Source organism: Salvelinus fontinalis, chromosome 8, assembly GCF_029448725.1.
Source record: "Salvelinus fontinalis isolate EN_2023a chromosome 8, ASM2944872v1, whole genome shotgun sequence".
Taxonomy (NCBI): Eukaryota; Metazoa; Chordata; class Actinopteri; order Salmoniformes; family Salmonidae; genus Salvelinus; species Salvelinus fontinalis.
In genome coordinates this window covers 34,256,714-34,328,391 of record NC_074672.1, presented here as the reverse complement: position 1 = coordinate 34,328,391, position 71,678 = coordinate 34,256,714, and the positions used below count along the sequence as shown (strand labels likewise).

Genomic DNA, 71,678 nt, shown 5'->3' with positions numbered 1-71,678 from the left:
CTAAAGCCAGAGAATATTCTCTTAGACTCACAGGTAAGTGTTGACTCATAAGTGGATGTAATGTTCTTTGCTTGTTTTCAATATCTCAACTCACTTCCTTCTCATCTTAGAGAAGATAGTTCAAGAGTTCACAATACAGGATCATATGCAGTCTGTAAGTTCCTGTAATATTGGGATGGTGCTTAAAACGTGTGTTCCAGGGCCATGTGGTACTTACAGACTTTGGGCTGTGTAAAGAGGGAGTGGAGCCGGAGACCACCACGTCCACTTTCTGTGGAACCCCTGAGGTGAGGGATAGCCCTGAGATTGTGTCTGTGCTCAATTATATGTTAAGGATAACGCATGTCTAATAGTCACATGTAGTTCTATACAGTTGAAGTCGGAAGTTTACATACACTTAGGTTGGAGTCATTAAAACTCGTTTTTCAACCACTCCACAAATTTCTTGATAACAAACTATAGTTTTGGGAAGTCGGTTAGGACATCTACTTTGTGCATGACAAGTAATTTTCCCAACAATTGTTTACAGACAGATTATTTCACTTATAATTCACTGTATCACAATTCCAGTGGGTCAGAGGTTTACATACACTAAGTTGACTGTGCCTTTAAACAGCTTGGAAAATTCCAGGAAACGATGTCATGGCTTTAGAAGCTTCTGATAGGCTAATTGACATCATTTGCGTCAATTGGAGGTGTACCTGTGGATGTATTTCAAGGCCTACCTTCAAACTCAGTGCCTCTTTGCTTGACATCATGGGAAAATCAAAAGAAATCATCCAAGACCTCAGAAAAGAAATAGTAGGCCTCCACAAGTCTGATTCATCCATGGGAGCAATTTCCCAACCCTGATGGTAACACGTTCATCTGTACAAACAATAGTACGCAAGTATAAACACCACGGGACCACGCAGCCGTCATACCGTTCAGGAAGGAGATGCGTTCTGTCTCCTAGAGATGAACGTACTTTGGTGCGAAAAAAGTGCAAATCAATCCCAGAACAACAGCAAAGGACCTTGTGAAGATGATGCAGGAAACAGCTACAAAAGTATCTATATTCACAGTAAAACGAGTCCTATATCGATATAACCTGAAAGGCCGCTGAGCAAGGAAGAAGCCACTGCTCCAAAACCGCCATAAAAAATCCAGACTACGGCTTGCAACTGCACATGGGGACAAAGATCGTACTTTTTGGAAAAATGTCTTCTGGTCTGATGAAACAAAAATAGAACTGTTTGCCATAATGACCATCGTTATGTTTGGAGGAAAAAGGTGGAGGCTTGCAAGACGAAGAACACCATCCTAACCGTAAAGCATGGGGGTGGCAGCATCATGTTGTGGGGGTATTTGCTGCAGGAGGGACTGGTGCACTTCACAAAATAGATGGCATCATGAGGGAGGAAAACTATGTGGATATATTGAAGCAACATCTCAAGACATCAGTCAGGAAGTTAAAGCTTGGTTGCAAATGGGTCTTCCAAATGGACAATGACCCCAAGCATACTTCCAAAGTTGTGGCAAAATGGCCTAAGGACAACAAAGTCAAGGTATTGGAGTGGCCATCACAAAGCCCTGACCTCAATCCCATATAAAATGTGTGGGCAGAATAAGCTTGTGCGAGCAATGAGGCCTACAAACCTGACTCCGTTACACCATCTCTGTCAGGAGGAATGGGCCAAAATTCACCCAATTTATTTGTGGGAAGCTTGTGGAAGGCTACCCGAAACGTTTGACCCTACCAAATACTAATTGAGTGTATGTAAACTTATGACCCACTGGGAATGGAATGAAATAAATAAAAGCTGAAATAAATAATTCTCTCTACTATTATTCTGACATTTCATATTCTTCAAATAAAGTGGTGATCCTAACTGACCTAAGACAGGGAATTTTTACACGGATTTAATGTCAGGAATTGTGAAAAACTGAGTTTAAATGTATTTGGCTAAGGTGTATGTAAGCTTCCGACTTCAACCTTATACAGTGCCTTCAGAAAGTATTCACACCGCTTGACTTTTTCCACATTTTGTTGTGTTACAAAGTGAGATAAAAATGTATTTAATTTTTTTATTTTAATCTACGATCTAGATAAAATACTCTGTAATGTCAAAGTGGAAGAAAAATTCTAACATTTGTTTTCAATTCATGGAAAATAAAATACGAATATATCTCGACTAGATAAGTATTCAACCCCTGAGTCAATACATGTTGAATCACCTTTGGCAGCGATTACAGCTGTGAGTCTTTCTGGCTAAGTCTCGAAGAGCCTGGATTGTACAATATTTGTATATTATTCTGTAAAAAGAAATTCAAGCTCTGTCAAGTTTGTTATTGATCATTGCTCGACAAACATTTTCAAGTCTTGCCATAGATTTTCAAGCCAATTTGTCAAAGCTATAACTAGGCCACTCACAAACATTCGTCTTGGTAAGCGGATGACGGATCACCACCTCAAGCTGAACCTCGGCAAGACGGAGCTGCTCTTCCTCCCGGGGAAGGACTGTCCGTTCCATGATCTCGCCATCACGGTTGACAACTCCATTGTGTCCTCCTCCCAGAGCGCTAAGAACCTTGGCGTGATCCTGGACAACACCCTGTCGTTCTCCACCAACATCAAGGCGGTGGCCCGTTCCTGTAGGTTCATGCTCTACAACATCCGCAGAGTACGACCCTGCCTCACACAGGAAGCGGCGCAGGTCCTAATCCAGGCACTTGTCATCTCCCGTCTGGATTACTGCAACTCGCTGCTGGCTGGGCTCCCTGCCTGTGCCATTAAACCCCTACAACTCATCCAGAACGCCGCAGCCCGTCTGGTGTTCAACCTTCCCAAGTTCTCTCACGTCACCCCGCTCCTCCGCTCTCTCCACTGGCTTCCAGTTGAAGCTCGCATCCGCTACAAGACCATGGTGCTTGCCTACGGAGCTGTGAGGGGAACGGCACCTCAGTACCTTCAGGCTCTGATCAGGCCCTACACCCAAACAAGGGCACTGCGTTCATCCACCTCTGGCCTGCTCGCCTCCCTACCACTGAGGAAGTACAGTTCCCGCTCAGCCCAGTCAAAACTGTTCGCTGCTCTGGCCCCCCAATGGTGGAACAAACTCCCTCACGACGCCAGGACAGCGGAGTCAATCACCACCTTCCGGAGACACCTGAAACCCCACCTCTTCAAGGAATACCTAGGATAAAGCAATCCTTCTGCCCCCCCCCCCTTAAAAGATCTGATGCACTATTGTAAAGTGGCTGTTCCACTGGATGTCATAAGGTGAATGCACCAATTTGTAAGTCGCTCTGGATAAGAGCGTCTGCTAAATGACTTAAATGTAAATGTAAATGTAAGCAACTCCAGTGTATATTTGGCCTTGTGTTTTAGGTAGATGTTCTGCTGAAAGGTGCATTTGTATTCCAGTGACTGTTGGAAAGGAGACTGAACCAAGTTTTCCTCTAGGATTTCCCTGTGCTTAGATCTATTCCATTTATTTGTATCCTAAAAAAACTCCCTAGTCCTTGCTTATAGCAAGCATACCCATAACATGATGCAGCCACCACCATGCTAAAATATGAAGAGTGGTACTCAGTGATATGTTGTGTTGGATTTGTACCAAACATAACACTTTGAATTCAGGACAGAAAGTACATTTCTTTGCCACATTTTTGTCAGTATTACTTTAGAGGCTTATTGGGAATATTTTTATTCTGTACAGGCTTCCTTCTTTTCACTCTGTTATTTATGTTAGTATTGTGGAGTAACTACAATGATGTTGATCCATCCTCAGTTACCTCATATCACAGCCATTAAACTCTGTTTTAACTGTTTTAAAATCACCTTTGGCCTCACTGTGAAATCCCTGAGCGGTTTCCTTTCTCTCCGGCAACTGAGATAGGAAGGGCGCTTGTATCTTTGCAGTGACTGGGAGTGTTGATACACCATTCAAAGTGTAATTAATAACTGCACCATGCTCGAAGGGATATTCAATGTATATATACAGTGGGGAGAATAAGTATTTGATACACTGCCAATTTTGCAGGTTTTCCTACTTACAAAGCATGTAGAGGTCTGTCATTTTTTATCATAGGTACACTTCAACTGTGAGAGTCGGAATCTAAAACAAAAATCCAGAAAATCACATTGTATGATTTTTAAGTAATTCATTTGCATTTTATTGCGTGTCAAGATCAATAAAACAAAATCTACATTTAATCAATTTTATATTCAGGCTGTAACACAACAACATGTGGAAAAAGTAAAGTGGTGTGAATACTTTCTGAAGGCACAGTATATATCTGTTTATTTAACTCTCTCTGTCTCTGTAGTATTTGGCCCCTGAGGTTCTGCGTAAGGAGCCCTATGACCGCACAGTGGACTGGTGGTGTCTGGGAGCTGTGCTCTATGAGATGATCTATAGTCTTGTAAGTTTTTCAATGTTATATAGCTACTGTACTTAGCGCAATCTAAGGCCAACCCAAATATTGTTTACACGTGCAGAAAATGTCCAAGACAATTATGTTACCAACTTCAGGAAATGCTTCTGGAGTAGCTGGCTGCTACAGTACTGTGTCTGTTCTCTGCTCTACTCACCCTGTTTCTGGTTTTCTAGCCCCCGTTCTACAGCCGGGACGTTTCTGAGATGTACGATGGCATCCTACACAAGCCTCTGCCGCTGCCCCCAGGGAAGTCAGGTGCTGTCTGTAGTCTGCTCCAGGGCCTCCTGCAGAAAGACCAGCACCGCAGGTTGGGAGCCATCGCTGACTTTGTGAGTTACTGACTGGACCGTGTCCATGGACCATGGCACCTTATTCCCTTTCTAGCCCTACGTGGGCTCTGATCAAAAGTAGTCCACTATACGCCATTTCTGCAGTGGTGTAAAGTACTTAAGGAAAACTACTTTAAGGCACTACATAAGTCATTTTTGGGGGAATCTGTACTTAACTATTTATATTTCAGACAACTTTTACTTCACTACATTCCCCCCCAAAATAATGTACTTTTTACTCCATACAATTTCGCTGACACCCAAAAAGTACTTGTTACATTTTGAATGCTTAGCAGGACAGGGAAACGGTCCAATTCACACACTTATCAAGAGAACACCCCTGGTCATCTTTACTGCCTCTGATCTGGCGGACTCACTAAACACACATGCGTCATTTGTAAATGTTTTAGTGTTGGTGTGTTCTCCTGGCTAGCCGTAAATTTTAAATATAAGAAAATGGTGCCATCTGGTTTACTTAATATAATGAATGTGAAATGATTTCTACTTTTTATATTGATACTTAAATATATTTAAAACCAAATACTTATAGACTTTTACTCAAGTAGTATTTTACAGGGTGACTTTCACTTTTAGTTGTCATTTTATTAAGGTATCTTTACTTTTACTCAAGTATGACAATTGGGTACTTTCTCCACCACTGCATTTCTGACGCACACTATGCCATTGCCGTTTAGTGTTTCACACATTTTGAGTGAGTTCTACACTGGTCATGTCTTATATCATTGTGAAAAGTTTTTTTTCTTTTTTACAGCTACAAATAAAGAACCATGTGTTCTTCTCCCCGATTAACTGGGATGACCTGTACCACAAGAGAATCACTCCTCCATACAACCCCAATGTGGTGAGTTGTTTGTGCTGCCAGGTGTTTCTTACCATCTTCTATAACTTCAAAATTCACTGCTTTTTTCTAAAACTTTCTTTCACTACCTCATCTTTGTAACTTTCAATCTTACCTCTTTTCTCTAGCACTCCCCTCTATTTCCTAACAAGTCCCCTCTCTCTTCTCCTTTAGAAAGGGCCAGCGGACACACAGCACATAGACCCAGAGTTCACCAGAGAGATGGTGCCTAACTCAGTGGGCCGCACCCCTGAGCTCAACGCCGGCACCAGCAGCTCTAACGCATTCAATGGCTTCTCCTACGTTTCTGGTGAAGACAGCTTCCTCTGAGACAGGGAGGAAGGTTCCTCACAGCACCAACACTGCCGAGGTCGAGGTAGAAGTTACCCGTAACCACATATCTACAATTCCATTCCTTAACTGCAAATCCTAACCTTAACCTTTAAGTCAAGAGGATAAAACATATATTTTACCCTTGATTCAACAGTTAGTGGCAACCTCTATCAACTTCATTGGCCACAGTCATAGAAATGGAGCACATTGAATATCATGCATTTTTGTGTAGGTGAAGCAAGAAAGAGATGTTGTAAGAAAACATTTAAATGCACCACCCAACTGTTGCTTTTGCTGTAGGTGACTGCCCTATGAATTCTATTTATATGCCCTCATCTCTGCTTGAATTCTCATTTCAGGACAAAGTATTTTGGCACATCCAATCGTGCTGGACTTTTCATTTGCCAGCAGACAGATGTTGATTTAATTCTCCTTTCACTACAATGTAAAGTAAACAGTGTGACTACATAAAGGACCGGTAAATACAGTACACACTCCTAGATGCTATGTGTAGAAGGTAAAGCGGTTCTATGGAAAGTTGTGGTGTATGGATTAAGATGGTCTGATTATCACTAGAACAGGCAGACACAAATGTGTGTGAAACTCTAGTCGAACCCATTCCCCTGCTCTTTAAGTGCTGCTTTTAATACAAACACTGTGGACTTTCCAAACATCTCTTATTCTTAAACTCATTTGTTGAAAATATACATTTTTGCACATTGATTTGTGAACATGCTGTTTCTATTATCGCTGACTTTTAGTAGATTAGAGTACATAAAGGCTTGACTCAAATGTTGCATCCAGGAATGCTTAACAGCAACATAAACCTACGCCAGATTATTCTCACAGCTGTAAAGGTGCGTGCAATGGTGCTATTAACCTTGTTAAACAAAACATGTGATTGTGTCAGCACAATGGGTGACATTAAAGACTGTTGACATGCCAACACCATCTTAAAGATGACTGACATTCAATGAAGCACAGTTACAAGTATGTGTACATAACTTCACAATAAATCACTTCACCCATATGTTTACCGTGTCTTGCATTGACAGATTTTCCATCGATTAAACTTCGAAATTAAAACCTACACTATGATGAAATAATTACTAAAAACATTTTTCTTTATTTCTCAAAACGTTTAATTTTATTTTCATCAAACAAAACAAGAAATACATAAAAATAATCAATTAAAAACATGACAAAAGGCAAGACAGGGATTAGTGACTGGCAGAGAACATCCTGAACAGCTCACAACATTCATTTCACGCTGCACAGAGGACATGCGTGTGTTTTCCCTAAGTGTCAACACACAGAGGTGTTCATCCATGAACAATGACAACAATACTTTTGAGTGGGACCCTGATGCCTGACAACAAACATCTAAACAGAGACAGGTGTTGAACCTTGTGATTTCATAGAACCAGGATCGCACTGTCAACCCATGCATTTCCTGTTTTGGGATGTATTGTGAGTGTGTGTGTGTGTGTGTGTGTGTGTGTGTGTGTGTGTGTGTGTGTATGTATGTGTGTATGTATGTGTGTAGTGTGTCCATCCTATTTTTTGTAATTCCGCTTGCTTAAGAAAAAGCCGATGAGCAGCAGGACCACAAAGATGGCCAGGAAGATGCCCAGTGCCACACAAGAGGGCAGAGGGTGGGGAGGGAACGCCCCAATCACATACACACTGAACGTAGTGGTCAGCATGCAGTAGCTGCAGAAACACAGAGACAGTCAATATCATCAGAAATATTACAAGGTCAATGACAATCCAGTTTGAATGTGTACTATAGAATATGTATGGCATACAAATAGTTTCCTGGCTATGTATTATGGGTCTTTTCCAAAATTATATGAAAAGTATTCAACTACCGTGTTCAACCTTCAGTTGATGTGATATACAGCCTGGTAACTAAATGCCCTCCTAAAACAGGTTGTTTACTCTCCTAGTCCACACTGACCTGTAGCTAGGATCCACCACTATGACTCTGAACACGTACATCCCGTTGTAGTTGGGAAACAAGACTCGGTTTCTTGTGCCCATGTTGAGGACCTGATACTGGGCTTCTGGGTCAGTGAGGGGCGGACCATCAGAATCCTTGCAGCTCTTATAATTCTTAAATAAACCCCAGTGAGAAATGATGCTCGGTAGCCAGGCACAAAGCAAGCAGAGGGATGAATGTATGCAATCTTAATGAGGACAAGGATATTGTATCGACATTTGATAAGTTTATGAATATGTTGGATGAATATTCAATTACATTGTGGTAAATAGAGCTAGATAAGTTCCTCCCTCAGGATACAGGCTACATGATTATGGTTACAGTGCAAGGAGCCTCTAGTCTACAGTGCTGTGTGAACAAATTCCTATCAACCATTATTAACTGGTGATAAAGTATGAATTCAATTGAATTGTTCTAGAATGTGTACATACATTCCTGGTCCAGGCGGTGTTTGGGTTAGGTTCATATTGCTGCTGGCTCAGCAGAGATGTCCAGTTCTGGGGCTGGGAGACGCACTTGGCATCCTCGACCGACTGGAGGTACTGGTAGTTATACATGCCGTTCACTTCGAACATCACAAAGTCAGCGCTCACCTGCTCCACAAACTCATTACCGTTCCAGCTGCAAAGGGTCAGGGCGAGTTTGGAGGTACTGGTAGTTATGCATGCCATGTTCACCTGCTCTAGAAAAGGCTGTGTGGTGGGTTGGCACTGGCATTGTTGCTCTGTGATGGAGTGCCATGATGTTCTATGGTCTTTGTGTGTGTGTCATGTAGTTATATCAAGGGTCTGTCTGAATTCCACTTCACAGAGACGACAGATTTCTTACACTGAACGTTCTACAGTAACAGCTGTTAAGGGGTTGCCCGTGTGTGTATTTTGGGGGGTTTGTGGGTCACTCACAGCTCCAGAGAGGGTATCCAGGGGGTGTCGTGATAGACCAGTAAGGGGCAGAAGTAGTCTGTGATGCTGTAGGAGATGTGCAGGTCACTGGAGGCAGAGCCAGGCCGGAACAGGTGCTGAGGGTCATACACAGCTCTAAGAGAAGGAGATGAAGGAGGAAGAGGATAATGAGAGGAATACTAGTCTCTTTAACTGACATGACACAAATATATATAATAATATCCTTCTTACAACTCTGTGATACCTTACTTGGGGCAAGACTTAAAGATAGACTCAGCGATATGACGTAGGTGCACAAAGTTAACAGCATAGGGGTCAATTTCCGAAACAACTAAGAGCGTTGAAGCGCAATGCTAAACTCCCCCACTGTTTTGGTCCCATACCTCAAACACTCTAACAGCGTGACGCGAAAGCATGCACATGCGCAGATACTGTGTGTGAACGTGTGGGAGCAAAGTCTTGCATCTTGCTCATCGCAATATCTGCGCTGCTGCTCGTGGCAACGCTATTTAGCTGAATCTACCTTTTATGTTCCACTAATGATAAAGTCCAATACTCTACTTTGGCATTACAAGCATCTTTTTATAGAACAGATCATATGTTGATTAAACATTTCTATAAACCATGATAGTCTAGAATCTAGATCCATCAATGCTCTGTGTGTCACAGCCCAGTCCGCAGAACCTACTTGGGGATGACGTAAGAGAAGTTGTCCTGAAGCTGCTCTTGAGTAAACGTGCCTTTAGTGCAAGTGGTTATGTCCCTGTGGCAAAAACAATAATGACAGAAAGAACCAATGAGTTTGGACACTCAGATCTTACAGTAGAATAGTTCAGAAATGTTTTGAAAATAGGGAATACGGCATGAGGATTTATCCCTCACTTAAGAACTCGGGTATGCTTTCCAGGAGGGCATCCAATGAGAATGTGAGCTTTCTAAAACGGGAAAAAGAACAACAAACAATGTTAATATAATAGTATAGCCTTTTCTGTACACCGTGAGGACAAACTAACATGTCCCTTTGATGTTAACTCATACACATTGTTGTGACTGTTAGAGGGCTGTGTATCTGACCAGCGGGTTGACGTCTTTGCAGGACACGTTTCTTCCCATCAGGTCTACTGCCAATGTTGAGAGGCTGCCTTTACGTAGACTGGAACTGTCCCAGAGAAAACACTACACATCAGCAACAGGAACAAACAGCACCCTCTGCTGGAGAGACCACTGTCCTCACCAGCTAAAACTCTTAATCCCAATTTGCCATCTACTGAACATTCGGGAATGCATTCTTACCTCGGCTTGAGGGTTCCGTCTGCTGCCTCCATAAAGAACAACTGCTTCAGTTCAATGTCCTGTCATTCAAAATACAGTATGTTAGAAACCCGAAACACTCCCCCCCACCACCCCTGCCACATTTTATACTTTAACTGACTGTGTCCAGCAACGAAATGAAAGCTAGACAGTCAGGGAGCATAGGAAATTCCCAAAATGATGGATAGAGGACTATTTTTTGGCAAATTTTGATAGCGAGGAAATATAACACATTTTCAGTACGGCCCTCCGGACCTCTTTGAAGACAGAATGTGGCCCCCAGGGCAAAATTAGTGTGACACCCCTGGTCTAGTGATTCAGTTGTACCAGGCGGTATTTCTTGGAGCCCTCTGTAGTAATGCCGTCCTCTACCCACTTCACATCTAAGGACAGAAGCTTAGACTCTGTAACTGTCACCTGGTCACACACAAGAGGAGAACAAGGACACAGTTCAGATTCATTCATTGTATTTGCATGACAACAGTAGCACAGATCTGGGACCAGGCTACTGGGAAGGCCACGGTGAAGTTATTATGATTATTATTTTTTAAATTGAATATCCAAAACATACAATATACTTGCAGTGAAGCCGCTCAACAACTACATCATACCAGTCATCCAACAGACTCCCATTCAGATCGACACACAGAAGCATCCAGGGTCAATGCCCTGCTCAAGGGCACCTTGACAGAACTCCCACCAGGCCAAAAAACGTGAACACGAACCCTCCAAGATCCCCCCCACAGTTCCCCAATAGCTGTCCCTCACCCATTCAAGACCCCTCCCACAGCCCCCCAAGAAGAGAAAATGTAATAAAAAATCCCGCCAGGCCAAAAAAACTATGAATTCCATTCCCCACCCCAAGAACCCCCCAATGCACCAACAACCAAGAGAATGAACTAAAGAGAAAAAATAAAAAGACAAAGGAAAACAGCAAACAACAATACAAAATTAAAAAAAAAAAAATAATAAATACAGTTAAAACAAAGGACATCAAGGACAACTAAAATCATAACAGCAATGCCAACTGTATATGTTTGTGTGCATGTCTGCCACTATTACATGTACAGTGGGGCAAAAAAGTATTTAGTCAGCCACCAATTGTGCGAGTTCTCCCACTTAAAAAGATGAGAGAGGCCTGTAATTTTCATCATAGGTACACTTCAACTATGACAGACAAAATGAGAAAAAACAATCCAGAAAATCACATTGTAGGATTTTTTTATGAATTTATTTGCAAATTATGGTGGAAAATAAGTATTATTATTATTATTGATGAATATTGAATTGAATGACCTATGAAGGTACATTTAAAGGTATCCCAAACAATAAGGAGATTTGCTGAACCTACATTATAATGGAAAAATACAGTTATAAATGATTTGGTCTTAGTTAAAAATAAGTTGTCCTCCAGTAAACTTTGATTAAATTTCTAATATCCCCGTCCACGTGAATAATCTATAAGAGTCTATGTGAATGCCAATTAGATGATGATCTGATCGCATTCTGTCTCCTATTAAAACTTTTTTAACCTTTGATGCAAGAGAGAAAGAGACAAGAAAGTAGGCAAGATGACTAGCTTGACTAAGTCTCCTCCATGTACAGTGGGGAGAACAAGTATTTGATACACTGCCGATTTTGCAGGTTTTCCTACTTACAAAGCATGTAGAGGTCTGTAATTTGTTATCATAGGTACACTTCAACTGTGAGACGGAATCTAAAAGAAAAATCCAGAAAATCACATTGTATGATTTTTAAGTAATTAATTTGCATTTTATTGCATGAAAAATAATCTGCTAAACCGTTACAATTATAACTGGCTATACTTATTTCCCCCCTTACCATAACTAGATACTATTCTCAGTCTAAATTGACCATAATTAGTGCTTGTAAAGTTACTGCCATCAGAGGTATTATGACGGTAAAAACTAGACCTTTCAAATGTCTGATATTTAAAATTCAAGAAATAGGTTCTAGCAATATTTGTTTTATTCCCTTGCCTGTTTGCCTGTGAGCCAATGCCACAGATGTTAGACAATTGAGATATTATGTGTGTAGTAAATCTGAGTAGGTTGATGTGTATGATATTGCATGTGATTTAGTGAGTGTGTACAATGTCTGTATACCAAATGCATGCTTTTCAACCGTTCGCTGCCTGCACCGAACCTGCACCTGCACCGGTTCCGACCTAGAATATGTGGACATCTATAAGTACCTAGGTGTCTGGCTAGACAGCAAACTCTCCTTCCAGACTCATATCAAACATCTCCAATCCAAAATCAAATCTAGAGTCGGCTTTCTATTTCGCAACAAAGCCTCCTTCACTCACGCCGCCAAACTTACCCTTGTAAAACTGACTATCCTACCGATCCTCGACTTCGGCGATGTCATCTACAAAATAGCTTCCAATACTCTACTCAGCAAACTGGATGCAGTTTATCACAGTGCCATCCGTTTTGTTACTAAAGCACCTTATACGACCCACCACTGCGACCTGTATGCCCTAGTCGGCTGACCCTCGCTACATGTTCGTCGTCAGACCCACTGGCTCCAGGTCATCTATAGGGCTATGCTTGGTAAAGTGCCGCCTTATCTCAGTTCACTGGTCACGATGGCTACACCCACCCGTAGCACGCGCTTCAGCAGGTGTATGTCACTGATCATCCCTAAAGCCAAAACCTCATTTGGCCGCCTTTCCTTCCAGTTCTCTGCTGCCTGCGACTGGAACGAATTGCAAAAATCTCTGAAGTTGGAGACTTATCTCCCTCAACAACTTTAAACATCTGCTATCTGAGCAGCTAACCGATCGCTGCAGCTGTACATAGTCCATCGGTATATAGCCCACCCAATTTACCTACCTCAAACCCATACTGTTTTTATTTATTTACTTTTTTGCTCTTTTGCACACCAGTATCTCTTCATGCACATGATCATCTGATGATTTATCACTCCAGTGTTAATCTGCTAAATTGTAATTATTCGATTTATTGCCTACCTCCTCATGCCTTTTGCACACATTGTATAGATTCTCTTTTTTTCTACCATGTTATTGACTTGTTTATTGTTTACTCCATGTGTAACTCTGTGTTCTTGTCTGTTCACACTGCTATGCTTTATCTTGGCCAGGTCGCAGTTGAAAATGAGAACTTGTTCTCAACTAGCCTACCTGGTTAAATAAAGGTGAAAAAAAAATAAAAAAAATAAGAGGAAGACTATAATATGTGATGTCCAAATAAATAATAACTCCGCCAATTCGCATGGTTGAGTGTCTATGTGTGTAACATGTAGTGCGTATAGCCTTAATATTCATGATGATAATTGTAATCCATATCGTATCACTGTCATAGTTGCGGCATAATTACCTTTAACATCATTGAAAGACACATCCCAGCATTTCCATAGCAATTGACGTTTCACATGATCATGAAAGAGACCTTGCATTACTCTAGAGACGGCTTCACTACAGTATAAATGTATTCGTACAATTTGTTATTATTCCCCAATGCACCTATTCTGATATCTTCCCCTTGCTTGTTGTAAACTTATATAAACTTGTAGACAAATACATAAAAAAACATAGACAAACAAAAACACATTAAATTAGAAAACAGTTCTTGACAATAGAGAGGGAGAGAAGAGAAATAGAGAGTGAGAAGAGAGCGAGATCAGGTGTGTGTGTATGTATAAGTCTGTATGTGTAAGCGAGTATGTAAATGAGTATGTGTGTGTTCATATCCACTTCATAATGTTCAGATATTTTTTTCAGTTCCCATACTTTCTTTTTTTCGTAACCTGAAGTCCCTGTAGAATTTAGTACAGCCTGGTGCTATGGAGCTGTCTCGGAAGTTTATGAACCTCTTACCAGGGGGATGAATTTGCAAAGAGGTGATGGGATGTAGACAGCAGACAGGTGGACAGTGCTGCCCATGTCGATGTAGAAGAGCTCCCCTGCAAACGTGCTGTGGAACTGCTCCACCTGGAGTGAGAAGAGAATCATGCCTACGTCTCAGATGACACATTATTCTCTATGTACTCATGTTTTATTCTGGATAAAAAGGGGTTTAGGTGGTGGGCGTGGCTATGGGTGCGGTCGGCCCATCAATTTCCTGCAATTCTACACGTTTATCCATGGAGCTGAGAGAAATTGTTTCAGTTTTAAAGCATATTTTTTGCATTTCTACACATTTTGCCATGGAGCTGGGAGAAATGTTGAAGTAAAAAATAAATAAATTTGGTACCCCTTTTTTCGTGATATCCAATTGGTAGTTACAGTCTTGTCCCATTGCTGCAACTCCCGTACGGACTCGGGAGAGGCAAAGATCGAGAGCCACGCGTCCTCAGAAACACGACCCTTAATATTCACTGCTTCCTGTCACACTGCTTGCTTGACCCGGAAACCAGCCGCACCAATGTGTCAGAGGAAACACTGTACAGCTGGCGACCGAAGTCAGCGTGCATGCACCAGGCCACCATAACGAGTCGCTAGAGCACAATGGGGCAAGGACATCCCAGCCAGCCAAACCCTCCTCTAACCCGGACGACGCTGGGCCAATTGTGTGCAGCCTCATGGGTCTCCTGGTTGCGACACAGCCCGGGATCGAACCCGGATCTATAGTAACACCTTGCAGTTTTAAAACTAATTTCCTATGATGCTACATACTATGCCATGGAGCTGAGCGAAATATATATATTTTTAACCTAATTTCCTGTAATTCTATGCACTTTGCTATGGCTAAGGCTATCATAATTATTATTATTCTTTTTATCTCAAACATCCTTTCTTAATTGAAAAGTAATCTATGAAGTAATCTAGTTTTTCTAAAGTATCTATAACTTCTAAAGTAGTTTATAACAATTTTAGCTTTTCTCCATAAATCAGAGATTTAATTTTTTTTATTAAAAAATCGTTTTTAAAGTTAATTTCCTGCAATTGTACACATTTTGCCATGGAGCCAAGACAACATTTTGCAGTTTTAAAGCTAATTTCCACGGATTCTATTTTGACATGGCTAATGCTGTGTTCTGTTGCTCAAACTTAATAACAAAATCTTTACTGTTAAATTAATTGTTTTTGGAATTCTCAATTCCCCTGACTGTTTAGCTTTTATCTTGGTGATTAATAAAAAATATATAGGTCCATTATCTTTTCTACATACTTTATATTTGGTTTTAGTCGTTTAGGTTTACACTGAAGGTGTTCTCCATCCCACAAATGTATTTCAAATCATTTTTTCTTTTTTTACAGGACTCCCGAAAAAAAAAAGGCTTAGGCAGCCCGCCCAGGGGTTTCTACGGCAGAAAGATCTCTGGTACTGTATGTTGGGGAATAGGGTGTAATTTGCAGATTTTACATTTGTTTTTGTCTCTCTACATAGAGAATGTGATGCGTCATTTGTCATGTAGTTTATCTTCACTCACTGGGCAGGACTGAACGGGTGGTGTGGTACGTGTTAGCTCCTGCTGGACAATGATAACCTTACGGTCAAAGTCCACCCCTCTGAGCAGCAGGTCCTCACGGGCTTGGATCATCATCAGGTTCCCATAGTCACTGAACAGCATCAGGTTGTCCTTGGACAGGTCAATGACAGACGCAAACTGAAACAGGCAGGCAGACACAGGATAGTACAATACATTATAATACAGGACAGCTCTCTGTTACTGACAGTGGACTTATCTATCCAGTCAGGACCATAGATATCATTTGGTACAATAATACATAAGGAGTCTGCCCACTCTGCCCAGTGTGGGTGAAAACGCACTTTGGTCATGAAATGGTCATGGTGCAGCAGGGTAGCCTAGTGGTTAGAGCGTTGGACTAGTAACCGAAAGGTTACAAGTTCAAATCCCTGAGCTGACACGGTACATATCTGTCGTTCTGCCCCTGAACAGGCAGTTAACCCACTGTTCCTAGGCCGTCGTTGAAAATAAGAATTTGTTCTTAACTGACTTGCCTAGTTAAATAAAGGTAATAAAAAAAAGTAACTTCCGTATGTTATAAAATCAATTTTTACTAAGACAAATATGATTCTTCATGTTCTGACTCGTTAAGTGGGGTCTTTCTCTAACATATCATTAACATTATATCCAAAAAGTCAGATTTCGTAACCTAACACACGTCTGCAGTTATTTCCGTGGGTCCCAAAAAGCTAAATTAGCATAACACAAGCTGAATTAAATGTAAAAGGCTTTCAAAATAAAATTATTGCGGTACACTCAGTGCTCCGTTGACATTTCACAAAGATATGCTTGTTTTTTTTTTAGAGATTTATTCAAATAAATAACAGACATTTCGCATTAATATGAAAAGCGTGTATTAAAATATGACAATACTACACTTCATGTCTCAAAATCTATATCCATCTTACCTCTATATTGTTTTATGTCCTCCGGATTCGAGAAGAAAGACGATGAGTTCAACTGTGAGCCTGTCAGTTAGCTGTAATTCTAGCACAGCATCCAGTCTAGCTTACGCAATGGTATTTCCCTGATTTTTAGCCACTTTTTTTCTCTGGCCTCCATTGATTTAATCACTATACTTCTGGCCATCCTACAAGACTAAAAACTCCAATAACTTTTCAACTTATGATAGAGATATAGGTTTGGAGCATTGGTTTTCTTAGAGGAGTATCTACACAATTAGCATATTTGGCATTATTTTACCCATTGATCAAAAGATGCGTTTTGGATTGGACATATTACATGTGTAATATACAGGCCTACAGTGTATACAGTATCTATAACAACACTGGTCAGGACTCAGAAGATCTCACTACCACTAAAGGGATTTCAGAAATTGAAGTTGAAGCAGTTGCAATTGAGTTGCACTAAATGAAAGCTGTTGCACAACATTGTGAGGGTGGCAGGTAGCCTGTGGGGGTGGTAGGTAGCCAAGCGGCCCTGCAACCGGAGAAATGCCAGTTTGAATCCCAGCTCTGTAAAATCCGGTGCGCAGTGAGCAAGCAACCAGAGGGTTGCTGGGATCACCTAGATACCATCGGCTGCTGTTGTGCCCTTGAGCAAGGCACTTAACCTGCTATTATTGCTCCAGGGGGGCTGCACTGCGGCTGACCCATTGTGTCTTGGGTGTAACGGTTGTCCTCCTCCTCTTCGTCCGAAGAGTATGGATTGGACCAAAGCGCAGCGTGGAATGTGGACATAATGAAGTTTATTAAAGTAAAGACGAAAACACTTAAACAAACTACAAAATAACAAACGACGTAGACTGACCTGAACAAGAACTTACATAAACACGAAGAACGCATGAAACAGGAACAGACTACCTAAAACGAACAAACAAACCGAAACAGTCCCGTGTGGTGCACAGACACAAACACGGAAGACAACCACCCACAAACAAACAGTGTGAACAGCCTACCTTTATATGGTTCTCAATCAGAGGAAACGTCAAACACCTGTCCCTGATTGAGAACCATATAAGGCTAATTACCACTGACCTAAACATAGAAACACAAAACATAGAATGCCCACCCCAACTCACGCCCTGACCAACTAAACACATACAAAACAAGAGAAAACAGGTCAGGAACGTGACATTGGGGGGTTGGGTTGTGAGCATAAAGACACATTTCCATTCTCTACTAATCTTAAAAAAGCTACATGTAGAATTTTAGAATTGTAATAGATATATTTTTACCCAGTTTTCTCCCCAATTGGTAATTACAGTCTTGTCTCATCGCTGCAACTCCCGTCCTCGGGAGAGGCGAAAGTCGAGAGCCGTGCGTCCTCCGAAACACAACCCGACCATGCTGCACTGCTTCTTGACACAATGCCCACTTAACCCGGAAACCAGCCGCACCAATGTGTTGGAGGAAACACCATGCACCTGGCGATTGTGTCAGCGTGCACTGCGCCCGGCCCACCACAGGAGTCACTAGTGCGCAATGGGACAAGGACATCCCTGCCGGGCCAAACCCTCCCCTAACCTGGACAACGCTGGGCCAATTGTGCACCGCCCCATGGGTCTCCCGGTCGCGGCCGGCTGCAACAGAGCCTGGACTCGAACCCAGAATCTCTAGTGGCACAGCTAGCACTGCGATACAGTGCCTTAGCTAACACTGCGGTACTGCGCCACTCGGGAAGAGTCAAAAACATATCTGCAGTAATAGTGGAATTATAGTGTTTCTATAGTGTTTCACTATTTTTTCCACACAATAAATTTGTTTTGGGCCAATACAAAATCGCATTCTAAAATGCAAACTTTCTATTTGACAACCAAATAGGGTAAGGAAACATTGTGCCATCAAAATTGCTGTGAAATATATTTTCAATGTGGATGAAAATGAAAGTAAAATAGCCATGTTACAGGGAAATGGGATGCAAGGGAAGGGGGAGTTGTTTGGAATGCAGTCTAGTTGTTGCAATTCATCTAGCTGCCACATGGGTGAGACATTCTATATGTAGCACCTTTAATATGAACAGTACATGTTAATCACATACTGTATGTATGGTATACAGTGATCCCTCGCCACTTCGCGGTTCACTTATCGCGGATTCGCTATTTCGCGGATTTTCATAATGCATTTTTTTTTTTTTTTTGGTGCATTGTGCTCTGCATTCTGATTCGCTAAAAACTCAAAAAACATGGTGGCATGTCGGTGTACAAGGATCTTTTTGCAAAGAAGAAAAAAGAGCGACAACAGCTGCCTATCACTATGTTCTTCTCCCGAACAAACACACCTGCACCGCGGGCTTCAGAAGAAGAGAACACTGCAGAGCGCAGTCAGGATGCAGCGGCCCAGTCTGAAGAGCAGTGAAACGGCCTACACGTGAGTCACTGTATTTGTATACATGTAATAGTTGCTAATTGTAAAAAAAATAAAAGTTTTCTATTTCGCGGATTTCACTTATCGCGGGTCATTTTCGGAACGTAACCCCCGCGATAAACGAGGGATTACTGTATACATCCTGAATACTTACCCTTACTGTAGTTGCCTCCAGTAAAGCCCTGCCATAATACAGTACCCCGTCACTGGTGAGAACAGTCATCGCACCGTTGTCGTCTAACCATACACAAGAGGAGGTTTCTGTCATACCATATTGGTTTAGTATCATTTACAACACACATCTGAGTGATTTAGTTGTTTTAGTCTAATTTATGACACATGAAGAAGTGAGCACACACACGCACACACATAGATGTCATTTAGATATTACCTGTTGCCACCTGTAAAATGGTGACTTTAGGAGGCGGGAGGGTGGCATTCTCTTCTCCCATAATGTACACTGGCACAATCACAACGCCTGAAAACCAAAATAGGCATTAAGACATGTCAGAACAGTGAGACAAAATAATATTCTTTGGTCACCCACTGGTATTCTTTCAATGGACTAATATCTCAAGAAGAATCCAGCATCATGCAAGGGGACCCTTAGATGGTGATTTTGTAGTACCATGGTTGGGTGAGTAGAGCAGCATGTGTGGAGACCAGATGATGAGGTGGCCTCTCATGCCTGCTGGCTGGATCACATGGATGCTGGACAGCGGGTCTCGCATGGGGTGATTGTCTGTCTGTACCGAACGATTTTCGGAAATGTGCCGGGAAAAAAACTACCACACATTTTACAGCTGGTACACTGAACATGTCTGTGATTATTTGGTAAATTCAGAAAGGGCTGTGGTCAATCTCTCACCTTTCTTTGGTTGTCTGCTAACATAGCCACGATGCTTGACACAGTGGGCATGTTGAATACCCCTATGATAAATTCCTGTGAAATGAGAGTGATGAGAGTTGGCTTTTGGGGTGCTGCTGACTTTTTATGCTTAGACCTGAGGACTATGAACCTCAATGATTTTGCATAAGTTTGATTTCTACAGTTAACTTCAAATAAATGTAAAATAACTTTGAGATGACACTGACTGACAGAGTATCCAAGCTCACCGTTGCCTTGGGGGCCATAGGGAAGTTAAAAAAGGAATTGCCTCCATTCGAGGACATGTAGACCTGTTGGTCCTCAAGAGCACTGCCCAGATTGTACAGCAGAACACAAGAGCTCACATCCTGTTGACAAAAAAAAAACAAGACACAACACATCACATCACACAGCAGTCTAAAACAACTATTGAACATACTACAGTGACACACATGTTTGATGAGAGAAAATATTTTCCTGTGGAGTTTACCATGCAGGCCTTGTCTTTGCTGAAGCAGCACTGTAGCGCAGATACAGTAGACACCATGGATTTCACTCCTGAAACAAGAGATCTATGATGATCACTGCAGGACAATGGTTTTAATAAGCAAAGTAAATGATAAGATGACATTAGGAAACCATTGCACATTATTTTCCATTAAAACTTGATATTTGAGGTGCATGGACATGGTTATATGCTCCAAACCTTGAGCAGGAGTCCATGTCCCTTTAGTTAGAGAGTATAAGTACAACGTTCCGTCGATCACAATTGCAAGGTTGTCCAACACAAAAGCTGCAGAACTCACCGACCCCTGAAGCTTCTACAAATATGAGAAATGGTTATGAATTTCAATAAACATTAATAAGGCATGACATCGGTAATAGGCATCTGGAGTAAATTTACAAGTTATCAATGTCATATCAATCCCACTTGCCGTTATTCTTCAAATCATATGGTATCTTACATTTCATTTGTTGGAGGTAGCTAAAGAGTGTATCGAAAAGTGGGTGCACAATCTTCTTATATATTCATGACTATAACAAATTATAGAGATACGTTACACATCGGTGGGTTGAGGTGGATTTGTACAGAGACTCACACCAGCCCCTTTATATTCGAGTGGAGTGGCTGATTCCTCAAATAATGTCCTGGTAATGAGGATCCACTTCCTGTTATTAGAAATGATAAATGAGGCGGGAACATTTTCAAGAATAGCACTATGCTAAATAAGGTTGGAAAAAGTTGCTAGCTAGCCTAGTAATAGCAAATTGTTTCACCCCATGTACAAGGCCAGGCGATTGTCGCAGTGACTTCGAACCAGAGCTGGTCGTTTCTTCGCAGAATATAATAATGTCTGATGAGAAACATTGAGGTGGTTAACTTTATGTTGGCTAGCTAGCTAGAGGTTAAACAATGGAAGACATTCCCTGTACATAGAAACATCAAAATTCACCGCAAATGGCGCTTGAATCGATCGATCCTGCCTTTCGACATCTTGTTTGGGTGTGGAAGACCATAGAAAACCTGGACTTTGAATTACAAAAAAATTTCATTCATTAAAATACATTTACAAAGAAACATTAGCCTAGCGACTATATGAGGCTTGAACTTGGCTGGCTAGCTAGCTAAGTTAACTGTTGGGTGGTTAACGTTACCTGGCTTCTTCATTGGTACAAAATGGCAAAAAGGACATTATTATTATTGTAAAAATGGTTTGGCCATGCGTCCGCCACATTGTTGAATACTTGTTTTTACGTATATTATGTTGCCAAATATTGCTGTTTTGAGTGACTGAGAATGCTCTAGACTGCTCGGGTAACGATCAATCGTTAACTGCCTACTGGGAGAGATAGAGGCGATGCTGCAACCTGGTCTCAGAGCATTTCGTATTATTGTGTACGTAAACCAGATTTACCATTCTCTACATGTTCCGAATTAAAATTAGAATGATATGTTCCGAATTGCAATTAGTACAATATGTTACAAATGGCATTCATAAAAATATTTTTCAAATTTACCTAACGTATTTTATGTTACAAATTTCAATTCGTTGTAGCTAATGTTAGCTAAGCAGCTAACGTCTGGCTAAGCAGCTAACGTCTGGCTAAGCAGCTAATGTTGGCTAGGCAGCTAACGTTAGGTTAAAGTGTTATGGTTACGGTTTCACAGAAGTGTGATTGACTTGGAGTTACATTGTGTTGTTTAAGTGTTCCCTTTATTTTTTTGAGCAGTGTATATAACGCGTGTTGGGTTTTATCCGTCTGGGTACTACTACATTTGAAATAAAACTTCCCTTAAGGCCTGTAAATGTGTTTTATTTATTTTCTTCCCAGTATGAGAGGAGTTGCTGGATTTATTGAATAAACCGTTTTCCATAAAATTGCAGCGAATTAAGATGGAATCTCGACGTAATTTATAATCTCGTACAAAGCCTAAGGTATCCATCAAACTAATTATCATTGCGTGATTAATGTGATGTAATAAAGTAATTGAAATACGTTACATGAGAAAACATTATCTACTTTTATTAAAAAGCGCAAGATATGTATAGTAGTCAATCAATGTCGATTTAACTCTTTGACTGCTACTCTATTCCTTTGGCATGTGAGAATCTCGCCGGAGAAACACTTGGACCTTTAATTAAGGCTATTTTCTGGGAATTGCGTCGTTATTATATTATTATAGCTGGCCATGCCTTCCACCTGGCTACCCCGACCAGCAGCAGCAACCTTGATTCTCTGATCCACCTCTACGCAGACGACACCATTCTGTATACATCTGGCCCTTCTTTGGACACTGTGTTAAGACCTCCAAATGAGCTTCAATGCCATACAACACTCCTTCCACAGCCTCCAACTGCTCTTAAATGCTAGTAAAACTAAATGCATGCTCTTCAACCGATCGCTGCCCGCACCCGCGCGACTAGCATCACTACTCTGGACAGTTCTGATTTACATTTACATTTAAGTCATTTAGCAGACGCTCTTATCCAGAGCGACTTACAAATTGGTGCATTCACCTTATGATATACAGTGGAACAACCACTTTACAATAGTGCATCTAAATCTTTTAAGGGGGGGGGGGGGTTAGAAGGATTACTTTATCCTATCCTAGGTATTCCTTGGATAGGATAAAGTAATCCTTCTGGTGTAGACTCTTCAATGCCATACAACACTCCTTCCATAGCCTCCAACTGCTCTTAAATGCTAGTAAATGCTAGTAAAACTAAATGCTAGTAAATGCTAGTAAAACTAAATGCATGCTCTTCAACCAATCGCATGCTCTTCAACCGATCGCTGCCCGCACCCGCGCGACTAGCATCACTACTCTGGACAGTTCTGATTTAGAATATGTGGACAACTACAAATACCTAGGTGTCTGATTAGACTGTAAACTCTCCTTCCAGACTCACATTAAGCATCTCCAATCGAAAATTAAATCTAGAATCGGCCTATTTCGCAACAAAGCCTCCTTCACTCATGCTGCCAAACATACCCTCGTAAAGCTGACTATCCTACCGATCCTTGACTTCGGCATTGTCATTTACAAAATAGCCTCCAACACTCTACTCAGCAAATTGGATGTAGTCTATCACAGTGCCATCCGATTTGTCACTAAAGCCCCGTATACTACCCACCACTGCGATCTCTATGCTCTCTTTGGCTGGCCCTCACTACATATTTGTCGTCAAACCCACTGGCTCCAGGTCATATATAAGTCTTTGCTAGGTAAAGCCCCGCCTTATCTCAGCTCACTTAACACCCACCCGTAGCACGCGCTCCAGCAGGTATATTTCACTGGTCATCCCCAAAGCCAACACCTACTTTGGCCGCCTTTCCTTCCAGTTCTCTGCTGCCAATGACTAGAACGAATTGCAAAAGTCACTAAAGCTGGAGACTTATATCTCCCTCACTAACTATAAGCATCAGCTGTCTGAGCAGCTTACCGATCACTGCACCAGTGCACAGCCCATCTGTAAATAGCCCACCCATCTAACTCATCCCCATATTGTTATTTTTGTTGTTGTTGCTCTTTTCTACTTGCACATCATCATCTGCACATTTATCACTCCAGTGTTAATGCTAAATAGTAATTATTTCGCCACTATGGCCTATTTATTGCCTTACCTCCCTACTCTTCTACATTTGCACACACTGTACATAGATCTTTCTATTGCGTTATTGACTGTACGTTTGTCTATCCCATTTGTAACTCTGTGTTGTTGTTTTTGTCACACTGCTTTGTTTTATCTTGGCCAGGTCGCAGTTGTAAATGAGAACTTGTTCTCAACTGGCCTACCTGGTTAGATAAAGTTGAAATAAAATTAACAGTAGGTGTCACGGCTCCTCCTCTGCAGTGCAGGGGGCGGTTCCTCCTGCAGGCAGAGGAGGGTCGTTAGTGATTGGAGCCACCTGGGCTCAGGGTATAAAGCTGTCACTAATCACTCTTGCTCTCTCTCTCTCTCTGCTCCTCCAGGTATGCTCATGATTTGTTTGTTCCTTTTTAGTTTTGCATAGTTTCCACTCAGTCATGTTCACACACACATATTCATGCACCCATGCACTTTACATACACCTTACATTATGATACATCCACACCTCATTCCTATTTCTTAGTTTAAGTTAATAGTTTGCTTAATAATAAAGAACACTTTTGAATTGGCCTATACCTGTTGTTCGTGTCCCCTCATTGTTGTCACAGGCTATGAGCCGGCTTGTGACAAGTGGGGGTTCGTCCGGGATAGTAGTTAACTTGGGTTAGTTTAGTTCAGATTGACAATTTTTTTTGTTTGAGTGGATGTTTTGGTTGGGCCAATTTTGTTGAAGAGAGCGTTGAGAGCCATGTGTTCTTTTGGTTCAGTTAGCTTGGTAGCTAAGCAATTCACTCTGTTTTCTGGGTTTTGTTCAGGTGGGAGTCCTCTCCTGTTCAGGCATATCAGCAAGTGTCCATAGGAGGCTTGTGGTGTTTTTGTTTTAGGTGGCAGTGAACGTGGGTAGAGCATCCCTTTCCCTTTTCCCCTACATCGGCTCGGGAGCACCTCCGTGGTTATGGGAGGGCCGCCAGTTTCTGGTTGTCTTTTCCACTCCACTGGTTTTGTGTGCATAAAACCCCACCACATGTGACTGCACGAAGACCAGGGCCAGTTAGTTAGTAGTTTTTGGAGGATAGTGGGGTGTGGCTCCTGTCCTTGAACCCAGATTGACAGCAGGTGAGTTGTGTTTTTTTGAGCATTTGTAATAGTTGTATTGGTTGAGGAAAATGTCTTCCATTTTGAGTAGTTTTGTTCAAGCTCCTTCAGAGGTAGCCTTAGAGTTGTGTACTAAGGAGCAGTTAATTGAAATTGCTGAACATTATCAGATTGAGATTGTTGATAAAAAAATTAAAGAGACTGTTAAAACTAGCTTAAAGCAGGGTCTTAGGGAAATGGGTGTTTTTGGCGGTCAGTCTGCTAGTAGTGAGGGTGCAAGTTTTCAGGCTAGCCCTTCATTAACTTTTGAGCAGCAGAGGGAACTGTTGCAAATGCAATTAGAGCAAATGCAAATGCAATTAGAGATAGAGCGATTGAGAAATGCTAATAGACCGGAAAGACTACCACAGTTTGATGTTTCACAGAATCTTCATTTGTTGCCTAAATTTGATGAGTCAGATCCAGACACATACTTTACTTTATTTGAGCGTATTGCGGAAGCTAGAGCTTGGTCAGATTTGGACATGACTATGTTGTTGCAATGTGTACTTACAGGTAAAGCACGTGTGGCTTTTGCAGCACTGAGTGTAGCTGACAGTAAAGTTTATGCTAAAGTTAAATCAGCAGTTCTGAAGGTCTACGAGCTTGTGCCAGAGGCATATCGTCAACGTTTTCGTTACAGGAAAAAGTTAGATTCACAAACCTATTCTGAGTTTGTTTGTGATTTGACTTCTGCATTTAATCGTTGGTGTACAGCTTCTGAAGTTAGTACTTTTGAGGGTCTGTCTAATTTGATTGTGTTAGAACAGTTCAAAAATTCTGTTCCTGACCAGGTTGCTACATACATGAATGAACGTAAAGTTAAGTCTCCAAGTGATGCAGCAATCCTTGCAGATGAGTACAGGCTAACACATAAAAGCCATTTTGAGTCAAACAGTGACATGTACCATAAGAATAACTTTACTCCTAGGAATAGTAGGTCACCTTTTTGGGGGGCATCTTTCCAAAGGCCTCAGCAGAAGTTTGGGTCTGGAGGACTTAAAGCACCGGTTAATGCTAATACCTGTCGCTACTGTTTAGTTGAAGGACATTGGAAGAAAAATTGTCCTCTGCTTAAATCAAAACAGTCAGTTCAAGTTAAACCTGCTGTGATGGCAAGTCCTGTTACAGCCTCTGACCACCAGGGTGAGCTGTGTCAGCCAGTAGTTGAGTTTGATTCTCAGTTTTCCCGCTGTGATTTTTCAGCCTTTATTTCAGATGGTGTAGTGTCCCTGGTACATGGCAACCAGAATGTTAAAATCAAGATCCTAAGAGACACTGGAGCTTTAGATTCTTTTATTCTGGAATCTGTTTTGCCGTTCTCTAAAGAGTCTGATACTGGCCGTTGTGTAATGGTATGTGGTATGGGTTTAGTTCCATTCTCTTGTCCTTTAAAAAAAGTTACCCTAAAATGTGGTCTGATAGAGGGTGATGTAGATGTTGGGGTTAGACCTCAGTTGCCAGTAGAGGGAGTGCACATGATTTTGGGGAATGACTTGGCAGGTAGTAAGGTGTGGGCAGATGGCAAATTAAACATCTGTAAGAAGCAACCTTCAGTGACCCCTGCAAGGGAATCTCCGGATCAGAACTGTGTGTCTCCTGAGGTATTTCCAGTTTGTGCGGTTACCCGCGCAGCCTCTCGTAAGGAGATTGAGAGTAAGCCAGAAAGTCTTGAGTTGCCAGTCAAACTCCAGACAGAACAGTTGACTAGTTTTAGAGATTCATTGATGGCTGAGCAAAAAGCCGATACTACTTTGGCTGATCTGTTTGATAAAGTGGTTCCTGATTCAGTGGTGAGGAATAGTGCTCAGTGTTATTTTCTTCTTGATGGGCTGTTGGTCAGGAAATGGGTTCCACACTATGATAAGGGTTTAGGAGAACCAGTCTTTCAAATAGTTGTACCTACTACTTTGCGAAATAAAGTGTTGCAAACTTCACATGGTGATGTGGCAGGTCATATGGGTGTTCGTAAAACGTATGATCGTATACTTCGTTATTTTTTCTGGCCACGTTTAAAGCGGGATGTATCTCAGTTTATTAGAACTTGTGATACGTGTCAGCGCACAAGCAAGCCAAATCAGGTTGTAAAGCCTGCACCGTTGTATCCAATACCAGCCGTAGGGCAACCTTTTGAGCATCTTATTATCGATTGTGTTGGGCCATTACCAAGGTCCAAGTCAGGTCATAGCTACTTATTAACTGTTATGTGTCAAGCAACCAGATATCCGGCAGCTTTTTCCTTGCGTACCATAACTTCAAAATCAGTAGTTAAAGCTTTAACTCAATTTATTTCAACATTTGGGATTCCAAAAACCATCCAGTCAGATCAGGGGTCTAACTTTACCTCTCATTTATTTGCTCAGGTTCTCAAACAGCTTAAAGTTAAACACAACAAGTCTACTGCGTTCCATGCCCAGAGCCAGGGAGCTTTGGAACGTTTTCATCAAACTTTAAAATCCTTGCTTCGTGCATATTGTACGGAACTGTCTGCCGACTGGGAGGAGGGGTTACCTTGGCTGTTACTAGCTGCTCGTGAAGTAGTGCAGGAAAGCACAGGGTTTAGCCCAAATGACTTAGTGTTTGGCCATAAGGTGCGTGGGCCTTTAGCAGTGTTGCAGGATGGTTGTTTGCCTGAGGAACCACCTCGGAACCTTATTGACTATGTAAATGGTTTTAGGTTGAAGTTGTATAGGGCTGGTGAACTAGCGAAAGAAAAACTAAAATGTTCTCAACGGAAAATGAAACTGAAATATGACGGACAGGCTGAGCTGCGTGAGTTTAGTCCCGGTGATCGGGTACTTGCTCTTCTGCCTCTTGTAAGTTCACCTTTTCAGGCAAAATACTGTGGTCCTTTCACTGTGTTGCGTAAAGTGTCAGATTTGAACTATCTTATTGAAACCCCTAGTCATAGGAAGTCCTCTAAATTATGCCATGTGAACCTGTTAAAATGTTATCACTCCCGTGATCTAAGCAAAGTTGAAGGCACTCCAGCAGTGAGGTCAGTGTTGACTGCTGCCCCAGTCCCTGCATCTTGTGGCTTTAATTTGGTGGAGGGGGGAGAAGAGGAAGTTAAAGTTTCAGATGAGGTCTTACAAGGACGGTTGAAAAACTCCCAGACTTTGCAAAACCTTGGGGTTTTGGTAGATCATTTAGACCCTGAGAAACGTGATGAATTGGTAGCTCTTATTAGAAACTACCCTGTTTTGTTTTCTGACACTCCATCACAAACCCACTTAATTGAACATGATATAGACATCGGAGATGCTAAGCCTATCAAACACAGATTTTATCGTGTATCTGAGAAGAGACTAAAACTGGAAACAGAGATGCAGTCTATGTTGGACACAGGTATTGATTTGGCAAAATGTGAGTTTGCCAAAGCTACAGTCACATACCTAGGCAAGGTTGTTGGTCAGGGATTTGTCTGTCCAGTAGAAGCCAAGGTTCAGGCTGTGAAGCAGTTCCCACAGCCCTCTACAAAGAAAGAACTGATGCGCTTCCTGGGAATGGCGGGGTACTACCGTGCTTTTTGTAAACTTTTCGGTAGTAGTGTCCCCACTGACCAATCTGTTGAAGGCCAAGGCTGAATTTATCTGGTCCACCCAGTGTCAAGAGGCATTTGATGCAGTTAAGACTCTTTTGTGTTTGGCACCTGTGTTGGCAGCACCAAATTTTGGGAAACCTTTCAAATTGCAGGTAGACGCCAGTCAAATCGGTGCTGGGGCTGTGCTTCTCCAGGAGAATGACGACAAGGTTGAGTGTCCAGTCAGTTTCTTCTCCCGAAAATTTAATAAGTATCAGAAACTATTCTGTAATTGAAAAGGAGGCTTTAGGTCTCATTTGGGCTTTACAGCACTTCGAGGTCTATGTTGGTTCTGGTTTGACCCCTTTAACTGTGTTCACTGACCACAACCCACTTGTTTTTCTGAGGTCCCTGCAAAACCCCAACCAGCGCCTGATGTGTTGGGCTTTGTTCTTGCAACCATTCAACCTTGATATTAGGCACATTAAGGGTAAGGATAATATCATTGCTGATGCTCTGTCCCGTGCTCCTTTAACCTAGCTTGTACCTTTTCTCTGTTGACCCCTACGGGCTGTCTGTGCCTCTTTCCTCTTAAATTGCTCCCCAGGTACCAGGGCTGCCGAGTTTGAGGGACGGACAGTCGGCTGGGGGACACGGGGCTACTGCTAGGAGCCGGGATTGTTTTTTTTTGTTTATTTGTTTTTGGGGAAATTTGAATTATTTTGATTATGTTGGAGGAAGTTGGGTTGAGGGTGGGACCCTCATTTTAAGGAGGGGGGTGTCACGGCTCCTCCTCTGCAGTGCAGGGGGCGGTTCCTCCTGCAGGCAGAGGAGGGTCGTTAGTGATTGGAGCCACCTGGGCTCAGGGTATAAAGCTGTCACTAATCACTCTTGCTCTCTCTCTCTCTCTGCTCCTCCAGGTATGCTCATGATTTGTTTGTTCCTTTTTAGTTTTGCATAGTTTCCACTCAGTCATGTTCACACACACATATTCATGCACCCATGCACTTTACATACACCTTACATTATGATACATCCACACCTCATTCCTATTTCTTAGTTTAAGTTAATAGTTTGCTTAATAATAAAGAACACTTTTGAATTGGCCTATACCTGTTGTTCGTGTCCTCTCATTTGTCACAGGCTATGAGCCGGCTTGTGACAGCATGCACTTTAAACTTTTGTTTGTGGACCGCCATGATATCATAGAAGAAGAAGAATGCGCAGCGTTGATGGTCTTGAACATACCCTTCTGCAAACCCCCTCTTACCCGGGAAAATCTGCACACAAAAAACGTGCTGGGCTCGAGACAGATATTGAAGCGCATGAGTTGTGGAGTCGTTTTCTATAGTCTCGCTACTTTACTTGCACATTCTTGTAACTTGTAACTTAAAGTCGTTTGTTGCGGTTAGAGTTCAGTGTCGATTGAACAGACAGGACTGTTATGTGAGGCAAGGCCGCAACAGTTGGGTTTTGGAGGATTGCTGGACCCACGGAGAAGCGAGGGGAAATGTCCTGGTGGTCGTGCGGGTAAGCCAATCGGCCATATTATTGCATACAGTTGTGAAAAGGAGCCACGCACTTCAATTTATTAAAGGAACCTGGCACTGCATTCCAGAAAACATTAAGGCTTTTGTACACTCGTTTTATTTTCAGGGGACTTCGTGTGCATTTTGGTTGTGAGCTGGGAGCTAGCTCGGTAACGTTAGCCAGCTAACTGTTCAGTAACAGTGAATTGCTCGTTTAGAAGCCGTTGTTATTGTGGCCAGCAAATCAAAATGTATTTATCACATACACCGAATACAACTGGTGTAGACTTTACAGTGAAATGCTTGCTTACGAACCTTTTCCAACGACGTAGAGTTAAACAAAATAATAACTAACACGAGCAATAAAATACAAAATAATGGAGCTATACTATATACAAAGAGTAACAGATCAATGTGCAGCGTGTCTTGTTTTGCACACTTTGTATAAAATAATAAAATGCAGTACTACAGGATATTTCTTAACGTAGCTTTTTATTAGCTAGCTATAACTGGCATGTTCACGTATTGCCAACCAGGATCAAACTGACCATCACCTAACCATTTGGGTGGTCTTAACCAATCATAGCACAGTATGATATGGCAGTAAAATGCATCCAATTACAATTCAGTATGTTTACACATATGAATATTACACAGCAGTACTTGAGGTAAATATGCACGTGACGGTAGGGTAAAGTGACTAGGCGTCCGCATTGCTAGAAAAGAATAATAAGAGTCAAATAAAGAGTAGAGTAGCAGCCACCTACCGAGATAAAGACAGATTCAGGTTGGATATTCGACAGATATTCGCCTGTAGTTTTCCTTACGTCCACCAACAGCAGTTAGGGACGTCAACATAGTGACAAATCACATTTTTTACATTTCAATAGCTCTTTAACCATTACTCCAAACACTTTCAAAACGGGTTGTAGCTAACCCAATGGCATAGACGCACATTGCACACGCTTTAGTTTGTCAATTTTCATCTCACATGGTTTGGTCATGTGACCTGGTGACTTCAAACAAGGTTCAGAATGTCCACTCAGTGGCCCTACACATTGCACACCCTTTAGTTTGTCAATTTTCATCTCACAAGATTTTAAAATAATTTTTCAAAATGTAGAATTTCAACAGCTCCTTGGTCATGTGATCTGGTGACTTCAAACACATGTCAGAATGTCCACTCAGTGGCCCTACACATTGCACACCCTTTAGTTTGTCCATTTTCATCTCACATGGTTTTACATTCATTTTTCAAAATGTAGAATTTCAATAGCTCCTTGGTCATGTGACCTAATGACTTCAAACAAGGTTCAGTATGTCCACTGACTACCCTTCTATATTGCACACCCTTTAGATTGTCCATTTGTATCTCACATGGTTTTACACACATTTTACTAAATGTAGAATTTCAATTGCTCCTTGGTCATGTGACCTAATGTCCGCTGACTACCCTTCTATATCGCACACTCTTGTTTACGTACTGTAAAATCACGCGGTGTAGCGTACATTTTTCATAGTTGCAAATTTGCAATAGCTCCTTGGTCATGTCAATTACACACCTAAGAAGCATGCAGTGGATATACACCCATATTGCATAACCTCTAGTCATGTATCTTCTATATTGTTGTACATTAATATTAGTTTGACAATTAGGGGGTTCAGTCCAGTGTTGTTTACCCTTTTCTTTAATATTTATCTACAATAATTGTTAGTTCTAAGTATTTATTTTCCCTGTTTTTTATTTTTCCACAGTATTTAACAGTGATACACAATAGTAGAGAGACAGATAATATCTCCTTTCGTCATTAATTAATATCAACCATAAAGGAAAAGGGCAAAGTACGAGAGTCATGCTATTAATTGTCCAAAGCAGGGATGGAGAGTGAGCTGGTGAGGTAGGCTGCAGTGGGTTTGCTTGTCAATACATATAGTGAACATGTAACCACAGTAATGGTGGCCAGTAAATCAATTAATAAAAATATAATATTGACAAATTAAACAAATTGTAGACCTTTAATTAACTTCTTATGGCTGCAATCCCGTTAACGGGATCAATATGACAACAGCCAGTGAAAGTGCAGGGCGCCAAATTCAAAAAACAAATCTCATAATTAAAATTCCTCAGACATACATGTGTCTTATACCATTTTAAAGGTAATCTTCGTTTCAACAGAAATACTCATCATACATTTAGATGATAATACAAGTTATACACAAGGAATTATAGATATACCTCTCCTTAATGCAACCGCTGTGTCAGATTTAAAAAAAACTTTACGGAAAAAGCAAACCATGCAATAATCTGAGACGGCGCTCAAAACAATAATCAAATTAGCCGCCATGTTGGAGTCAACAGAAACCAGAAATTACATGATAAATATTCCCTTACATTTGATGATCTTCATCAGAATGCACTCCCAGGAATCCCAGGTCTACAATAAATGCTTGATTTGTTTGATAATGTCCGTTATTTATGTCCAATTAGCTACTTTGGTTAGCGCTTTTGGTAAACAATTCCAAAGTCACGAAGCGCGTTCACTAAAACCTGACGAAATGTCCAAAAGTTCCAGTCAGTAGAAACATGTCAGTAGAAACATGTCAAACGATGTATTGAATCAATCTTTAGAATGTTGTTAACATAAATCTTGAATAACGTTCCAACCGGAGAATTACATTGACTTCAGATGAGCTATGGAACGGAGCTCCCTCTCATGTGAACGCGCATGGTCAAAGAATGGTCACCTCATGGCAGCGGTGACTAATTCTCCTCTCATTCGCCCCCCCTTCACAGTAGAGTCATCAGACAAAGTTCTACAGACTGTTGACATCTAGTGTAAGCCGTAGGAAGTGAATACTCATTCATATCTCGCTGTGATTTCAATGGGATCTTGGTTGAAACTCGACCAGCCTCAGAATTTCCACTTCCTGTTTGGATTTTTTCTCAGGTTTTTGCCTTCCATATGAGTTCTGTTATACTCACCGACATAATTCAAACAGTTTTAGAAACTTCAGAGTGTTTTCTATCCAATACTAACAATAAGATGCATATATTAGCAACTATGACTGAGGAGCAGGCCGTTTACTCTGGGCACCTCTGTGCACCTTTCATCCAAGCTACTCAATATTGCCCCTACAGCCATAATAAGTTAAGAAGAGTGATCTGATGAATTGCAATTAATTGCCAAGTCCCTCTTTGCCATGCAAATGAACTGAATCCCCAAAAAACATTTCCACTGCATTTCAGCCCTGCCACAAAAGGACCAGCTGACATCATGTCAGTGATTCTCTCGTTAACGCAGGTGTGAGTGTTGACGAGGACAAGGCTGGAGATCACTCTGTCATGCTGATTGAGTTCAAATAACAGACTGGAAGCTTCAAAAGGAGGGTGGTGCTTGGAATCATTGTTCTTCCTCTGTCAATCATGGTTACCTGCAAGGAAACACGTGCCATCATCATTGCTTTGCACAAAAAGAGCTTCACAGGCAAGGATATTGCTGCCAGTAAGATTGCACCTAAATCAACCATTTATCGGATCATCAAGAACTTCAAGGAGAGCGGTTCAATTGTTGTAAAGAAGGCTTCAGGGCGCCCAAGAAAGTCCAGCAAGCCCCAGGACCGTCTCCTAAAGTTGATTCAGCTGTGGGATCGGGGCACCACCAGTACAGAGCTTGCTCAGGAATGGCAGCAGGCAGGTGTGAGTGCATCTGCACGCACAGTGAGGCAAAGACTTTTGGAGGATGGCCTGGTGTCAAGAAGAGCAGCAAAGAAGCCACTTCTCTCCAGGAAAAACATCAGGGACAGACTGATATTCTGCAAAAGGTACAGGGATTGGACTGCTGAGGACCGGGGTACTGTCATTTTCTCTGATGAATCCCCTTTCCGGTTGTTTGGGTCATCTGGAAAAAAGCTTGTCCGGAGAAGACAAGGTGAGTGCTACCATCAGTCCTGTGTCATGCTAACAGTACAGCATCCTGAGACCATTCATGTGTGGGGTTGCTTCTCAGCCAAGGGAGTGGGCTCACTCACAATTTTGCCGAAGAACACAGCCACGAATAAAGAATGGTACCAACACATCCTCCGAGAGCAACTTCTCCCAACCATCCAGGAACAGTTTGGTGACGAACAATGCCTTTTCCAGCATGATGGAGCACCTTGCCATAAGGCAAAAGTGATAACTAAGTGGCTCGGGGAACAAAACATCAATATTTTGGGTCCATGGCCAGGAAACTCCCCAGACCTTAATCCCATTGGGAACTTGTGGTCAATCCTCAAGAGGCTGGTGGACAAACAAAACCCCACAAATTCTGACCAACTCCAAGCATTGATTATTCAAGAATGGGCTGCCATCAGTCAGATTGTGGCCCAGAAGGTAATTGACAGCATGCCAGGGTGGATTGCAGAGGTCTTGAAAAAGGGGTCAACACTGCAAATATTGACTCTTTGCATCAACTTCATGTAATTGTCAATAAAAGCCTTTGACACTTATGAAATGCTTGTAATTATACTTCAGTATCCCATCGTAACATCTGACAAAAATATCTAAAGACACTGAAGCAGCAAACTTTGTGGAAATTAATATTTGTGTCATTCTCAAAACGTTTGGCCACGACTGTAGAGCGTTTGTAGACTTTAAGAAAAAAATATTAAGTGACAGTTTCATCAGTACGTGCTTAAAGAAAGTCATATCACAAAGATCACAGATGACAGTGCCCACCAAATCCATGACAATAGAGAACGAATTGTAAGCACCAAAGTGTGTTTGTCAAAATAATATCTGAATATGACAGTTGTTGAACATAATACTCCTATTTGCAATTTATGATATATGCAGTTGAGGAATATTCCATGTACCAACACTACATGTGGGACGGACATTCCTGTCACGGCCGTCGTAAGAAGTGGACCAAAGCGCAGCGTGGTGAGCGTACATATTCCTTTTTATTAGGATGACGCCGACAAAAACAATAAACAATACAAAAACGACCGTGAAGCTTAAGGCTATAGTGCCACAAACAAAGACAACTTCCCACACTGAAAGGAGGGAAAAGGGATACCTAAGTATGGTTCCCAATCAGAGACAACGATAGACAGCTGTCCCTGATTGAGAACCATACCCGGCCAAAACATAGAAATACAAAATCATAGAAAACAAAAACATAGAATGTCCACCCCAAATCACACCCTGACCAAACCAAATAGAGACATAAAAAGCCTCTCTAAGGTCAGGGCGTGACAATTCCCACATACAGTATTTTTTAATTTCACCTTTATTCAACCAGGTAAGCCAGTTGAGAACAAGTTCTCATTTACAACTGCGACCTGGCCAAGATAAAGCAAAGCAATGTGACACAAACAACAACACAGACACAACAACACATGGAATATTTTTTTTTACAGTCAATAACACAATACAAAAGTCTATATACAATGTGTGCAAATTAAGTAAGATTAGGGAGGTAAGGCAATAAATAGGCCGTAATGGCGAAATAATTACAATTTCGCAAATAAACACTGGAGTGAGATGTGCAGAAGATGAATGTGCAAGTAGAGATACTGTGGTGCAAAGGGAAAAAATATATAAATAAAATAAATAACAATATGGGGATGAGGTAGTTGAATGTGCTATTTACAGATGGGCTACGTACAGGTGCAATGATCTGTAAGCTGCTCTGACAGCTGATGCTTAAAGATAGGGAGGGAGACATGAGTCTCCAGCTTCAGTGATTTTTGCAATTCGTTCCAGTCATTGGCAGCAGAGAACTGGAAGGAAAGGCGGCAAACGAGGAATTGGCTTTGGGGGTGACCAGTGAAATATACCCCTGCTAGAGCGCGTGCTATGGGTGGGTGCTGCTATGGTGACCAGTGAGCTGAGATAAGGCGGGGCTTTACCTAGCAAGGACTTATAGATGACCTTTGAGCCAGTGGGTTTGGCGACGAATATGAAGCGAAGGCCAGCCAACGAGAGCATACAGGTCGCAGTGGTGGGTAGTATATGGGGCTTTGTTGACGAAACGGATTGCACTGTGATAGACAGCATCCAATTTGCTGAATAGAGTGTTGGAGGCTATGTTGTAAATGACATCGCCAAAGTCAAGGATCGTCAGTTTTGCGAGGGTATGTTTGCCAGCATGAGTGAAGGATGCCTTGTTGCAAAATAGGAATCCGATTATCGATTTAATTTTGGATTGGAGATGCTTAATATGAGTCTGGAAGGAGAGTTTACAGTCTAATCAGACACCTAGGTATTTGTAGTTGTCCACATATTCTAAGTCAGAACCGTCCAGAGTAGTGATGCTAAGCGGGTGGCCAGATGCGGGCAGCGATCGGTTGAAGAGCATGCATTTAGTTTTACTAGCGTTTAAGAGCAGTTGGAGGCCACGGAAGGAGAGTTGTATGGCATTGAAGTTCGTTTGGAGGTTAGTTTCTTGCGAATATAGGGGGTGCTGTTTTGACTTAGCATAAATCGGTCTCCAGATTAAACTGCCTAGTACTCAATTCTTGCTCGTACAATATGCATATTATTATTATTATTAGATAGAAAACACTCTCTAGTTTCTATAGCCGTTGGAATTATGTCTCTGAGTGAAACAGAACTCCTTCTACAGCACTTTTCATGACAGGGAGTGAGATTTCAGAAATCTTGGCCCCTGTTCCCAGGTCAGTTGTAATGTCCCTGTAAATGCTATGGGGAAACAAACACTGACTACGTCTTCCTCTAGATGTCAGTAAGTGGTGACGCTTTGAATGGAGTCGATTGCGCAATCAGGGCCTGTATAAAAGACCAATGACCGGAAGTACATTTCTTTTCGTCTCTGCGCCTGACGCACGATGGACGTCGGACTTGCCTCCTTCCAAGCTGTTGTTTAGCCAGTAATATTTCTCCGGTCATGTTTTTACTCGTTATAGGTGTTAAAAACATCATAAGGTAGTTAATTTAAACCGTTTTATAGCAATTTATATCCGTTTAGGGCGATTTTATGGCATTTCTGTGTGACGCACTTCGAGGAGCTGGGCACTTTTCGAGTGCATGGTGAACGTTAGTGGCCATTTCGACGGGACAAGAGGACATCTTTCGACCAAAAGACGATTAGACCGGAGAAAGGATTCATTGCCCAAGATTCTGATGGCAGTTCAGCTAATAGTAAGAACTATTTATGATGATAAATCGTGTTTCTGTCAAAATGTTGAACGCTTATGCCGCCATTTTCTTTGGGGTAGCTTCGCTTTGGCGCAACCTGTATTGAAAAGTAAGGATAATTTAAAAAATGTAATTCAGCGATTGCATTAAGAACTAAATTGTCTATCAATCGCTGTCCACCCTGTATTTTTTTGTCAAGTTTATGAGTATTTATGTATAAGACTAGATCACTGTCCAATATGGCGCCCGACATTTTCTGACCAGCTTGGCTACTTTTCTCATTGTATAACCACGATTTTGGTGGCTAAATATCCACATTTTCGAACAAACTCTATATGTATGTTGTAATATGATGTTACAGGAGTGTCATCTGAAGAATTCGGAGAAGGTTAGTGAAAAAATTAATACATTTTGGTGGTGATAATGCTATCGCTCTTTTTGCCGTGAATCAATGCTGGGGTAATGTTTGCACATGTGCTATGCTAATATAAAGATTTATTGTGTTTTCGCTGTAAGACGCTTAGAAAATCTGAAATATTGTCTGGATTCACAGGATCTGTGTCTTTCAATTAGTGTACGCTGTGTATTTTTAAGAAATGTTTTATGATTAGTAATTAGGTAATACACGTTGCTCTCTGTATTTATTCTAGTCGAGTTGTGATGGTGGGTGCAATTGTAAACTATGATTTCTACCTGAAATATGCACATTTTTCTAACAAAACCTATCCTATACAATAAATATGTTATCAGACTGTCATCTGATGAGGTTTTTTCTTGGTTAGTGGCTATCAATATCTTTATTTGGCCAAATTGGTGATAGCTACTGGTGGTGAGAAAAAATGGTGGACAAAGAAAAATGGTGATTTTTGCTAACGTGGTTAGCTAATAGATTTACATATTGTGTCTTCCCTGTAAAACATTTTACAAATCAGAAATGATTGCTGGATTCACAAGAAGTGGATCTTTCATCTGGTATCTTGGACTTGTGATTGAATGATATTTAGATACTAGTATTTACTTGTGACGCTATGCTAGCTATGCTATTCAGCTTTTTTACTGGTGGGGGAGGTGGGGGGTGCTCCCGGATCCGGGTTTCTGAGTCGGTAGAAGTTAACACAGTGTCCAAAGAAGGGCCAGAAGTTTACAGAATGGTATCGTTTGCGTAGAGGTGGATCAGAGAATCACCAGGCGCAAGAGCTATATTATGATGTATACAGAGAAGAGAATCGGCCAGAGAATTGAACCGTGTGGCACCACCATAGAGGCTGCCAGAGGTCCGGACAACAGGCCCTCCCATTTGACACACTGAACTCTATCTGAGAAGTAGTTGGTGAACCAGGCGAGACAGTCATTTGAGAAACCAAGGCTGTTCAGTCTGCCGATAAGAATGCTGCGATTGACAGGGTCGAAAGCCTTGGCCAGGTCGATGGATACGGCTGCACAGTATTGTCTTTTGTCGATGGCGATTATGATATCGTTTAGGACCTTGAGCGTGGCTGAGGTGCACCCATGACCAGCTCTGAAACCAGATTGCATAGCGGAGAAGGTATGGTGGGATTTCGAAATGGTCGGTGATCTGTTTGTTAAATGATTTTACTATTTATTGACCCATATCACAACCCTCATACCTCTTCATAGAAATTTACCTAAATCAATTTTGGAAAAAAGATTTTACTCACAAAAGACATAGGAATTTATTTTCCCAGTTAGAAATAGTAGGCCATGCATAAAACAACTATTTTCATCAGAAAAACGAACCCTCAAATGCACTATTGCATTTTGTAAGTTGTATGCGGGTGGCTTGTTGTGAATACACTCAAATATCAAGTCATTATCAGGTTCTGTAAACTGCGTTCTAATACTCAACGTAGAAGGATTTGTCTTAATGTACAGTATATGAAAGTGATGCTATGAAAAGGATTCTTTCACATTATCAAGCTCACTGTGACTGACAAATCACTGCCTATTACTGTGATTAAAAAGAGCATATGAAACATTGTTTTCATGAGGCCTACATGTGCCTTCGTTTAAGCACCTCTGTTTGAACCTCTCCTGTCCTTGATCCATTCCACATACAGCCATTCTTTTCAGTGTCCATGTGAAAGATAGTTATTGCGAGGATGGAACATTTGTTGACTTAAAAGGTTTTTTTAAACACTCATGTAAAATGAAGGCCTGCAAAGCTTACATTTAAGTCTAATAGCATGAGATGAAAGTAGACAAACATCAGAGTGTGCAATGTGTAGGCCTACAGAGGGGACATTCTGAACCATGTTTGAAGTCACTAGGTCACATGACCAAGGAACTATTGAAATTCTACCTTTTGAAAAATGTATGGAAAACCATGTGAGATGAAAATGGACAAACTAAAGGGTCTGCAATATAGAAGGGTAGTCAGTGGACATTCTGAACCTTGTTTGAAGTCATTAGGTCACATGACCAAGGAGTAATTGAAATTCTACATTTGGAAAAATTCATGTAAAACCATGTGAGATAAAAAAAAAATGACAAACTTAAGGGTGTGCAATGTGTAGGCCCACTTGGTCACATGACCAAGGAGCTATTGAAATTTGAATGTAAAAACAGTTTGTACTTTGTTCACGCTCCCTATTTAATTCAACTAGGAATACAAGGAGCTGCTCACATTTCCACATGTTTATTAGCTTTGGAAAGCAAATTAATGTCTAAATCGTGAAAATAAGACCTGTGCAATGTTGTGCACAATTTTTCCAACATCATGACACTTATTTGGAGTCTTGTGACTCAAGTGGTTTGAAAGCTATTGAGGTTTGAAAGCGTGAATATCCGTTGAATATCGGACTTCAAACTGTCTTTACCTCGGTCAGCCACCTAGTAGTTGTTTGATAGCTGGCCACATCAGCTAACGTTACCGGCTTCTTCTTCACCACCAGTTGCAGTCAATTGAACGTTTTTCTGTCATGTTTACATCAATTTACTCACCACAGTTCCACTTAGTTAGCATTGTGCATGTGTCATTGATTGGTGAACACATTACTTAACTGATACGCCTAAATTGAAGATTGGCTTTATTGGCAGTAGTTTTTTGATTAGCCAGCGAGCTAACGTTAACTACATTGTTTGCAAGACTGATACAGTAAGTGGGCTTCAAATCAAAGCAAATTTGATTTAGTCACATGTGCCGAATACAACAGGTGTAGTAGACCTTACCGTTAAATGCTTACTTACAAGCCCTTAACCAACAATGCATTTCAAGAAATGGACATTGTCTGTGAACACTAACGAAACTTGTTACACAGTTTGAAGGACATGTGTGTTACAAAATTACAATACAAAGCTAGATGCACGAGGTAGGGCTGCTGCAGTATTTTATTCTTATTTAGTCCAAATAGCTTTTTAAAAGGTAAACATGCCTAGCCATTCTATTGTTAAAGGGTGCACTTTTTAAGGCGATGGTTACTTTTCACTTTTGGCCGATGGACTTGAAACTTTGTCAGAAGTGGGACAACTTTGTCAGAATCAGGTGAAGCGTTACAACAACCATGTGTAGTGATCACTTTGTCCCGAACGACTGAGTGATACCAGTCGGCTGGTTTCGTGGACCGGCCCAGGCTGAATGTCGGCGCTGTACAGTACTGTTCGTCATTGGGGACATCATACCATCTGTGAGAGACAGGTAATAGGCCTAGCGTTTTAAATTACCACGCGTTCTACATGTCCAAACGGGCGTACCAACCTTGTGGTAGAGAGGATATACTGCCATATTAAGTCAAGACGTCTCTTAATAAAGCCTTGTTCACATTGGCAGTTTGAAGTGACTCAAAAAAAAATATATGTATATCCGATTAGAATCTGTTTGTTTTCCTGCAGTCGGAACAGCCAAAAGCCACATGGAATTTGATATTACAAGCCACCTATGAAGGATACAAATCGTGTTTTCTGGCCATGCAACTTCTTGTCAAATCTAATTGATCAAATTTAATTGGTTTGCCCTCAAGTGGTTTTTAAACTTATTTGGCATATCTTGTTGCTTTCTAGCTACTTTGACAGTTTTGACAATAACATGAAGTGGTAGCTAACTAGATTGTTAGTTTATGAACACATTTAGTGAATGTGCTAGAAACCTAAACAGCTAGCTAGTTGGCTGCTGTGGTTAGCCAAAATGGACTAGTTTTGAAAGTTGGATCATCTTATCTTTTGAGTCTTTTGAAAGTGTTCTTACACTATGATTTTGAACATTCAAAGCCATGTCCGTGGCAGGAATTGTCACGTTAAGTTTTCAGTGATAGGAAGCGGGAGCACCACCACCAATCAGCTTACACTCTGCACACTCACCCGTCGTTAAATGACAAATACCTTTGCCATGTCAGCAAATGACTGCAGTCTGAACACACACAAATCCAATTTGGTCACTTGTAACTTGCTGTTCGGACAGTCAGTATCCCAAAACGGATTTAAAAGGCAAAACTGATTTGAGCTTTAAGGCCTACAGTGTGAACAAGGTAGCTCACATGAAATAGGTTCAGCTCAATAAAGCAGCTGGTATGACTGGTAGGTGATAGTAGCTGTGAAGGAACTTTGTAATTGAGGGGCTCATCAATGGCTATGTTTCAAACTCATAAAATACACACCCTCGTCCACTTGCCCTTGGAGTCCCCGCGGCCATATTTGACGGGAGTCAAAATGATTAGCCAAGCAAGGGAAGTTTGCAACGTAAGCCCCTCAGCCCTCGTTTTGCGAGTGTACAATTCTGTTCACTTCGGGGCCTGAAACGCATCATAATTCAATTCGCGATGATTGTTCATCCACTAAGAAAAGTCAACCAAAACTTAAAACCTCAACGTCAGTATGGATAAGTCGACATACAAGTGTAAATAAAAACTATTGTCAAAGGTTAGAAATTGTGCTACTAATGCACATGACGGCACAAACACGTCTCGTAAAAGTGATGTTTTTTTTTGGTTAGCTTTTGGAAATTGTAGAAGTGAAACATTTTCCTTCAGAAGTTCCAGCTAGGCAGGCTAACGTTAGTTAGCTAATTCATTTGCTAGCTATTATACAGTAGGTGTATATTAATAATTCTATAGTTAATATAAGTAGACATGCAATCATAATTGACTATAGCGCATATAAAACTCCCAAAAGCTACTGGTGGCTGAAAACAGTCATCGCGGGATGAACGAGTGACGAATTTCCGGGCAAGGGCGGTCCATTTAAAAATCATTCCTTCCTTGCCCCTTGCCCTGGAAGTGTATACTCGTCAGATATCATGATAAGTCATCAAAAGTGTCCACTTAATTTGAGGACTGAGGGGATAAGGTGGGTCTTTTAAGTGTTTGGGATGCAGCCCATGTCTCACTTAAACATCAAATTAGATTGAATCCAGGTGTGCTAGAGTTTTATGCCTTCCTCTGGTCTCATCTTTTTCTACTTGTTTATTTGCAGCATGCAGAGTGACGATGGAGACGGGATGCTGTGTGTTGACACAGACGTGGCAGAACAGCGGGAGAGTTGTAAAGTTAAAGTGAAGTGGACTCATGAGGTGAGCGATTGATCTAGACTTAACTTGAGGCCTTGTCCCATAACTCTAAAATGGCCTCCTATACTTGTGTATATAGTCCTCTGTAACCTAAACACTAACCAGAGGCTCTCAGCCCTGACTAATGTAAAAGTGCTATAAAGAACGAGGAGAATAGTTGCAGCTGCTCTGTAGTTAGCAGGTGCAGTAGTATGTTCTTTCTCTTGTACTTGTAGGATGATAATCTAAAGATGCTGGTGCACAACTTTGGAAAAGGTGACTGGAAAACTATCGTCAGCTTTCTACCAGTGAGTATTTGGGACAGATATAGCACAGGCTTAATTGTAGAATATAATTTTAGTCCTATTTGTTTCCTGTTAGGATTGATACTATGAATAAGAGCATATCTGTGTAAAACCTTAAAAAAGTTGCTTTCCTCTAGGGACGCACAGAGTACCATATATGAAGGCTCTGGATCCAGATATAATCAAGGGTACTTGGACCAAGGAGGAGGATGACAAGGTGAGCATCAACAAGCCAATGTCATTATACAGATAGTACCGGTGTCCCCGGTGAGCAGGCATAGCCCGGTGCGGTACATAGCAGTGCCTCGTATCAGCCGGGCTAGAGTGGGCATCGAGCCAGGTGCCATGAAGCCGGCTCAACGCATCTGGTCTCCAGTGCGTCTCCTCGGGCCGGGGTACACGGCACCAGCCCTACGTATGGTGTCCCCGGTTCGCCAGCACAGCCCAGTGGGGCCTATTCCACCTCGCCGCACTGGCTTGGCTACGGGGAGCATTCAGCCAGTTAGGGTTGGACAGGTTCGGTGATCAAGACCTGCAGTGCGCCTCCATGGTCCGGTCTGTCCGGTACCAACTCCACGCACCAGCCCTCCGGTGGCCGCCCCCCGCACCAGGCTGTCTCTCTGTCTCCTCACTACAGGTGCTCCCGTCTGTCCAGCGCCGCCAGGGTCTCCCGTCTGTCCAGAGCCGCCTGAGCTGCCCGTCTGTCCAGAGCCGCCTGAGCTGCCCGTCTGTCCAGCGCCGCCTGAGCTGCCCGTTTGTCCAGAGCTGCCCGTCTGTCCAGCACCGCCTGAGCCGCCCGTCTGTCCTGAGCCGCCCGTCTGTCCTGAACCGCCCGTCTGTCCTGAGCCGCCCGTCTGTCCTGAGCCGCCCGTCTGTCCAGCGCCGCCTGAGCCGCCCGTCTGTCCAGCGCCGCCCGTCTGTCCAGCGCCGCCCGTCTGTCCTGAGCCGCCCGTCTGTCCTGAGCCGCCCGTCTGTCCAGCGCCGCCCGCCTGTCCAGCGACGCCTGAGCCGCCCGTCTGTCCAGCGCCGCCTGAGCCGCCCGTCTGTCCAGCGCCGCCTGAGCCGCCCGTCTGTCCAGCGCCGCCTGAGCCGCCCGTCTGTCCAGCGCCGCCTGAGCCGCCCGTCTGTCCAGCGCCGCCCGTCTGTCCAGCGCCGCCTGAGCCGCCCGTCTGTCCAGCGCCGCCTGAGCCGCCCGTCTGTCCTGAGCCGCCCGTCTGTCCAGCGCCGCCTGAGCCGCCCGTCTGTCCAGCGCCGCCTGAGCCGCCCGTCTGTCCAGCGCCGCCTGAGCCGCCCGTCTGTCCAGCGCCGCCCGCCAGTCAGGAGCCGCCAGAGCCGCCCGCCAGTCAGGAGCCGACAGTCAGGAGCCGCCAGAGCCGCCCGCCAGTCCGGAGCCGACAGTCAGGAGCCGCCAGAGCCGCCCGCCAGTCCGGAGCCGCCCCTCAGTCCGGGAACTGCCCCTCAGTCCAGAGGCGCCCTTCAGTCCCGTGGGCCCATTTATTAGGGTTCCCAGGCCAAGGTCGGCGGTGAGGGTCGCCGTTCCTAGGAGGTCACAGAAGCAGACTAAGACTATGGTGGAGTGGGGTCCACGTCCAGCGCCAGAGCCGCCACCGCGGACAGATGCCCACCCAGAACCTCCCCTATAGGTTCAGGTTTTGCGGCCGGAGTCCGCACCTTGGGGGGGGGGGTACTGTCACGTTCTGACCTTAGTTCCTTTGTTTTGTCTTTTGTTTTAGTATGGTCAGGGCGTGAGTTGGGTGGGTTGTCTATGTTAGTTTTTCTATGATTTTCTATTTCTGTGTTTGGCCTGATATGGTTCTCAATCAGAGGCAGCTGTCAATCGTTGTCCCTGATTGGGAACCATATTTAGGTAGCCTGTTTTCTGTTGGGTTTTGTGGATGATTATTTTCAGTCTTTGTGTGTCTGCACCAGATGGAACTGTTTTGGTTTTCACTTTGTTGTTTTGTATTTGAAGTGTTCAGTTTTGGATTTATTAAATAAGAGGAACACTAACCACGCTGCGCTTTGGTCCTCTCCTTCCACCGACGACAACCGTTACTATGGCTGTATTGATCAACTGGTCCAGATGTTTTTACTGGCACGTGGGTCATGGTTAATCATCATAATATCAAACCCTGCCACATGCAATGAAATGGTGACCTAGCAGAATTTGTACATTTCTACCGCTGACAGGACTGACAAACCACTGGAACTCAACCATCAAACGTAAAGTAGAGATGGGAGCATATGTTATGGACAATGACGGGAGCCCACTACTACCCACTACTCTGGAGCAGGGCGAGGTCAGCCCTGTGAATTCTTCACATACTAACAGGCACCATGGTTCAACTAACACATCACCCATTACTTTAGTGGAGGGAGAGGTTAGTCATTTGTGTTTCTCACATTTAATTATTCTTTTTTTAAATTAAAAAAACAGGTGCCTGTATATGCTTTTAGTGTACACAAGGTAAAGTGTTGCGTTTTGAATATAGTGGATGTTTGATAACCTAGGTTATCTTTGCTTGCAGGTTGATTTCCATTGTGATGTTGTTTTAGACTCGGAGCCTGAACCTCCAGAGGTGGTAAGAATGCGATGTCCTTGACTGTTACTTTGTTTGCACAAACTCACCAACACCCCCCATTTGCCCTCCGAACGTCCTTATTTCATCAGTGCATGGACTCTACAAGGTGTCGAAAGCGTTCCACAGGGATGCTGGCCCATGTTGACTCCAATGCTTCCCACAGTTGTGTCAAGTTGGCTGGATGTCGTTCGGTTGGTGGACCATTTGTAGATACATATGGGGAAACCCAGCAGCGTTGCGGTTCTTGAAACAAACCAGTGTGCCTAGCACCTATTGCCATACCTGGTTCAAAGGCACTTAAATATTTTTTTCTTGCTCATTCACCCTCTGAATGGCACACCGACACAATCCGTGTCTCAAGGCTTAAAAAACGTTCTTTAGCCTGTCTTTCCCCTCCATCTACACAGATTTTTGAAGTGGATTTAACAAGTGACATCAGTATGGGATCACAGCTTTCACATCAGTCTGTCATGGGAAGAGCAGGTGTACTTAATATTTTGTACACTCAGTGTATGTCTGTGGGAGACAAACAGAAGTGATATGTCCCGTGTTCTGTTATCCTCCTATCAGGTATAATTTACAGTGCGTTCGGAAAGTATTCAAACCCCTTCCCTTTTTCCACATTTTGTTACGTTACAGCCTTATTCTAAAATTGCTTCAATTATTTTTTTCCCCTCATCATTCTACACACAATACCCCGTAATGACAAAGCAAAAACAGGTTGTTAGAAATTTTGGCAAATGTATTAAAAATAAAAGCATACCTCATTTACATAAGTATTCAGACCCTTTGCTATGAGACTTGAAATTAAGCTCAGGTGCATCCTGTTTCCATTAATCATCCTTGATGTTTCTATGACTTGATTGGAGTCCACCTGTGGTAAATTCAATTGAATGGACATGATTTGGAAAGGCACACACCTGTCTAAATAAGGTCCCACAGTTGACAGTGCATGTCAAAGGAATTGTCCATAGAGCTATGAGACAGGATTGTGTCAAGGCACAGATCTGGAGAAGGGTACAAAAAATGTCTGCAGCATTGAAGGTCCCCAAGAACACAGTGGCCTCCATCATTCTTAAATGAAAGAAGTTTGGAACCACCAAGACTCTTCCTAGAGCTGGCCACCCGGCCAAACTGAGCAATCGAGAAAGAACTGCCTTGGTCAAGGAGGTGACCAAGAACCCAATGGTCACTCTGACAGAGCTCCAGAGTTCTTCTGTGGAGATGGGAGAACCTTCCAGAAGGACAACCATCTCTGCAGCACTCCTCCAATTAGACCTTTATAGTAGAGTGGCCAGACGGAAGGCGCTACTCAGTAAAAGACACATGACAGCCCATATGGAGTTTGCCAAAAGGCACCTAAAGGACTCTGACCATGAGAAACGAGATTCTCTGGTCTGATGAAACCAAGATTGACCTCTTTGGCCTGAATGCCAAGCATCACGTCTGGAGGAAACCTGGCACCATCCCTACGGTGAAGCATGGTGGTAGCAGCATCATGCTGTGGGGATGTTTTTTAGCGACAGGGACTGGGAGACTAGTCAAGATCGAGGGAAAGATGAATGAAGCAAAGTACAGAGATCCTTGATGACAACCTGCTCCAGAGAGCTCAGGATTTCAGACTGGGGCAAAGATTCTCCTTCCAACAGGACAACGACATCTAAGCACACAGCCAAGACAATGCAGGAGTGGCTTCGGGACAAGTCTCTTAATGTCCTTGAGTGGCCCAGCGAAAGCCCGGATTTGAACCCGATCAAACATCTCTGGAGAGACCCTAAAATTGCTGTGCAGCAACGCTCTCCATCCAACCTGACAGAGCGTAAAAGAATCTGCAGTGAAGAATGGGAGAAACTCCCCAAATACAGGTTTTCCAGAGCTTGTAGCGTCATACCCAAGAAGACTTCCGAGGCTGTAATTGCTGCCAAAGGTGCTTCAACAAAGTACTGAGTAGAGGGTCTGAATCCTTATGTATATATGATATCTTTTTATTTTAACATATTTTTTAAACCCTGTTTTTGCTTTGTCATTATGTGGTATTGTGTGTAGATGAGGAAAACAACTATTTCATCCATTTTAGATTCAGACTGTTATGTAAAGAAATGTTAAGTCAATGGGTCTGAATACTTTCCAAATGCACTGTATTATTATAACCAAGTGGAGACACTTGAGAATTTCTTCACAGTATAATCTTGAAACATTCAAGCCGTTTTATCCATTCTCTTTGTTCTCTGTAGATGAGGCAATATAGAGAGGCTATGGCCCTCACTCAAAAAATTAGGCCAAAGAGGGATTCTCACCCAGCCAGGCCAAAGATGGTGGTGTCTCCACTTGTCTCAGCCAAGAGGGACTCCAACAGCCCCTGCTCTAGCGGTGTCCCCACAACCCACCAGTCGCGTCAGAAGAGCATCACAGAAGCCGTACTGCGGATGACATCGGAGGGCATGCTTCCCCTCAGCTTCGTCGGGCTCAGGCTTCAGGAGGTTCATGTCTGTGATCGACCCCCAGTATCAGAGGCTGACCCAGCGTGCCGTGGGCCTCCGGCTGGACGATGATGTGGAGAAGGCCATCAAGCCCCATCTGATCCGCAACCTGAAGAACTGCCTGGCGGCCAGCGCAGGCAATATTGTGATCCACGCCACTCTGGACCTCTGGGCCAGCCCCTATGCCGACACCATTGTCGCCGTGCAGCTGCACTTCTTGGATGACGACTGGCACATCCACCGTGGCCTTCCGCCACATCGGCTACAAGAACTTGAACGTGGCCGTGGCTCGGGAGCTGGAGGCCGTTCTGCTGTGTTACGGCCTGTTCCCCAACAACCTGAGTTACATCATCACCAAAGAGGCCAAGCACACCATCGCTACCTATGACCTCTTCTGCAACTATAGGATCATGTGCTCGTCTCAGTGAGGCGACCCAAACGAGGAGGAGATGCTGGTCTTCCTGGGCGACCAGATGCCCACAGACGTCTTCTCAGAGATCCATTATCAGTCCTGTTTGTGCAGGGTCTCTTACCGTAATGTTTTTTATATTTAACTTTTACTTAACTAGGCAAGTCAGTTACATTTATTTATTTTTTTTTTACAAACATGGCCTACTTGTTTTTTTTTACCTTTTATTTAACTAGGCAAGTCAGTTAAGAACACATTCTTATTTACAAGGACAGCCTAGGAACAGTGGGTTAACTGCCTTGTTCAGGGGCAGAACGACAGATTTATTTTACCTTGTCAGCTCGGGGATCCAATCTAGCAACCTTTCGGTTACAGGGCCAACGCTCTAACCACTAGGCTACCTGCTGCCCCGTTAGGCGATTGTCATCCAAGTTGACATGATTGAACAATGAGCCGGAACAGAAACCTGCATACCAAGGGTGTCACGCCCTGACCTTAGTTATCTTTGTTTTCTTTATTATTTTGGTTAGGTCAGGGTGTGACGAGGGTGGCATGTGTGTTTTTTGTCTTGTCTAGGGGTTTTATATATCTATGGGGTTTTGGTATTGTATAGGGTTTATGTATGTCTAGGTGTGTGTAGTTAGTCTAGGCATATGTAGGTCTATTGTGGCCTAGATTGGTTCCCAATCAGAGGCAGATGTTGATCGTTGTCTCTGATTGGTTATCCTATTTAGGTTGCCATTTGCCAGTTTAGTTTGTGGGTTATTGTCTATGTATTAGTTGCTTGTGTCTGCACTTAATATATATAGCTTCACGTTCGTTTTGTAAGTTTATTCAGTGTTATTCGTTAATAAAAGTAACGATGTATTCATATCACGCTGCGCATTGGTCCTCCTCTCTTTCTACAGACGACGAACGTGACAAAGGGTTGAGCTTTGAGGGCTGAGTCATGTCATGAAATGTAACACAACAGAAATAATACCTCTAATTGCATTGGTCCTCCTCTCTTTCTACAGACGACGAACGTGACAAAGGGTTGAGCTTTGAGGGCTGATTCATGTCATGAAATGTAACACAACAGAAATAATACCTCTAATTCATGAATAATATGTTATTTTTGTAATTAAGAAGTTAATTAATATTGGTTATCATGGAACATTTTGGAAAGAATATGTTTGGTATACCTTGTAATGGGCAAGATGGACAAATATCTTTGAGCGTATCCTGGCAAATATTCTTAACTTTTTTCTGTTTGGGGTTTGAATCCGTAAATAGATAACATAAATTAAATGTTCTACACAAGCATTTTTTTGTCATTACCTACTGTAGTTTACTACTGTGTATTTGCCATTTTTCTTCAAGGATCAACTAGCGAGCAGGGATCCTGTTATAAAGTGACCAATAAGTTCATATTGAATGGTGTTTTTAAAATAATTTTCTGGTTTGTTTGGTCAAACAACTTTTAATCAAAATGGACATTGTTTGCATATTACTGTAAATGGGTCTTATGCAGGTTGACATGCACTTTTCTATACCTCTTTTATATCTCTAATACTGTGAGGTTTCAGTTGCTTGTCGCTGTGAACTCTTACTTGGGGACAAATCTCATAGCAAATAGTGTTGGAGTAGTAGATAAACTGCTTTTATATGGAAGTTGCTGTCACGTTCTGACCATAGTTCTTTTGTATTTTCTTTATTTTAGTATGGTCAGGGCGTGAGTTGGGTGGGTTATCTATGTTTTGTGTTTCTATGTTGGGTTTGTCGTTTGGCCTGATATGGTTCTCAATCAGAGGCAGGTGTTAGTCATTGTCTCTGATTGGGAACCATATTTAGGTAGCCTGTTTTTGTATTGTGGGTTGTGGGTGATTGTTCCTGTTCGTGTGTTCCTGTGTTCACTATTTCGGGACTGTAGCGGCTTTGGTTATTTTTGTTCAGTTTATTGTTTTGTTCGTTCTTGAAAGTAGTCGTAATAAATATGAATACTCACCACGCTGCATCTTGGTCCGACATTTCTTACTCCTCAGACGAGGAGAACGAAGACTACCGTTACAGTTGCACAAATAGGTTAATTTGGATCACCTTGGAATGAGAGAGAATTTTTGTCAGTTGTAAGTGTACTGAAATAAATTGCCTTGGAATTGAATTTGAATGTACAGTACAGATAACCTATGGGGAGAGTTAATGTTAACTAGTGATGAATAATGAAAAGGTAAGATACCTATACTGTATGCAACTGGGTTGAGCAGTTGGTGTTTTTGTTGCCCTAGCCTATATCTGGTATGTTCTTTTCCTGACGTTATGCCTGTACATTTCACTATTACATACTTAAGAATTTTGTGAAAAATAAACAGTGTGGATAAAATCCATAAAGTATGTAATAGTGAAATGTCCACACAACAATAATTTCTCTGTGTATTTATTCTAGTCATTTTAAACTAACAATGCCTTGAATGTATGCAATTTACTCCAATCATGTAATGGATTTGAGACTTTGGTCTTATTTTGAAGGGGATTGTGTTAAACAAATGCAAATCTCTCAATTTCACATGAGCTACTGGTATTGCTTTCTGAACCTTCATTTTGAGCTCTGTCCAATTGCCAACCTCTCATGAACAGCTATCTTTAGTTGGGTTTACCTCTACCAGATTGAAATGTCTGAGGAATGTATGGAAAATAAAGACACTCAATGTTTCTGCATTTTACAGGTTCTCGTTTTTGTTGTCTGCATGAATTATGTATGTATAGGCCTATTGATGAATGCACATCTAAAAGTTGTGTACAGCATTGAGTACACAATTATTGACAGGTTACTATTCATCTCGGTTAACCCATTACTAAAGTCTTGTGTAATGCTTGATTACCATTTATGTTTACGTAGTCTATCCAAGAGAGATTAGGTTACTATCAACCTTCAGAGTGCAGTCGCTCGCGCATGCTGTGAACATTGAAATATCAGGTTGAAATATAATATAATATGTGAACATTCCTCGGACGTACACCGCTGTACAGATGTTATTCAGTCATTTCATCCACACTGCTCGTGCACGTCAACGAGCGTTTGTGTAATCATGCCCTAAAATAGAACTTGGTTCTATTTGTGACGCTTGATGCACTTCAAGTCCTGCCTCTCCCATTTCATTGTTTTTTTAGGAGCATTTAAATCAAATCAAATTTTATTTGTCACATACACATGGTTAGCAGATGTTAATGCGAGTGTAGCGAAATGCTTGTGCTTCTAGTTCCGACAATGCAGTAATAACCAACAAGTAATCTAACCTAACAATTCCACAACTACTACCTTATACACACAAGTGTAAAGGGATAAAGAATATGTACATAAAGCTATATGAATGAGTGATGGTACAGAACGGCATAGGCAAGATGCAGTAGATACCAATTTACCAACGTGGGTGATCGAAAGATGAACTGAGGTCCATACTCCAGTCCAGTTGGTGGTGGTAATGCACCTTAAAGTTGTTTGCCAACTTCCATATATAGTCCGAAGAAGAAGCCTGAAGGAGGAGAGATTACTAGAAACAAACTCGATTTATGCTTTAATCTGTGGATTAATTGTCGGCGTGGAGGACCTTGTGCATTTCAGGTCAAATAACAACCCAATGATTATATCCCAGGACAAATTAGCTAGCAACAGAAGGTTAGCTAGCTAAATTGCCATAAATGTTTAATGCTTTTTGACCTGTCCCAAATTAATTAATTCAGGGTTTGTTTTGATATTTCAACCTGCGTGTCCTGATTGTGTCTGGTGTGGATGGACAAAATCAACATGCACACGAGTGGTCTGGTCAGCATATTAGTGTTATGGCAGCAACATTGTCCAGGCAGCAACATTGAGTCCACCCACTCCATTGGTCCCAATGCAATACACTACACGCCTGCTTATAAATTACATATGGGATTATAGAGTGAAAAATATTCTAGGTGCCGAAGCAAAATTGATGTATGGCTATGTGTGTGCTGCCCATCATACCTGATTCCCTGCTGGGTGTGCAATATCAAGTGTGCCTATATTTAATGTGGTCTCAATCAAATTACCCATAGTTTATACTAGGCTATAGGCCTAGGCTATACGTAGTGCGTGCTTGGAGAACCACAGGGCAAAGTTATATTTGTATGAAAATGTACTTCCTTCCCGAGTTTTTTTTGCAGTGCTGGGAAGTTGTAAATAAAACTAGGCTACACTGCATTACACACTGCAATGGATAGCCCTGGCCTGCCCTGCTCTTGGTGATGCATACGATCTTCATATGATGGAGTGTCAGTGGTGCAGCTCAATCAAATCTCAGACACCCAGGATATTGGGAATTATTACTACCACTTAGAGACATAAAGTTGTAGTAGAGGTTTATCAGATGAGGAAATTGTAAGCTCCATGAAAACTGAATCAGATGAGAAACATGTACTGTTGAAATCGGAAGTTTACATACACCTTAGCCAAGTACATTTAAACTCAGTTTTTCACAATTCCTGACATTTAATCCTAGTAAAAATTCCCTGTTTTAGACCAGTTAGGATCACAACTTTATTTTAAGAATGTGAAATGTCAGAATAATAGTAGACAGAATGATTTATTTCAGCTTTTATTTTTTTCATCACATTCCCAATGGGTCATACATTTACATACACTCAATTTGTATTTGATAGCATTGCATTTAAATTGTTTAACTTGGGTCAAACGTTACGTGTAGCCTTCCACAAGCTTCCCACAATAAGTTGGGTGAATTTTGGCCCATTCCTCCTGACAGAGCTGGTGTAACTGAGTCAGGTTTGTAGGCCTCCTTGCTCGCACAAGCTTATTCAGTTCTGCCCACAAATGTTCTATGGGATTGAGGTCAGGGCTTTGTGATGGCCACTCCAATACCTTCACTTTGTTGTCCTTAAGCCATTTTGCCACAACTTTGGAAGTATGCTTGGGGTTATTGTCTGTTTGGAAGACCCATTTGCGACCAAGCTTTAACTTCCTGACTGATGTCTTTGAGATGTTGCTTCAATATATCCACATGATTTTCCTCCCTCATGTCATCTATTTTGTGAAGCGCACCAGTCCCGCCTGTAGCAAAGCACCCCCACAACATGATGCTGCCACCCGGTGCTTCACGGTTGGGATGGTGTTCTTCGGCTTGCAAGCCTACCTCTTTTTCCTCCAAACATAACAATAGTCATTATGGCCAAACAGTTCTATTTTTGTTTCATCAGACCAGAGGACATTTTTCCAAAAAGTACGATCTTTGTCCCCATGTGCAGTTGCAAACTGTAGTCTGGCTTTTTTATGACAGTTTTGGAGCAGTGGCTTCTTTCTTGCTGAGCGGCCTTTCAGGTTGTCGCGCCCTGACCTTAGAGAGCCGTTTTATTTCTCTATTTGGTTAGGTCAGGGTGTGATGTGGGGTGGGCATTCTATGTTTTGTATTTCTGTGTGTTTGGCCGAGTTTGGTTCCCAATCAGAGGCAGCTGTCTATCGTTGTCTCTGATTGGGAATCATACTTAGGTAGCCTGTTTTGCCTCCTTAGTTGTGTGTAGTTGACTTTGTTAGTGGCCTGTATAGCCCTAATAAGCTATGAGACAGAACACGTCTCCTTCCTGAGCGGTATGACGGCTGCGTCGTCCCATGGTGTTTATGCTTCTGTAGTATTGTTTGTACAAATGAACGTGGTACCTTCAGGCGTTTGGAAATTGCTCCCAAGGATGAACCAGACTTGTGGAGGTATATACTTTTTTGCTGGGGTCTTGGTTGATTTTTTTTAATTTTCCCATGATGTCAAGCAAACAAGCACTGAGTTTGAAGGTAGGCCTTGAAATATATCCACAGGTACACCTCCAATTGACTCAAACTATGTCAATTAGCCTATCAGAAGCTTCTAAAGCCATGACATCGTTTCCTGGAATTTTCCAAGCTGTTTAAATCAAATCAAATGTATTTATAGAGCCCTTCGTACATCAGCTGATATCTCAAAGTGCTGTACAGAAACCCAGCCTAAAACCCCAAACAGCAAGCAATGCAGGTGTAGAAGCACGGTGGCTAGGAAAAACTCCCTAGAAAGGCCAAAACCTAGGAAGAAACCTAGAGAGGAACCAGGCTATGAGGGGTGGCCAGTCCTCTTCTGGCTGTGCCGGGAGGAGATTATAACAGAACATGGCAAATATGTTCAAATGTTCATAAATGACCAGCATGGTCAGATAATAATAATCACAGTAGTTGTCGAGGGTGCAGCAAGTCAGCACCTCAGGAGTAAATGTCAGTTGGCTTTTCATAGCCGATCATTAAGAGTATCTCTACCGCTCCTGCGGTCTCTAGAGAGTTGAAAACAGTAGGTCTGGGACAGGTAGCACGTCCGGTGAACAGGTCAGGGTTCCATAGCTGGAGGCAGAACAGTTGAAACTGGAGCAGCAGCACAGCCAGGTGGACTGGGGACAGCAAGGAGTCATCATCCCAGGTCGTCCTGAGGCATGGTCCTAGGGCTCAGGTCCTCCAAGAGAGAGAGAGAAAGAGAGAATTAGAGAGCATACTTAAATTCACACAGGACTCCGGATAAGACAGGAGAAGTACTCCAGATATAACAAACTGACCCTAGCCCCCGACACATAAACTACTGCAGCATAAATACTGGAGGCTGAGACAGGAGGGGTCAGGAGACACTGTGGCCCCATCCGATGATACCCCCGGACAGGGCCAAACAGGAAGGATATAACCCCACCCACTTTGCCAAAGCACAGCCCCCACACCACTAGAGGGATACCTTCAACCACCAACTTACCATCCTGAGACAAGGCAGAGTATAGCCCACAAAGATCTCCGCCACGGCAGAGCGGGGCGCCAACCCAGACAGGAAGATCACGTCAGTGACTCAATCCACTCAAGTGAGGCTCCCCTCCCAGAGACGACATGAAAGAGCACCAGTAAGCCAGTGACTCAGCCCCTGTAATAGGTTTAGAGGCAGAGAATCCCAGTGGAGAGAGGGGAACCGGCCAGGCAGAGACAGCAAGGGCGGTTCGTTGCTCCAGAGCCTTTCCGTTCACCTTCACACTCCTGGGCCAGACTACACTCAATCATATGACCCACTGAAGAGATAAGTCTTCAGTAAAGACTTAAAGGTTGAGACCGAGTCTGCGTCTCTCTCATGGGTAGGCAGACCATTCCATAAAAATGGAGATCTATAGGAGAAAGCTCTGCCTCCAGCTGTTTGCTTAGAAATTCTAGGGACAATTAGGAGGCCTGCGTCTTGTGACCGTAGGTGTGTAGGTACGTGTAGGTATGTACGGCAGGACCAACTCGGAAAGATAGGTAGGAGCAAGCCCATGTAACGCTTTGTAGGTTAACAGTAAAACCTTGAAATCAGCCCTTGCCTTAACAGGAAGCCAGTGTAGGGAGGCTACCACTGGAGTAATATGATCAAATATTTTGGTTCTAGTCAGGATTCTAGCAGCCGTATTTAGCACTAACTGAAGTTTATTTAGTGCTTTATCCGGGTAGCCGGAAAGTAGAGCATTGCAGTAGTCTAACCTAGAAGTAACAAAAGCATGGATACATTTTTCTGCATCATTTTTTTGACAGAACATTTCTGATTTTTGCAATGTTACGTAGATGGAAAAAAGCTGTCCTTGAAACAGTCTTGATATGTTCGTCAAAAGAGAGATCAGGGTCCAGAGTAACGCCGAGGTCCTTCACAGTTTTATTTGAGACGACTTTACAACCATCAAGATTAATTGTCAGATTCAACAGAAGATCTCTTTGTTTCTTTGGACCTAGAACAAGCATCTCTGTTTTGTCCGAGTTTAAAAGTAGAACGTTTTCAGCCATCCACTTCCTCATGTCTGAAACACAGGCTTCAAGCGAGGGCAATTTTGGGGCTTCACCATGTTTCATTGAAAGGTACAGCTGTGTGTCATCCGCATAGCAGTGAAAGTTAACATTATGTTTTCAAACGACATCCCCAATAGGTAAAAAATATAGTGAAAACAATAGTGGTCCTAAAACGGAACCTTGAGGAACACCCGAAATGTACAGTTGATTTGTCAGAGGACAAACCATTCACAGAGACAAACTGATATCTTTCCGACAGATAAGATCTAAACCAGGCCAGAACTTGTCCGTGTACACCAATTTGGGTTTCCAATCTCTCCAAAAGAATGTGGTGATCGATGGTATCAAAGGCAGCACTAAGGTCTAGTAGCACGAGGACAGATGCAGAGCCTCAGTCTGACGCCATTAAAAGGTTATTTACCACCTTCACAAGTGCAGTCTCAGTGCTATGATGGGGTCTAAAACCAGACTGAAGCATTTTGTATACATTGTTTGTCTTCAGGAAGGCAGTGAGTTGATGCGCAACAGTTTTTTCTAAAATATTTGAGAGGAATGGAAGATTCGATATAGGCCGATAGTTTTTAATATTTTCTGGGTCATGGTTTGGCTTTTTCAAGAGAGGCTTTATTACTGCCACTTTTAGTGAGTTTGGTACACATCCGGTGGATAGAGAGCCGTTTATTATGTTCAACATAGGAGGGCCAGGCACATGAAGCAGCTCTTTAAGTAGTTTAGTTGGAATAGTGTCCAGTATGCAGCTTGAAGGTTTAGAGGCCATGATTATTTTCATCATTTTGTCAAGAGATATAGTACTAAAACACTTAAGTGTCTCTCTTGATCCTAGGTCCTAGCAGAGTTGTGCAGACTAAGGACAGCTGAGCTTTGGAGGAATATGCAGATTTAAAGAGGAGTCCGTAATTTGCTTTCTAATGATCATGATCTTTTCCTCAAAGAAGTTCATGAATTTATTATTGCTGAAGTGAAAGCCATCCTCACTTGGCACAGTCAACTTAGTGTATGTAAACTTCTGACCCACTGGAATTGTGATGCAGTGAATTATAAGTGAAATAATCTGTCTGTGAACAATTGTTGGGAAAAAGTACTTGTGTCATGCACAAAGTAGATGTCCTAACCGACTTGCCAAAACTAGTTTATTAACAAGAAATTTGTGGAGTGGTTGAAAAACGAGTTTTAATGACTCCAACCTAAGTGTATGTAAACTTCTGGCTTCAAATGTAATTGGAGAGTTGGACGTCAAAATAAGTGAGGATACACTGAAGTGTGTTTTGTCAGACGAGGCAAATTTTGGGGAGTTCAGGTTTACCACTCCAAATAATAGTGTGTTTACGTTGACTCGTGACAATGAAAATTACATTTTTATTTCACCTTTTTTTATCCAGGTAGGCTAGTTGAGAACAAGTTCTCATTTACAACTGCTACCTGGCCAAGATAAAACAAAGCAGTGCGACACAAACAACAACACAGAGTTACACATGGAATAAACAAACGTACAGTCAATAACACAATAAAAAAAAATGAAGTCTATGTACAGTGTGTGCAAATGGCATGAGGATGTAAGGCAATAAATAGGCCATAGTAGCGAAGTAATTACAATTTAGCAAATTAACACGAGTGATAGATGTGCAGATGATGATGTGCAAGTAGATATACTGGTGTGCAAAAGAGCAGAAAAGTAAATAAAAACAATATGGGGATGAGGTAGGTAGATTGGATGGGCTATTTACAGATGGGCTATGTAGAGCTGCAGCGATCGGTTAGCTGCTCAGATAGCTGGTGTTTAAAGTTTGTGAGGGAATTATAAGTCTCCAGCTTCAGCGATTATTGGAATTCGTTCCAGTCATTGGCAGCAGAGAACTGTAAGGAAAGGCGGCCAAAACAGGTGTTGGCTTTGGGGATGACCAGTGAGATATACCTGCTGGAGCACGTGCTACGGGTGGGTGTTGTTATCGTGACCAGTGAGCTGAGATAAGGCGGAGCTTTACCTAGCAAAGACTTATAGATGACCTGGAGCCAGTGAGTCTTGAGACGAATATGTAGCGAGGGCCAGCCGACGAGAGCGGTGTATGGGGATTTGGTGACACAACAGATGGCACTGTGATAGACTGCATCCAGTTTGCAGAGTAGAGTGTTGGAGGCTATTTTGTTTGATGACATCGCCGAAGTCAAGGATTGGTAGGATAGTCAGTTTACGAGGGTATGTTTGGCGGTGTTGTGAAGGAGGCTTTGTTGCGAAAGAGGACGCTGATTCTAGATTTCATTTTGGATTGGAGATGTTTAATATGAGTCTGGAAGAAGAGTTTACAGTCTAGCCAGACACCTAGGTATTTGTAGCTGTCCACATATTCTAAGTCGGAACCGTCCAGAGTAGTGATGCTAGTCGGGCGGGCGGGTGCGGGCAGCGAACGGTTGAAGAGCATGCATTTAGTTTTACTAGCGTTTAAGAGCAGTTGGAGGCCACAGAAGGAGTGTTGTATGGCATTGAAGCTCGTTTGGAGGTTTTAACACAGTGTCCAAAGAAGGGCCAGATGTATACAGAATGGTATCGTCTGAGTAGAGGTGGATCAGGGAATCACCCATAGCAAGAGCGACATCGTTGATATATACAGAGAAAATAGTCGGTCCGAGAATTGAACCCTGTAGTACCTCCATAGAGACTGCCAGAGGTCCGGACAACAGGCCCTCCGATTTGACACACTGAACTCTGTCTGAGAAGTAGTTGGTGAACCAGGCGAGGCAGTCATTTGAGAAACCAAGGCTGTTGAGTCTGCCGATAAGAATGCGGTGATTGACAGTTGAAAGCCTTGGTCAGGTCGATGAAGACGGCTGCACAGTACTGTCTTTTATCGATGGCGGTTATGATATCGTTTAGTACCTTGAGTGTAGCTGAGGTGCACCCATGACCAGCTCGGAAACCGGATTGCACAGCGGAGAAGGTACGGTGGGATTCTAAATGGTCAGTGATCTGTTTATTGACGTGGCTTTCAAAGACTTTAGAAAGGCAGGGAAGGATGGATGTAGGTCTGTAACAGTTTGGGTCTAGAGTGTCACCACCTTTGAATAGGGGGATGACCGCGGCAGCTTTCCAATCTTTAGGGATCTCAAAAGATACGAAAGAGAGGTTTAACAGACCGGTAATAGGGGTTGCAACAATGGCGGCGGATAATTTTAGAAAGAGAGGGTCCAGATTGTCTAGCCCAGCTGATTTGTACGGGTCCAGGTTTTGCAGCTCTTTCAGAACATCTGTTATCTGGATTTGGGTGAAGGAGAAGCTGGGGAGGCTTGGGCAAGTAGCTGCGGGGGTACGGAGCTGTTGGCCGGGGATGGGGTAGCCAGGAGGAAAGCATGGCCAGCCGTGGATAAATGCTTATTGAAATGTTTGATTATCGTGTATTTATGGGTGGTGACAGTATTATCTAGCCTTAGTGCAGTTGGCAGCTGGGAGGAGGTGCTCTTATTCTTCATGGACTTTACAGTGTCCCAAAACTTTTTGGAGTTAGAGCTACAGGATGCAGATTTCTGTTTGATGAAGCTAGCCTTAGCTTTCCTGACTGACTGCCTGTATTGGTTCCTGACTTCTCTGAAAAGTTGCATATTGCGGGGACTATTCGATGCTAGTGCAGTTCGCCACAGGATGTTTTTGTGCTGGTTGAGGGCAGTCAGGTCTGGAATGAACCAAGGGCTATATCTGTTCTTAGTTCTACATTTTTTGAAAGGGGCATGCTTATTTAAGATGATGAAGAAATCCTCAACTGACGGGATGAGGTCAATATCCTTCCAGGTACCCGGGCCAGGTCGATTAGAAAGGCCTGCTCGCAGAAGTCTTTTAGGGAGCGTTTGACAGTGATAAGGGGTGGTCGTTTGACCGTTTGACCGATACAGGGATCGCTGAGATCCTGATTGAAAACAGCAGAGGTGTATTTGGAGGGCAAGTTGGTCAGGATATTATCTATGAGGGTGCCCATGTTTACGGATTTAGGGTTGTACCTGGTGGGTTCCTTGATAATTTGTGTGAGATTGAGGGCATCTAGTTTAGATTGTAGGACTGCCGGGGTGTTAAGCATATCCCAGTTTAGGTCACCTAACAGAACGAACTCTGAAGATAGATGGGGGGGCAATTAATTCACATATGGTGTCCAGGGCACAGCTGGGAGCTGAAGGGCGTTTGTAACAACAGTGAGAGACTTATTTCTGGAGAGATTCATTTTAAAAATTAGAAGTTCGAACTGTTTGGGCATAGACCTGGAAAGTATGACAGAACTTTGCAGGCTATCTCTGCAGTAGACTGCAACTCCTCCTTCTTTGGCAGTTCTATCTTGATGGAAAATGTTGTAGTTGGGGATGGAAATCTCAGAATTTTTGGTGGCCTTCCTAAGCCAGGATTCAGACATGGCAAGGACATCAGGGTTGGCGGAGTGTGCTAAAGCAATGAGTAAAACAAACTTAGAGAGGAGGCTTCTGATGTTAACATGCATGAAACCAAGGATTTTTCGGTTACAGAAGTCAACAAATGAGAGTGCCTGGGGACATGCAGGGCCTGGGTTAACCTCCACATCACCCGAGTAACAGAGGAGGAGTAGGATGAGGGTACGGCTAAAGGCTATCAAAACTTGTCGTCTAGTGCGTTGTGGACAGAGAATAAAAGGAGCAGATTTCTGGGCGTGGTAGGATAGGTTCAGGGCATAATGTACAGACGGGTATGGTAGGGTGCGAGTACATTGGAGGTAAACCCAGGCAGTGAGTGACAATAAGAGAGGTTGCATCTCTGGATGCAGTTATGCTGGGTGAGGTGGGACAAAGGAGGTATCTGAGGCATGTTGAGTGGTACTAGGGGCTCCGCAGTAAACTAAAACAATGATAACTATCCTAAACAACAGTATACAAGGCATATTGACATTTGAGAAAGCCAAAGCGAGGCATAAAGCAATCACAGGTATTGATTGGGAGAGCTAGCTAAGACAACAACAGCTAATTGGCTAAGACAACAACAACAGGTAAAATGGCGATGAATGGGCGGAGAGTGAGACGGTCCATTCATAAAGAAGTAGTAGGTCTTTAAAAAAAGATATCTTTGGTAGGCCTGCACCCAGAAAGAAGTGGTAGGTATTTTAAAAAGTTCTCATTGATAGGCCTGCACCCAGAAAGAAGTGGTAGGTATTTTAAAAAGTTCTCATTGGTAGGCCTGCACCGCTGACAAGTACAGTATGTAGGCTAATCCATATACAGTGATTTGGATTGTGGCCAATTTTTTGACCTTGGAACATATTGTAGAACCCACATTTAATGCAAATGAAACTTAAATATGAACAAATATGAACTAGTTTTCAATATATTATGAATAATTACAGGGTATTGACACATTTCTACTGCTACATGGGGGACTTTTATTTTGAACATTTCCTAAGTAATTTTTTGGTGTTGCTGGCGAGATGCTGATAAACCAACCATTGGTTGAGAATAACAGAGCTCTCCACTTTAAACGAATGTGGGAAAGAAATGTGAATTGTTTTGCTCTCAAGAAAAGGGTGGCATTGAAAGGAGTGATTACTGGGGTAGCGGTAAATGTGAAAGCTGACCAACTGAAGGGGAAGATCCCGGGTCTTTGCCCGACAAAGTGATCCTGTACGAGCTTTTGTGCCTAATACATTACATTGTTACAGGTGTCAAGCTTATGGGCATGTGGCAGCAGTGTGTAGGAGGGAAGTTCCTAGGTGTGAGAAGTGTGCACAAGGGCTTGAGACAAAGGAATGTGTAGCATTGGGGAAAGTAGTGGTACAGTACGTGTTAATTTTAGGAGTGCCTATGGGACTGGGGGACAGAAATGTCCTGTGCGAGAGACAGGTTGAGATTTCCAGGGTTAGAGTAGTGCAGAAGTTGTCATATGATGAGGCAGTGAAGATAGTAGAGGATGGGTTAAGGGGGGATCATGAGAGGAGTGGTGTGAGTAGTAGATCTGTACCAGTACAGATGGATAAACCAACAAGTGATATACACTACCCGTCAAAAGTTTGGACCCACCTACTCATTCAAAAAAAAAAAAATCTACTATTTTCTACATTGTAGAATAATAGTGAAGACCTCAAAATTATGAAATAACACATATGGAATCATGTAGTAACCAAAAAAGTATAAAACAAAAGGGTGGCTACTTTGAAGAATCTCAAATATAGAATATATATTTTTGTTTAACACTTTTTTTGGTTACTACATGATTCCATATGTGTTATTTCATAGTTTTGAGGTCTTCACTATTATTCTACAGTGTAGAAAATTGTTATAATAAAGAAAAACCCTTGAATGAGTAGGTGGGTCCAAACTTTTGACTGCTACTGTATGTTTCAGTAATATTGGATTTTTGGCATTTATAGCAATGGTTATCAACTATATTGCAGGGATGGAACGTAAGTCACAGAAAATAGAGGTTGTGGTGGCAGCTGCAGAGAGGTATTTGGGTGTGTGAGACTTGACATCGGAAGAGTTACAGGGTGTGTTAAGTAGCGGAGTCCCATCCATTCTTGTTGTTGGCCTGAAGTAGGACTAAATAGATTTAAATAGTGGAGAATGGTAATTATTATTATTATTTTGTGAGTGTAGTGTTAGATGGTAGGGTATTTGTAGTATATGTTTATATATATTTTTTTAAGCAAAGTTTAAGGGAGTTATACTCCAGTCTAGTAGGTGGCGGTAATGCAACATTTATTGGATGCCAACCGCGGTTAAACAGCATCGAAGAAGAAGCAGAAGAACTACAGAGTCTTGCATAAACTGCATAATATGTTTTGTAATGTTTTTTTTATTACAGTTAGCAGTAGTTAGCTAAACACACTCCGAGGCTGTAAACCGTCTACACAGTAACTACATCGCAAAGAAAGGTAAATAATATTTTAGTGCAAAATGTTGCATACTCCAGTTAACTCCTTCGACGAAATATATAACTTTGATAACAGCTAACGTTAAGCGTCGAAGGAGTTAACTTTGATAACAGCTAAGCTGCTGGAAGTATCAACAACCGTACGATGAATGTCGAGTTTAAATGAACCAGCTAATTTCTGTATTAGATATGATGTCAGTTCAACAGATGAGTACACAACCCGAAATGTTGAAAGCATTTGATCTAGATATTGGTTTAATTTAGAATGGAATGCAGTCTGTTTACTATCCTGCATTTTTTTTTTAGGATGGCTCAAGTGCCCAAAGTTACGCTGGCAGGGGGCTTGGAGATATGCCGCATCCTGAACGGCATGTGGCAGGTATCAGGTGCTCATGGTCCGGTGGATCATCCCAAAGCAGGTAAACTGAAAGTAGGGTAAAAGTTCACTCCAAAATCTAATTTATTCACACGTTTTTAGACGTTAAGTGTCTAGCTAATGTCTTGAGTGAGTGCCCCACACAATATTTTGTCCAGTTTATTTAACTGAGAACAAATTATAATTTACAGCAACAACCTGGGGAACAGTCACAGGATGAATGATCCAATTGTAAACTGGGGATGATTAGGTGACTGTATGAGGGTCAGATTGGAAATTTAGCCAGGACACCAGGGTTAACACCCCTATTCTTACAATAAGTGCCATGGGATCTTTAATGACCACAGAGAGTCAGGACACCCGTTTAACGTCCCATCCAAAAGACAGCACCCTACTCAGGGCAATGGCCCCAATCACTGCCCTGGGGAATTGGGATGTTTGTTTTTTTAGACCAGAGGAAAGGGTACCTCCTGCTGGCCCTCCAACACCACTTCCAGCAGCATCTGGTCTCCCATCCAGGGACTGACCAGGACCAACACTGCTTAACTTCAGAAGTAAGCCAGGAGTGAGATGCAGGGTAGTAGGCTGCTGGTTATAGCTATAGCCTATCAGTTCCATACAGTATCAATGGAAAAATGGGTACTATATAATTAAAAAAATAAATAGATGATGCTACCTATTATAGCATTTTTTTACCCACAATTTTTATTTCCCTAACAGTTATTATCAAACCCCCTTTTCCTATTCCAGTGCAGGCGATGCAAGCCTATATTGATGCTGGGCTAACAACTTTTGACATGGCAGATATCTATGGACCAGCGGAGGAGATTTTTGGACACTTCAACAGCCAGGTATGAATTGTTGTTGTAACCTACACCACACAAACTCCAGATTATGAACCTGTTGGATTGAAAGTGTATGTACATATTGTAGATTGTATGAACATTGATCTCAGATGTGTGTGCAAGTGGAGCAGTATCCCTGAATTGGCACAGGAGGGAGCTAATGTAGCACAGTTGCTATTCTGCGGTTGGGCTGCTTAGTCTCGCTCTCAAGAATCAGGGGAGAGATGGTGTATGGAAGATCAGTAAATTCTCACTCTCACTTATACACACACATGAAAAAGCCCTTACACGTCAAGCCATAGTCATACACACATTGTCAGATGCACTCTTACACCCACACTCTTTTTTTTCACCATTAACATTGGTTTTAATATGAATATTTTTTTTAAATTTGAAGATTTTTTAAAATTTGCATCTTCATTTATTGATTCCTTTGGATTTCAGACCTTGTCAGTGCCCAGGCACGCTGCATCTCACACGATTTTGACTTGGATGTGTTTTGACACCTGGAATAATGTCCTCCGAGAATGCTTCCCAACACCAACCTCTCTGAGGATTGAATCGCCTGTCTGTAACTAGACACATCTGCTCTGCTCTCACGTGTGAAACGGAGAGATTTATATGGTCTCTCACGTCTGACTGAAAAGTGTCTGAGATCTTTGAGGGGATTATGTGGACTGAGGGTGTTATTATATAAAGTGTGGTACACAACCAGACTGAGTACATTTTGTGAATACTTTTCAGTGTCTTTTCACAGATGGCATGGACTGTAATTGTAGCATTCTGTTTTCTAGCTGAAATCGAAACTCAGCTATGATGCTGCACCAGCCCTGCAGGGTTTGACCAAATGGGTGCCACGACCTGGACCAATGGACCGCAAGGTGAGTCTTTTTAATACAGACTAGTGTGTGAAAAGTCATCCTGCAAGTTGTCTACCATCCATTAAAATCTGAACGCTAAATACTGTATATCACACCCACCAATTAACAATTAGAACTGCTTGAGGGCAGTGTCTCAGGACAACTTTCAGCTCTGTGAGAGACTCCCTTATCTAATTCTATTTTGAGGTGTCTGTTCTGGTTCACCTATGTCACTTGGCTGCAACAAAAGCCTGCACCCTCACCAGCCATAACAGGGTAAGATAACTCACGCCTGGTGTAGACATCTTTAATATGTCTCGTCACTAGGTTGTGGAGAAGGCATTGCAGCGTTCCATGGACCGTATGCAGGTGGATTCTCTGGACTGTGTGCAGTTCCACTGGTGGAACTACAGCGATAATAGATACCTGCATGCCCTGGGGCACCTGTCTGACCTGCAGCAGGATGGACTCATACGTAGGTCATCTTATATAACCATTTACTAATCCCATGCACACAAGCTCTTTGTTAAGATTCACAGTTCACCCATGTACCTTGTGTACTTGTTGATGAGCTGTGCCTGTTTGTCAAGTTTAGATGTACTCCTTATTTTCTTACTCTTCAGGAGAGCTGGCCCTCACCAACTTTGACACTCAGAGGCTTGAGGAGATCACAAACAAAGGGATCAGAGTCTCCAGTAACCAGGTACAGTGCCTGCTCCCTCATTCCCTCATTTGTTTTCCCCATCTTTCTCTCGCTTTCTCACTAGCTTAATGGGAGGCAATTTCCTTGTGCCTTATAGAATATTGTGAAATCTGTGCATGTTCAGTACATTAGTCTGCGTCAGCGTTCAGTATGTCCAGTATTAATGTCCAGTGATGTTTCCTCCCAGGTGCAGTACTCTCTGATTGACCAGCGGCCCGCTGTTAAGATGGAGGCGGTCTGCCTGTCTCACGGCATCCAGCTCCTCACCTATGGAACTCTGGGTGAGGACCGGTCTGAGGTCATATGGGATTAAGTCATCACGGCCACTACTCTACTCCTACTATTTGGCTGCTCTAGTTCATCAGGGGTTAGCCATTTAAGAGGATGAAGAAGCACAAGCATTCATGTCACTGCACTGAGAGAGTCAGTGGTGAAGGGTTGGATTAGGTCCCAGTTAGCCTGGCCCAGGTCTGTATGGGGTTTAGCCTACCCATCTGACCTATAGATCTAGACCAGGCTAGCTCACAGTTACTGTTGCAACCTTAGTGACCGGTTATGGTCTGTTTTCTTCAACTTATGTGACTTACGATATTATATCGTAAATCACATAACTTTAGACAGACCCATAATTGCTCATTCTAGTCATGGACCACTTGATATTCTGATCTGATAATGCCTTTGAAATTACTGACTCTCCCGCATAAGTCGTAATGAAAAACATAACGTACTCTCGCCAGATATGTTGGGGAAAAAATCTGAGATACTGCATGCTTTGCTTTGATGCATTATGGTTATTAGTATTACTGAAATTAGCAAGTCATTTAATATAGTGTTAGCGATTTTAGAAATCCTTTCCGTATTGACTCTTGCAATGTGGGGTGTAGTGATATAAAATGGTGGCAATCTAAGATGGAGTCCAAACTGACGATGCGTCTCTGCTGTTTCTCTGCTTCCCTCTTCACCCAATCTCCTCTCTTCTTCATCTTTACCCTGTCTCTGTCTCTCTTTCTGTATCCAACCCCACCCTCCTCCATCTTTTTAAACCTCCATCGCTCGATCCCCCCTCTACTTCTCAGCTGGTGGTCTACTCTCAGAGCGCTATCTGGGGAAGGCAGAGCCTACAAGCAGGGTGGAGCTCAACACTGCCTCCCTCAGTAAATACAAGAAGGTGATTGATGGCTGGGGAGGATGGGGGCTGTTCCAGGAGCTGCTGGTTCTCTTGGGCGGTGTTGCCCAGGGCCACAGCTGCTCCATTGCCAACGTGGCTACCCGCTACATTCTGGACCGGCCAGCAGTGGCTGGAGTCATCGTGGGCTGTCGTCTCGGCGTTGCTGGGGCGGAACACATCAAGGACAGCCTGCACAGCTGCAGCCCAGAGTTGGAGCTCACGGCGCAAGACCTGCGCACCATAGACGGCGTGCTGCAGCGCTCGCGTGACCTCATGAGCCTCATCGGAGATTGTGGAGACGAGTACAGGAACTAGAGGAGAAAAGAGAAGATGGACCAGAGCATCTGGGTTGGAGGGAAGTTGAGATGGGGTACTGGAGGAAGAACATGTAAATGTGTGAATAAATGTGTGTATAGATGATGATGGGAAGTTAGAGGATGGCAGGAGTAGAAGGAAATGTGGTGGGAAGAGAAGGCCTGGGGGGCTGAAACTGAAAATGACAGATGGGAGGGGCATGAGGGGGAATGACAGCATGAACTATGACAGGGCACACAGATATACAGCCTTTTACTTTTATTTTTAAAAATAGTGTCAACGTGTGATAAATGTTACCCTGTACCCATATAATTAAGAATGTAATGTATATAGCGTCAATATGTCTCTGTGTATGGAAAGGGCTTTTAAGTAAAATAAGATATTGACCTAAAGCAGCTTGTTTAATTTACAATACGCACAATAGTTATTGATAGTTTTTGTAAAAATCCTCTTCCTGTACTCTTTCATGACATCCCTTCAGACAAGGAGAATTTTTTTATTTCTATTACATTACTCAAGAGGGAAATGTCTCTGTGTTTGAGGTGGTCTGTGGTGGGCCTTTGTTTGCGGTATGCTGGTGTTGTGTTTGTTTGAGGATTACTAGGGTGGAAGATGTGGGTAGACCTGTCTGGCGTACACTGGGAAGAGTTTCACTAGGGAAGTAGATCATGGTGGAGTCCTCTGATGTTCCTTGACAGAGCTAGCTGACTGGCTGTTCACTCAAGGGTCTGGATATATGCAAACAGGAGGGGTCAGAGGAAGATTTGGGGTGGGGGTAGCACTGAGGGGCAATTAGATGACAGGCTAGAAGATTAGGGGTGGGTGTAGCACTGAGGGGCAATTAGATGACAGGCTAGAAGATTAGGGGTGGGTGCCAGCTGGGGGGCAGGAGCAGGGGTATTTCGGGGGTCTTTCCATCTCTTGTAACTGTGGTAATGAGGCATTGATACTGTACAAGAGACAGACGCTCTAATGAACATGATGATTCCCCCAGACTGCCACTATCGCAGCTGCTGAAACTAACAGGGAGTGTACCCACAGCCTGGGGTTAAAGGTCAGATACAAGATCACATGTACTCCACTATGGGGAAACACACTAGGGTATAGTACAGTACTATGACATCCAGTAAAACTACAGTCTCTCACCAAGGGACTGAGTTTAGCCTGCTTCAGTGTGCCTCAGACTAAGGGCTTAATTCAATTAGATCTGCTTGAACCAATATCAGCATAGCAGTTGTTTTGGCAGTGTCGGAGGTGGAACTACATTAGAGTTGACAAATCCACAAGTGACTCTTGGAATTATACCTACAGTAAAGCAGACATTGCCTGCATAGGGTCGTATTAACAGAAATCCCATGCAGCCTTGTTTACAAGTTCAAACAGTGGAATGTGAGATTGAATCTACACGTCCATTAGGCTGATAGAAATCCTCATTATTTAGTTGAATGATTTTTCGATTTGAGCGTAATTATCTCGTTCTGAACTTCTAATGTGAGTGGGGCGGGTGTGGCTTAGTGACAAAGATTTGACGTCTTCAACGCAGTTCCTCCAAAACATCCGCATCGCTATTGTCAGTTAACACTTGATCTGATTAAATCTAGGCCCTAAACACCTTGTTTTCCCCAGCTCAGTGGTCTTCAGGTTAGTGTGACAGCAGCCATGTGTGGTTGGTATTATATTTCTGTGGTGGGCTACTGTGTATCTATCAGCTGTCCTCTCTCTCATCTTGTTGGATGACCCTATGTTTAAAGAGCATCTCTGTCTGTAGTTTCATGCACACATACATGCTGATGTGCCCTTGAATCTTTCAATAGGCTTTTTAATTATTAAAACTCATGAAATATGCACAGCACGAGGTGGGTGGTTGATATGTCCTTGTATGTTCAGCTCTCAATGCAGCATGCATACAGGGCCCATAGTCCAGACTATCAGCAGACACACTGCACCAGATTGATCAGGTGTGGCTCAAGTCAATGTTTGTGTGTTATTTGGTATTTTTATTGAATATTAAAACATTCAATATACCTGCAGTGAAGCCGATTATCATTTACATTCAGTCATCAAGCAGACTCCCATGCAGAGCGATCCACAGGGGCAACCAGAGTCAAGTGCCCTGCCCAAGGGCACGTCGACAGATCTCCCACCAAGTCAAATCGGGGACCCAAATCAGCGACCTATCGGCCACCGGCCCATCTCCCAACCGCCAGGGTACCAAACATCCAAGATCCCCCCACAGTTCCCCGAGAGCTGCCCCTCGACCATCCAAGACCCCCCCCCCCCCAAAAAAACCTCTCCCTCCACTCCCCCAAGGAATTCTGTACAATCAATTTTGCGTTGTTTTATATATCAACTCATACACCCTGTGCCATGGAATCAGTACATCAAACACAGATTCTCAGCTATTTTGCAGTCTGTATGGCACAGCTGTCAACATCCTGGTCCTAAAATTAAACTGGTATACTTTCCTATTTATGCTATTTTTAATCCTCTGTCAGTTTTAATCCTTTATATTGGGCAGACAGACCAGTTCCCTACCTCCTCCCGCTGCCACCTGCCTCCTCCATTTCCGGGGTAATCTTGGATTGAGCAGACCTTCCCAAACAAATCCGATAACTTCATGAAAGACATACAGTACCAGTCAAAAGTTTGGATGTCTTCACTATTATTCTACAATGTAGAAAATATTAAAAATAATAAAAAACCCTTGAATGAGTAGGTGTCCAAACTTTTGACTGGTACTGTAACTCTACCATTCCAATTTACAATATCATTTAAAAACAAAATAACCTTTTCAAACATATTTTCCAAAAATATAGGTATTTTATCAACCACCACATTTGAGTTCAACCATAATATTTGTTGTAATATTTGTTCTAATTAATCAAAAATGAGACATGGCAATTGGCAAAAAGGCAATTTTTAACAATGGGTGAGCTTTTCTTAGTAATCTACTTGAGAACTATTTTGGGTTCAAGTAAAACTTTTGTTTAAGTGAAGCTTTTAAAGAGAGGTTTAGTGCTTTTATATTTAATCTCAAACCATCCAGTTCATATTCACTATATAGATAGGCACGCTTTATGTTGTCTGGCTTAGCATTCCAGATAAAGCTAAATATTTTTTGCTCATATGATTTGAAAAACGAATCATAAGGAGTAGGAAGCGCCATAAGTAAATTGAGATATGACTAAGGAGTTAATCAGTGTCATTTTTCCATAAATAGACAGGTATTTACCTCTCCATGGTTGCAGGATCTTGTCTATGTTTACAAGTTTTCTATTGAAATTCATTGTGGAGAGCTCATTTATACACTGCTCAAAAAAATAAAGGGAACACTTAAACAACACAATGTAACTCCAAGTCAATCACACTTCTGTGAAATCAAACTGTCCACTTAGGAAGCAACACTGATTGACAATAAATTTCACATGCTGTTGTGCAAATGGAATAGACAAAAGGTGGAAATTATAGGCAATTAGCAAGACACCCCCCAAAACAGGAGTGATTCTGCAGGTGGTGACCACAGACCACTTCTCAGTTCCTATGCTTCCTGGCTGATGTTTTGGTCACTTTTGAATGCTGGCGGTGTTCTCACTCTAGTGGTAGCATGAGACGGAGTCTACAACCCACACAAGTGGCTCCGGTAGTGCAGTTCATCCAGGATGGCACATCAATGCGAACTGTGGCAAAAAGGTTTGCTGTGTCTGTCAGCGTAGTGTCCAGAGCATGCAGGCGCTACCAGGAGACAGGCCAGTACATCAGGAGACGTGGAGGAGGCCGTAGGAGGGCAACAACCCAGCAGCAGGACCGCTACCTCCGCCTTTGTGCAAGGAGGTGCACTGCCAGCGCCCTGTAAAATGACCTCCAGCAGGCCACAAATGTGCATGTGTCTGCTCAAACGGTCAGAAACAGACTCCATGAGGGTGGTATGAGGGCCCGACGTCCACAGGTGGGGGTTGTGCTTACAGCCCAACACCGTGCAGGACGTTTGGCATTTGCCAGAGAACACCAAGATTGGCAAATTCGCCACTGGCGCCCTGTGCTCTTCACAGATGAAAGCAGGTTCACACTGAGCACATGTGCACATGTGACAGACGTGACAGAGTCTGGAGACGCCGTGGAGAACGTTCTGCTGCCTGCAACATCCTCCAGCATGACCGGTTTGGCGATGGGTCAGTCATGGTGTGGGGTGGCATTTCTTTGTGG

The 71,678-nt window shown here is 42.6% G+C and overlaps 3 protein-coding genes across 11 annotated transcripts in view; 2 read left to right on the top strand and 1 right to left on the bottom strand.

Moving 5' to 3' along the window:
- LOC129861134 (serine/threonine-protein kinase Sgk2-like) overlaps positions 1-6,973 on the top strand; it is an 11,049-nt gene extending 4,076 nt beyond the window's left edge. Inside the window, exons 8-13 of the mRNA XM_055932293.1 lie at positions 1-33; positions 201-287; positions 4,312-4,407; positions 4,596-4,751; positions 5,524-5,613; positions 5,785-6,973. The exon at positions 1-33 is cut by the window's left edge and continues 4 nt beyond it. Coding sequence (XP_055788268.1) covers positions 1-33; positions 201-287; positions 4,312-4,407; positions 4,596-4,751; positions 5,524-5,613; positions 5,785-5,940 — 618 coding nt within the window. The 3' untranslated portion in view covers positions 5,941-6,973. The remainder of the gene's footprint in view (positions 34-200; positions 288-4,311; positions 4,408-4,595; positions 4,752-5,523; positions 5,614-5,784) is intronic.
- Positions 6,974-7,061: 88 nt separating this feature from the next.
- LOC129861133 (cation channel sperm-associated auxiliary subunit delta-like) lies at positions 7,062-21,677 on the bottom strand. 7 transcript variants are annotated; one of them, XM_055932284.1, is made up of 22 exons: positions 21,466-21,677; positions 21,264-21,339; positions 21,088-21,164; positions 20,910-20,979; positions 20,516-20,630; positions 20,300-20,367; positions 20,058-20,177; positions 19,810-19,884; positions 19,570-19,726; positions 19,333-19,419; positions 19,096-19,178; positions 15,577-15,753; positions 14,021-14,134; positions 10,486-10,575; positions 10,141-10,199; positions 9,922-10,006; positions 9,730-9,782; positions 9,536-9,610; positions 8,848-8,982; positions 8,377-8,566; positions 7,904-8,058; positions 7,062-7,656 (listed from the first exon to the last, which is right to left on the bottom strand). In XM_055932284.1, exons 1-22 carry the CDS (start codon positions 21,543-21,545, stop codon positions 7,500-7,502), a joined length of 2,298 nt encoding a protein of 765 aa, XP_055788259.1. In that variant the 5' UTR covers positions 21,546-21,677; the 3' UTR covers positions 7,062-7,499. The 7 variants fall into 7 exon arrangements, with proteins under 7 accessions (XP_055788259.1, XP_055788260.1, XP_055788263.1 ...); XM_055932285.1 differs by having other exon boundaries at positions 21,264-21,334; XM_055932288.1 differs by lacking the exon at positions 10,486-10,575.
- An 8,136-nt stretch (positions 21,678-29,813) lies between these two features.
- Positions 29,814-69,324, top strand: LOC129861131 (uncharacterized). 3 transcript variants are annotated; one of them, XM_055932281.1, is made up of 11 exons: positions 29,814-30,090; positions 42,655-42,751; positions 42,964-43,035; positions 43,170-43,249; positions 63,515-63,627; positions 64,335-64,435; positions 65,224-65,310; positions 65,617-65,764; positions 65,913-65,992; positions 66,180-66,273; positions 67,069-69,324. In XM_055932281.1, the coding sequence occupies exons 4-11, from the start codon at positions 43,242-43,244 to the stop codon at positions 67,473-67,475; spliced, it is 1,038 nt and encodes a 345-aa protein (XP_055788256.1). In that variant the 5' UTR covers positions 29,814-30,090; positions 42,655-42,751; positions 42,964-43,035; positions 43,170-43,241; the 3' UTR covers positions 67,476-69,324. The 3 variants fall into 3 exon arrangements, with proteins under 3 accessions (XP_055788256.1, XP_055788257.1, XP_055788258.1); XM_055932282.1 differs by lacking the exon at positions 29,814-30,090 and adding an exon at positions 36,826-37,233; XM_055932283.1 differs by lacking the exons at positions 29,814-30,090; positions 42,655-42,751; positions 42,964-43,035; positions 43,170-43,249 and adding an exon at positions 62,655-63,209.
- Positions 69,325-71,678: the final 2,354 nt, after the last annotated feature.

Bases quoted from the DNA above. Each gene is read 5' to 3' on its own strand.
- LOC129861133 (XM_055932284.1), bottom strand. From the start codon at position 21,545: ATGTGGCGGACGCATGGCCAAACCATTTTTACAATAATAATAATGTCC. The intron at 19,420-19,569 runs GTACTACAAAAT...TTTGGTTTTCAG, and splicing joins GCTCTACTCACCCAACCATG to GCGTTGTGATTGTGCCAGTG. The intron at 8,567-8,847 runs GTGAGTGACCCA...GACCCTTTGCAG, and splicing joins TGGATACCCTCTCTGGAGCT to CTGGAACGGTAATGAGTTTG.
- LOC129861131 (XM_055932281.1), top strand. The intron at 64,436-65,223 runs GTATGAATTGTT...TCTGTTTTCTAG, and splicing joins TTGGACACTTCAACAGCCAG to CTGAAATCGAAACTCAGCTA. The intron at 65,993-66,179 runs GTACAGTGCCTG...GTTTCCTCCCAG, and splicing joins TCAGAGTCTCCAGTAACCAG to GTGCAGTACTCTCTGATTGA.